Raw genomic sequence first — 71600 nt, forward strand, 5'->3', positions numbered from 1 at the left:
AAAGGGTAAAGAAATGAAGGTCAAGGTGCTAAGTATAATCACCATATCTCAAATGGTTCAAATGCCATTTCATCTGGATTATTTGGGAATGGTAAGGGTGTTTGTTGCTTAAGAAAGGAATACTAGACAATGACATCAACTATTTAACCCGAACTATATTATCGAAAGAAATATGATCACCATATCCTGAATGAGCTTACCATTCTAAGTGAATTGTTCGGGAATGGTTTCTAATAATTATCGATCATGGGTTATTTGGTGAATTTTAAAGTGAGTTATGAATCAATTACTTATCGATATAATTTTTGTTAAAGGACTCGAGCGTGTGCACATGAAATTGGAAGAAGTATTGAAAGTCGGAAACGAAGCTAAGTTTGGGCAAGAACTCCAATTCCAGGTAGGGTGAGCTGTCCCTTCCTTGTTAGAGGCTTTTCGATATACGTGGAATTCTCTAGTATAATAGTATGTTGCTTACAAATACGTTTTTGGTTGTTCATTAGTCGATGCCTTGTGATACCTGTGTTTTTATAACTGATGATTGTTGATTGCGAAAACCGAGGCTAGACTTGCATGTTGAGATACTGTACCCATTGTATGTTTGTACTTGTGACTTGAAAGTGAATGGGACCTAGACGCGTTGATTCCTAGGGATCCCACGATGTCGATAACCGTGAACCTCCGGAGGGGGCTCCTATGTTCGTAGAGGAAAGGTGAGTACCGACAGTGAACCAGTCATAGGACACTCAGGGCCATAAATGGACACTTTCGCTTCTTGTAGTCATATGCACTACAGAGTAGTTGGCCGGTTCTCGAAGGATGACGAACCGGACCGGTCACCGATTGTTTTAGAGTAGCCCGCAGGTAAGTATCTCGGAGCTCCAAGTTGTGTGAAGCATGCTGCATATGTTTTATAAAAGAGAACAAATGTTTGTGGTTGCCTCTTTTAAAGTATTTTCGATAAACGTGCACAATATTATGTAGTAAATATTTTCAAGTATATTATTTTTCAAACTTAGCATGGTTGGGTCGGCCCTTACTGGGTATGCGAGGACGAAAGCTCACCCCAACAACAGTGTGCAGGTTTCGAGAATGTGGTCGGGGAGCGTACAGGGGAGGCACATGGCTCGGCTTGGCTTATTTTTCTTTGACTTTATTAAATTAAGGTCTTAGTCCTTTACCAGGTTTTGAAGTCCCTTATTTATTTACTTATTGATTTGTTCATTTGTTTTCTACCCGCTTATTTACAAAATTTCGGAAGACCTGTAACCCTAGGGCGTGTTTCTCGTACTTGTAGTTACTTCACAAATTTTTCTTTCCAAATTGGGCTCCGATTGTAAGCCCAAAACCCGTAGCCCATCTCAAATTCTGCTTTTGAAAATATGTTGTTCGGTTGCTAGAATGATTTGTCCAAGAAAATGTTTTGTAAACCAACAACCTAAACCCAAAAGGCCTTGCGGTTTTGGGTTGATGAGTTATCGGGATGTCATTTGTGACCTGTCGATTTCTCATTGGCTCGGGGTCGCGGTGCTGTGTGACCCCTCTCTCGGGTCATCACAGGTCGTAGACGAATTAGCATAGCTGCATGCGATATTGTATCACCCTAAACGGATATAAGGAGATTGGTGCGCATTACCAATATCCGGGCTACCATCATAGTCGTTTCCACGAGACCATTTAGGTGTGTACATGAGAATATGATATCCAACATCAGTTCTAGTGATATGCAATAACCATCGAAAGTCTTCAATGTAAACTCTCTAGCAATGTCAAATCCAATTGACTGAATAGGATGATCTGGGGAGTGAGCCCATTGTCATATGATATTTGCTAGGAGTGTAGTATAAGCAGCATTTACGGGTGGACAATGGCACAACACGTGACCAGCGTGTTTGTGTGTCAACCAACATCATGAAATATTTAAGCGTCCGCAAGTTGGTTGAATCAGTTCACAGAATCCCCATGGATTCTATGTAAGAACAGGATGAGTATTTTCATATCCTTTGCATAGGACGGTCTCAGTCCTAATTTCCCTAAGGAACGGGCTTTGTAAAACGAGCGAGAGGCTTTATAAGCAATCAATGAGGATTTTGGTTGGGCTTGAGCGTCTGAAACACTATTTGAAGCAAAGTTGGTGATAGCAGCATCACCTAGGGCGCCATCACCATGATGGATGCCATCCATGGCGTCATGGATAGGGACTGTGCCAGCCCTAGGCTGGTGGTGGACGGCGGTGGTGCCAGAGGCAGCGGCGGCGATCACACTTAGTCCAGGAATCAACTTTTGATTCATGCTTCGTTTTGCTCGAGAAAATGGATGTCCGTGTGAAGTCTTTATTAGACTGATTATCATATCATGACCAGGATGACCTATCCTGTCGTGACAAAGCGAATATGTGTCTAAATCCAAGAGATCTTCTCTCATAACTTTGTTGGATTTAATAGCTCGAATAGTGACATAGAGTCCACTAGAGAGACACATAAACTTCTCTAAGATGCAATCATTAGAGGTATTGCAAAGGAACTCATTTTTTGTTCTCTACATGCGTTTCTGCATGGAATCCGTTGGCTATTCATAGGTGCGATTTGCCCTAGGAGCGTAGAGAGTTTCTGTGATAGTAATCAAGGTGCCATTTGGTAAGGGGAATTTGGGCTATTCCATGTCCTTGAATTAATACTGATAGCCCAGCCATCGTAGTCACAAAGTAATATGCTCAGAATCAAAATGGAGTCATAATGAAAAGAATTCAAAATTTAATTCATAAGCCAACGGAGTACATCATTGTCTCTTAACCATTAAGAGAATCTAATCCAAATGGTAGCTAATGCAAAACAAAAGTAGTCGTTTGACTTCTTTTGGTAACTCCAAAATAAATATGACCAGGTGAGTAGAGAGATGTCGGTGGAGCAAGGCTTGCTTAAGTACCACTTATCTCAAAACCTTCCTAGACATCATACTCATTTTGGATGAGCCAATGTGAAGAAAACTAAACCAATGGCATTACTATAAAGTATATGGCAATTGCCTATTACATCTCTTGAAAAAATAAAGACTTAAACAGAATTGGCGATCTATTGATCCCAGTCAGATTTGTAGTCTTCAACCCTTCACTCTAGATCATCTCTTGATCTTCTTGTTCCACATAGTGAGCTTCTCTTGCTTCACAATATGCTTTGTAGGTGGTGAAAATTTCTTCATGAGCTCAACAAATGTGTGCCTAATGACCGAATAATCCACATCGAGAACATACATCTCTGTGCTCAGACTCCATTGATTGAGGCACTTTTAAAGCGTCATTTGGATGGCTATTAGTATTGGTGGCACCACCAACATGGCCAGAGGCATTGACTCCCTCTCTCTTTCCACGTTGATTCCGTGTTCGCCTATTTTGGCGGTTACCTTCCTCATTAGAGCGAGAATATGGATCAGAACGTCCAGAATTGTCCGTAGATTTAGGGTTTCGCTCTTGGCGCCCTCCCTCAGGGGCGCGACTATAATTGGACTCCAAAATATACTATGTTCCCACGGGTCTCGAATTATAGTTCTTCACAAGGATGTTGTCATGCTTTTCAACGACATTCATAGCTCCAATGAGCTCATGAAACCTTGTGATCCGTCCTGCAGTAACATCGATTCTATAGTTCTTGGCAACCATCAATGCAGAGACGGGGAAGGTAGAGAAAGTCTTCTCAATCAACAGCGCATCTGTGATCTCTTTACCACAGAATTCCATTAAGGATTTAATGCGAAGTGCTTCCGAGTTGTAGTCAAGAACTGACTTGAAATCACAGAAGCGGAGGCTATGCCATCTCACTTCTAGGTCAGGAAGCAGGGAGTCATGGACGTTGCCAAATATTTCTTCGAGTGAGACCCACAGCTTTCTGGGGTCTTCTTCATTCATACACTCGTACTGGAGCGAATCATCCATATGACGAGTCATTAGGATGATGGCTTTCGCCTTATTTGCCTCTAAGGCTGCTCTATTTGCTTCCAAAGCTTGAGCTTGCTCAACAGTTAGCACGTCCAAGCTAGGCACAAGAATCGTATCCAGGATTTCATCGGCCTTGAGATGCTGGCGGACATCACGAACCCACTTGTGATATCCAGAGCCAGTTGTTCCCAATGGAGCAAAGTCCAATTTGTTCAGGTTACTCATCCTGAAAGAGAACAAGAAAAAGGGTTAGTTTCGGAGCGGAAAAAGCTACCACGAAAACATATTAAATTTCTAAGCGTAATCGCTCCCAAGAAATTAGGAATTTCTGAGCGGAATCGCTTCCAAGAAATTCAATTCCAAGTGGTATTGGATTAGATCGAAACAATGACGTAAGTGGTCGATCATAAATTCTCTACAAACTCTAAGTTTGGAGATCTCAACAAGCTCCAAGCTAGGAGTGAGCACGAACCCCCACAGTTCGGCTTAATTAGGTCTCCCCTATAATGAAGAAAGGGGGTAGAAGAAGGGAGTTTGCAATTCCCCGAGAAAAAGAAGAGAAATTGAATAAAAACTCAAAAAACATGAACTTTTAGTAAAAAATACCTTGAAATAGGTCGCCAGAAAATTTGACCGGAAAAAGTCGCAGGAAAATGGTCGGAAAAGTCGCCGGTGGTGGACGGAAAAGTCGTCGGAGGTCGCCGGAAAAGTCGTTGGAGGTGGCTGACCGGAGATGGTTGACCAGAGTGTTGACTGGAGAGTTGACCGGAGGTTGACCTGTGGGCTGGGCTGCCCCTCTTTTTTTTTTCTTTTTCTTTTTTTTTTCCTTCTTCAGCCCAGGCTTGCTTCCCTTTTTTTTTTTTTTTCAACTTGGGTCGCGTCAGCCTTCTTCTTCTCTGGGCCGAGCCTTCTTTCCTCTCCTCTGGGCCGCGTCTTCCTCTTCTTCTCTGGGCCACACCTTCCTTTTTTCTTTTTTTTTTTCTTTTCTGGCTTGGGCCATTTCTTTTTCTTCTTCTGGGCTGGACTGGCGCTAGGGTCTTCTGGGCTGCGCCTCCTTCTCCCTTTTTTTTTATTTCTAGGAATGAAACTGATGGTTCAATACATGTAGTAGTTCCACCGGCCTGTTCAAGAACTTTTCGGCCGGTTTTGGCCGTAATTTTACTGGTTCCGGGTTTCTGGGTTTAGGGAGCCTGTGATGGAAAAGTTTCACGGTAGAAAGTAGACTGGAAGGGTGTGCACCGGTCAGGGAACTATCTTTCTATTTTTTAGGCCGGTTCGGGAATTTTCTGGCCGGTTCTGGGGGTGGCGCCGCCGGTTCTGGACTCCTGGGATTAAGGGCTTCAATATATGCGGCGGAGGTTGCTAGGATTTGAAGGCTACAATTTTAGGGTTTCAGGGTTAGGGCTTCGTGTTGATAACATGTTTAAGGAAAATTGAATTAGGAGAGAATTGAGTCGTATTTTCATTGATAAAATGGGTCTCTTTGTATAGAGGATTACAAGACATAGAATCAGAGTTGTACAAGGAAAGATAATCGTACACGTAATCAGATATCTATGAATATCTCAGAGAATATCTCTAATTTAAAACCCTATTACAACTAGGTCAGGTAACCTAGAGTTTGGGCCAGACACATATTCAGGATTTACTTGAACAATTTTATTATTATGAAAACGGATCGGATCAACCTAAATCCGTGTTTGATCTTTTAAATAAACGGGTTAACGGAATCGGATCATTAACAGATCAACAGATCAAAATTTTCGATCCAAACCCGTCTAATAACCACAAATCTGGAGCGGGTCCGGATCAAAATCCGCTCCATTTACAGGTCTACGCATAACAATATTATACAATATGCCGCTTTTTCTCTCCTCATGAGATTGGTGATTACGGTTGGCCTCATTCAGAGATTAGAGTTCGATCTATCCCTTGAAGGAGAATTTTTTTTTTCCTTTAACAGCTTGTCACCAGTAATCAGCAAATGCTTTTGACACTTTTTTGCATCATTCCTCCTCTCCTCTTCAAGGAGGGTTTTGCTTCTAGGTTGTTGGTGGGTCTAGTAACATATTAGGTTTGTTTTGGTGCATTGCTGGATTTGTGGAAGCACTCATTGGTGGTCTTCCAATATGATTTGATCTCATTTAGCGTGATCAGGTGGTGGATTCATTCGGGTTCGGTTTGATAGGTCCGTGACGTTTGCCTTCCTACTAGTTGACAATGATAATTTTACATTGGCGAAATTGGCTTCTATTTTGGTGGTCATCTAGGTCATGGTGATTTTGCTTGTACGGTTGCTGTGCATTGGATTTCGCCGCTGCTAATTGCGGATATAGCTAACCGCTCTATCGGTGACACCGACTATTGGTGGATGGTTGTGCTTGCAAGCTATGATTCCTTTTTGGTAATTAGTTGTGTTTGGGCCATGTTTTGTTATGGGACTTAATCTCTTTTTCATTTCCTTCGGATTTATTTGTTTTTGAGGATCCCTTATACAGTATACTCTTAAAGAGGCGGCCCATTTAATTTATTAGGACAATAACCACACATGATTATGGTGGTCTTCTGATTAGACGAGTCTGGTGGAATGGGTTTGTTTTGTGTTTGTTGGTTTCGATATTGCTGGGATTCAAGCTTCGTTCGTTGTTTGAAACCTGTGTGTTGTTTCTTTTATGGTGGGATAGTTCTCTGCCATGGTATCACTACAGCGGTAATGGCGAACTAGTGCTTAGTCTGAATAAGTTTGATATGATATTATCGAATCAAGTTTTCTTTTCATCATCGAGCTCTGTGGTTCAGCGTTGCCGAAGGTGGCAGTTTGGTACGTTGACAGTGGCGGGGTCGAACGCAGTGATGGTTCGGCTGCTAGGGGAAGACCTAATTGGGCTTGGGTCTAATCTGTTGTTCAGATTTGGGTTTGAGCCTTACTAAGTGGACTTCGGTAGGGGTAATTGGACTTTGGTGGATTTGCTATAAAAGTTTGGGATTTGGGAATTGGGATGGTTCTCATTTCGGTACCTAATTTCTTTTTTTTATTTATTGAGATTAATATCTGCGATGTTGCCAGCGAGTCTACTGATGGATTATGCAGAAAAATTTTGGACAGTGAAATTTGCACTCCCCAAATTGTAAACCACACTCCCACTTTCTATATTTTATATTTTATAATTTTCTTTACGGATTCATGTTGTCTGGACCGCTGTCCATGTGGTCGCTGCCGCCGCTGTGGAAATGTAGAGGTGAGGAATGGTCCTAATGGTTAAGCGAACCGAATGAATTGTCGTCGAAATTAGAGTGGAAGTGGAAGATGGGAGCCGGAATTAGACCCTTGTACCAATCTAATGCTTGTATCCTGTGAATCAACCACAACGACGAGGAAGAAGATGATGTTGAACCAATTGAGATTTTCAATCGTTTGCTATTAGTTTCAATCTTGGTTTTCAATTGGGATTTTGGGTAGGCTGCAATACCAGAAATGGCTATGAGATCGTACTTGGATTTGTCTAGGCCTGGGCATAATCGAATGATAAACGGTTTTCCGACCGTTTCGAACCGAAAAATATGGTTCGGTTTCTGAACCGAATTAAGGAAGGGAAAAACCCAGTTTTGCCAAACTGAAACTGACTGTATGCGGGTCGGAATCGGTTTTGAACTCATTTCCGACCGTTTGAAGACCGACTCGACCGATTTTCCTAATATATATTAAAAATATATAATTTATATTATGTGTCAATATTTGATTGGTTTTATTTTTGGTTTCAGTACACCTTACCTCACTGAATCTAAATGAAAAAGAAAACCTAATACCCACCCCCTTTACCCACACAGCCGATCTCACTCATCTCAGATCTCACTTTCTCTCGAGTCACTTTCTCTCCGAAGGAACACCGACGTCTCTCTCAGCCATCTCCATCTCCATCTCCGACGTCTCTCTCAACCATCTCCATCTCCGATTCCGACGTCTCTCTTAGCCATCTCCATCTCCGATTCCCACACAGCCATCTCCATGTCCTTCGTCTCTCTCAGCCATCTCCGACGTCTCTCTCAGCCATCTCTGACGTCTCTCTCTTCTTCGGGCTCCGGTATGTGATGAAATTAGTCAAATTGGGAATTTAGATTTAGTGTTTTCTAGTTTTCTGCTTTGATTTCTGATATTGTTTGTGGGTTTTACAACTTTGGTTTCTACTTTGCAACCGATTGTTGATTGTTGGTGTTTGTGGGTTTTGTTTTTGATTGTTGTGGGCTCAGATTATGAATTAAGGTCACGAACTTGATTTGTTTTTTATTGTTGTTTGCTCAGATTATGAACTTGATTTTACAACTTTGTTTCTGACTTGATTTGTTTTTGTTGGGATTAAGGTCATGAACTTGATTTTTGATTTGTTTGCTTAGATTATGAACTTGATTTTTGATTTGTTTCTGACTTGATTTGTTTTTGTTGGGATTAAGGTCATGAACTTGATTTTTGATTTGTTTGCTTAGATTATGAACTTGATTTGTTCTGATTTGTTTCATTTGTTATTGGCTTATTGCATATAGTTAAAGAAATTGTTTCTTCTGCCTTTTTAGAACATCTGAGGCTAAAATTGTGTTCGATATGTTTTGCAGATGATGGAAGGAACTCCAGGAACTCAAGGAACTCCAACTGGATCAAGCATAGGCACCACTCAATGTGATGATGGCATGATGAGTTGAGCTGTTGAAGGCCTGTTTTTGATGGCAGCAATGTTTTTTTTTTCCTACAATGCATGCTACTTTCTTTCTTTTTCTGTTGGACTGTGTTAAGACTGTTGGCAGCATTGCAGCAAGACTTATTTAGCTATTCGGTTTGTAATAAGTTAATAACTGAACTTATTTAGCTTCATTGCTTTCTGTTGAACTGCTTAGTGATGTCTACAATTTTAGGTTTGATAATTTGCAGGTTTGATTTGTTTGAATTGCTTAGATTTGGGTTTAAGTCTTTTGCAGGTTTGAATTTTGAAATGGTTATCATTTGTTGCATGTTTGTACTGTTAGGATGATGCATTTGCAGGTTTGAAATGTTGATAACATAATATGATGATTGATGCATTTGCAGATGTGCTGAGTTATGATGTTATGATGTTATGAGTTATGCTTAGATTTTGCAAGTGCTTGGATTATATGCACTTGGATTTGTGATGCTTCTCTTCACGTTTGTGAAAGACTGAGAGTGAAAATAGACTGAAAAAGTCATTATGGGCTGAAGATTGACTATAATAGGTCTAGAAAACAAGGTTCACATTAGGCTTGAAAATGAAAATTTGGGCCCATAATAAAACCGAAACCGACCCGGCCCGATTCTGGAATTCGGCCCAACCGAAATTTCGGCCCAAGCTTGCAACAATATGGTGTTCGGTGTCATAAATGGGATTTCCGATTGGATCGGTTCGACTTCGGTTTGGGCCTGAAACCGACCCGACCCGACTATGCCCAGGCCTAGATTTGTCATTGTAAATGACACGAGATTGGGTCTCACTCAAAATTGGATTTTCTAGCTTTATGGGGACAAAGACCAGTTTTTGCGATGATCAGTTCTCATAGCTTAAAAGGGTGAAGTAACTTTTCTAGGGACGAAACCAGTTAGGGCCGGCGCTGAGATTTCCGGGGCTCTAGGCTAATAATAAAAATAGGGCTCATGAGGTTGTGATCTATCGTTTACTTCTTTTCTCTTCTACCCCCATAATCATACTCTATAATAAGAGTTACTTAGTATAGCAACCGAAAAAGATACATTGTAGTGAAATCAAACTTGAAATTTTGATAAAGGTAGAGTATTCAACAAAATGATAAAGACCTTCATCTTCTAAGAACTATATATTAACCATAACAATAATCAAATAATCAATTTGTGATATATAAAACAATCTATTCCCAAAAAATAACTAGCATGTCATTTGAATGAAACTCCATATATGTGTTGCGTTGTACACCACTCGGAGTAAAACTCTGGTGTTGTTCATCAGTTCATAATATCAGGTGAATCGAAAAAGAAATCCATATTAATCTAAATCATCAAAGAGAAACCAAAACTTGAAATTTACCCAATGAATATCTATTTTTGTTAGATAGTAATTGATCGAATTCAATGGTTCCTTCTTGCCAATTGCCAAGGCTTCTATAAATTTAGAATAGATGAATAATGGATCATGAACAGATCAAACGAAGTATTGATGCTGAAAAAAAAAATTAAATTCTTCAACAAGCTTCAAAGAGAATGAAAAATTGAAAGTAAGTCCTCCAATCTTCATAGGCTTTCCAATTCCATAATTGAAAACAATCCGTGAAAGCCGGATTACTTGCAAGCAAAGGCGAGCTATTGTTTTTTTTTTTCCTTTAATTTTCTACATAGACATAAAGAAGGGTAAAAAAATTTTGAGGCCCATGATCATCGGGGGCCATAAGCATAGGCCTATTTGGCTTATAGCCAGGGCCGGCACTGAGACCAGTTGAAGGAGAAGTAAGTTTTTTAGAAATAACTTAAAAGGGTACTAATGGAAACTCACATACCACAAAGATGAAGAAAATATTAAAAAACAAAGAGGGTCAAATAAGTCTAATCCAGCCTTAGAATTATAAAAGCAAATACCTTTCTATGACAAATTCAAAGCTAACCCTTTTCTTGGTGAAAGAATCAAAACAGACCCTGAAGAATTGAAGAAGAAGAGAGATTGAGAATGGCCCAAAAGGCTATGAATGCACTCAATGCAGATATGATATGAATATCATCAATTGTCAAAAGCCTAGCTTCAGTAGTAGTACTGGTATTAAATCAGTAAGAGAGAGAGAGAGAGAAGCATGTGAGGAAAAGAAAAACTAAAAACAAATTGGGAGAGGAAGAGAGAAAATCAAGAGGTCGTTTGCATCTGGACATCAAAAATATTAGAGAATTATTAGGATGGCAACTTTTGAATTAAATCTGAGCAAAAACTTGTTATTTAATGGATTAAATACTTGTTACTCCTCAAACTTTTGCCTGAAAAACAGTTTAGTCCCTCGCCTTCTAAATTAAACTGGATAGTCCTTATTCTCTCTAGTTCTCACACAACAGGTCCAAAAGCAGGCCTAAAATGACTATTATACCCTCACTTCATCTTTTTTTCATTTTTTTTAAAAAAATTTCTCTCTTTTTATTTATTTATTTATTTTATTTTTTCTACTTCTCTCTCTCAGCTCTTTCTCTCTATCCTCCTAAAACGAAACCCCTAAAACTCTCCTCCTCCGCCCCCCCCCCCCCCCCCAAAATATCCGGTACGGATCGCCACCTTCATCGCGATGAAGGTCACAGCCTTGTGTGTTGTTATTGGATCCGGGTGAGGAATTTGGGTTACCCGGAGAACTCAGGGCTTAGTGTTTGCAGAAATCGAAGCTCACCGTCACCGGTAAATCTCCCAGCGATTCCGAAATCGTGCCGGAAAAGTGATTGAAACGAGAGGTTGAGCGTGCATGAGAGAGACTTCAGGTCGCCTAAATCCTCTGGCACCGATCCGGTGAAGCCGTTGTCGGAGAGGTCTATTGGAGGAGATTTTCCATATCGAACCAAATTCCGGCCAGAATTTCAGAATTTCGCAGGTGAATTTGTTTCTGGCGAGTATCAGTCTCTGCAATTGCGTACAGTTTTTTAGACCTTTGTCTAAGGAACCGGAAAGGGAGTTGTTGGAGAGGTCGAGGTTATGGGTACAGTGGTGGGCTGGGTTCTGGATCGGGCACCAATTCGGGTTCTTTGGCTTTAGGTTAGTGTTTGTTTTTGTCTAGCTTTCTGTAAAGGTGATAATGTGTGTTGATATAGCAATTGGAATTGGGATACAATTTTTTTTTTTTGAATCATATGATGGCGGAGGAGTCACGGGAGTGGCAGCTGACAAGGGATTGGGAGTGGTGATGGGAGTCTATGGGGCTGAGGACGGGGGTGGACTGAAAAGACGTGGTGGTCTTCTCGCCGTTGTGGGAGTCGTGGGAGGGGCTTTGGAGGTAGTAGACTGGACGACAGGGAAATCGGGGCGGGGATGATGGTCTCCCTAATGGCGGAGTATGCCTACACCAACTCTCAGAGAGAGAGAGAGTAAATAAATAAAAAAAGTGAAAAATTAAAAATAGAGAGAGAAAGAGAGAGAAGGGGGGAAAAAAAGGAAGTGAGGGTATAATAGTCATTTTAGGCATGTTTTGGACCAGTTGTGTGAGAATTAGATAGAATAAGGACTATCCAGTTTAATTTGAAAGGCGAGGGATTAAACTGTTTTTCAAGCAAAAGTTTGAGGAGTAACAAGTATTTAATCCTTCAAAACCCAAAAACACAATGAATTAAATAAGGATTGGTAAAAGAAGGGTGGGGACAAATAAATAGAGGGGTGATTTGGTAAAAGAAGCACAATGGGAGTGTAGAATGTAAAACTAGAAGTGCAAATTTTAGCTCCCTTTGCATAATCCTCATTTTAGTATTCCTCATTAGAAGGGCTTCCCATATTTTTATTCTCTTATAAATAAAGGGGGGTGAAATTTGCACCCCCAAATTTACAAGCCACACCCACTTTCAATTTTTTTATAATATTTCATCCCAAGTTTTTGGCACTTCCTAAAACACCCACCCCCTCTCTCTTCCAGACCACCACCAAGGTCCCCGTTCTTCTCTTCCCACTGCCGGCCAAGTCCTCCACATCCACTGCTGGAACCGCCGTCAAGGTCGCCGCCGCCGCACCAAAATCGAAGGGGAAGGCGAAGCCCAAAGCAGACGCTGATGCCGACGCGATCAAGCCCAAGAGAAACGTCAACAGGAACGCTGCCATTCTGAAGCCGACTCCGATCTCTCCAGCTCTCGGCAGCTTCCTCGGCGGCGCCCCTGAGTGCTCTCGCGCCGAGGCCGTGAAGCAGATCTAGAGCCACATCAAGCTCCAAAACCTGCAGGTCATGATTTCGATCTCCTTTGCTTCATTCTCTGCGTTTATAATGATGATGGTGTGTGTTGATGCAGTGTTAAATCCCTGGGTTCTGAAAAATTGTCCGGTGGACCTCTGCGAACCCAACCCTCATCGACCAAGCCCTCTGAAGCTCCAGCTCATCGTCTTCCTTGAAGAGTTCTCCTACCCGCTCTTCACATCCGACCCGGATTCCCTCCTCAAAACCCTCCACCGCCTCATCGAAACCCTCCGCGCCCTGATCCAGAAACCCGCCGATGGCGTCCACGTTTCCCTCGCCCTCAAGGAGCAGACCATGCTCTCCGTCACCACTATCGTCATCGCCGCCGACTACATGCCGTCGAGCTGCTCCTCACACTCTTTTTATATCCACCTCTTATCCCATCTATTCAACATGATTATATATCTTACTCTGATAGGAATTGAAATTTCCCATCCACAGAAATCCAGACTGCCAAACAGCTAGACAGATAACCAGTGGTTTTGGAAGAGTTGTCGTGATTTTGGAGAAGAGAGAGAGAGAGAGAGAGAGAGAGAGAGAGAGAGACGGGGAAGAAAAGACCCAAAAAGAAGAAAAAAAAAATTTAACTTTTGAGGGTATTTTAGGAAGTGCCAAAAGATTTAGAATGAAATATTATAAAAAAATTGAAAGTGGGTGTGGATTGTAAATTGTGTTACTAGGAGTATTGACAGGGAAAAAAAAAATTATGTTACTAGGAGTATTGACAGGGAAAAAAAAAAAAAAAAAAACAATACGACAGTGGGACACGCCGCTCCCAGTCTCATGATAAAGGGGAGCCGTGCGACCGGAGTGGGGCCAACAATTTCAAATTTGAAACACAGCGCATAGAATAGAGAGGACCGTTGGGGATGCGGCAGTCAACACCAATATTTTGCTTTACAAACACAAACTCAATCTTGTGTCGAACAATTTTGAATTGAATTCAAGAAGAAAAGCTTTGAAAACAAATGATCACTGCCAGACGCCATGGCTGGCAACGCCCCTTCCATCCTTTGCAGGTACGTACCTCGTTCTTTTACCACATGCATCTGATTATTATGCACTTCTTGTAACACCATTCGAAAGTCCATTGCATTGCAGATGGTGGGAATCGCGGTTTTTAGTTTTCTGGTGGTGACCTTCTACACATTCCTGGGACTTTTCCTGGGAAATCGAATCGCGGAGATTACAGTCACCACAGTCTTCTCCATGGTTGCTGTTTCGGTCATGTTTCTCTTCATCCGGTGCACCGCGACGGACCCAACTGACAGAACCAGCTTCAAGAAGAAGAAGAAGAAGAAGAAGAAGAAGAAAGGCTCCAGAGGAGGTGGTAAAGGGTACCCGGAACTTAATCACTGGTTCATTCTGGGGCAGATTATGGTCAGGTTCTTGAGGAGAGTGGAGAAGAAGCTTCTTAGGACTTTTATAAGGAGGAGTTATCTGGATCCGTGGAAGACCAGCACTCATATGGAGCCGTTGGTTCCTTTTCCATTTGTGCTCATGAAAGACGACGACGCTGTCTCTCCCGATCTCAGAGAAGACGACATCTCGTTTTGTGCACTCTGCGACTTCGAGGTGGGTTGTAAATCTGAAGCAAAAATCTCACATAAAAGTAATTTTGGGGTTGTTCTTCTGTAACTCCGTTCTGTTTTTGCAGGTGAAAAAACGAAGCAAGCACTGCAGGACATGCAACCGGTGCGTTGAAGGCTTCGATCACCACTGCAGGGTGTGTATTGCTTCTTACTTGTTCTACTTTATAACCCAAATTCTAATTCTGATTCTGATTCAACTTCTTTTTCTTTCTTTTTAACCAGTGGTTAAACAACTGTGTTGGTAAAAAGAACTACACCACATTCATTCTTCTGATGGTTTTCGTTTTGTTACTTGTAAGTTGTTTTAGTATTCAATCAGTTTGCTTCAACTTGTCTATCACCAATCAATAATCACCATGTCCATTGTTGTCAATGTAAACAAATTTACTACTTACTGGTGGCACAGTTGATCATAGAAGGAGGAACAGCAATTGCCATATTTGTCAGGTGCTTCACCGATAAAAATGGAATAGAGCAGGAGCTGAAGAGGAAACTCTACCTAGACTTTCCAAGAGCTGTTCTTGCCACAATATCGGTAATTGATTAGTTAATGCTGTCCTCAATTTTCCATTCCAATCTAATCTCGACTCATTATCCACTCAAGTTTGGTCTGATATAATCTTGCAATGCAGGTCTTGCTAACTCTATTGACAGCTTATGGTTCAGCAGCAATGGGACAGCTTTTTTTCTTTCATGTGGTCCTCATCAAGAAGGTAGCTAGTTACTTTTCAATTCTCATGTGCCATGTTTATTTTCTAATTGCCCCATGTCCACAGTTTTGAGTGAGTATGGAAGTTGACAGATGAAGCGAAATTTACTTTATAAGCTCACCAATGATTTGCACAATGTAAAAATTCGAGCTGCAGGGAATCAGAACATATGACTATATCCTGGCAATGAAAGAGGAGATCAACCAGTCTATGGAAATGGATCCATTTAATGATGATTCAGATTTCTCCTCAGATGAGAGCATTAGTGATTTTGATTCACCCGAAAAGCCGTCATGTGTATCAAGGTTTATATGCAGAGGACATGATGCAGGAATTCAGGTAAAGTTTATATGCATTACAGCCTACGTTTAGTTTGCTTAATTTCCAAAGACATACAAGTCTGTTCATCTGCCATTTATTCTGCCTTATTGGATAAATGCCATTTTATGTTTCAGAATCCCAGAAGGCTGTCCATAAGAATTGATGGAGATCCTCAGCCCTCCACGTCAACCAAGCCACAAGGTTTCCGCGTCAGCATTAATCCATGGAGGCTGATAAAGTTGAGCAAAGAGAAGGCATTGCTCGCAGCTGAGAAAGCCAGAGAAAGAATTTTGAAACAGAAGCCATCTGCAGAGCATGATTCATTGAGACCACTACCATTAGAGACGAAATCCGGACCATTGACGATGAGCACAGATAGAACCACAGCCACTGCAACTACAGCAGGATCAGGCTTAACACCTTTAATATCGAAAGGGGGGTGGATGCCAGGGTCACCCGTCGCAAAGTTTTCAAGCCCAAGAAGGAGGTTTTCTGGCTCACCAACTATGTTCACTGGCATTGTTCCCTCACCAAAGCACAAGTACAAAAGTAACTTTGACTTGAAGTTGACAGAGGTGTCCAGGGAGCTGGAGACCTATATCTCGAGGCAGGTTCTGTGTTCTGTTATAAAGAAGGATGGCAGTGAAGCATCCCCAAGATAAACTGGGATTATGTTTAAAACTATTTAGATAGGGATTTTTTCGAGACTGATACTCCTTAAATTATTACACCACCTATTCAATGTTATTTAACTTTTATGAAAATGCAAGTTAATGGTATAGAAATTTCCCCTGCATCAAACTGACATTACATTACAGTTTCGTCTTCAACATTTACGGGCATTTGCATCTGTTAATGTTCGAGAAACGTAGACAGTGAAGTGATATAAAAACTGCACTGCAGGGAGATTGCTTCTTTGAAGTATATATTGAATGTCAGACGATATTAACCATTCACATCAGGTCATTTTTCTTAAAAATTCGGATTATGGTATGAATGTTTATTTAACATCACATTTTACAGATAATATGCATCTTTACCCAGCTGCATTGAACATCTTTCTTTTCTATTGTATAACTAAACATCGTTCTTTTCTATTGTATAATTTAAAAGGCATGAGGGAAACAAAGTGTTTCTGGAAGCATAAAATCATTATATTTCTAACTTTTAACAAAATCACTTAATTATTTGCTACTGCACACAAAGTTGCGAGAAACCTATCTCTTAGTACCCACCCCAAAGGGCACAAACCAGTCAATACTTCTTTGTGTTGAGAGATGGCAAGAATCAATTTTCAACATTCACACAGGGTAATCCACCAAGATAGCCTCTGTTTTATGCACTGGAAAACCATTTCTGATCTGATAGATGGTAACAATCCGAGTAATGCTCAGGGGAGATACTCTCCTTCAGAGGCTGACAGATTTCTGGAGAAACAAAGTAAGAATATCCATGAATAGAAGAGCAGTTCCATGGGGACTTTGATGTTACATTGAGGATAATATTGGATAGGCAAATGTTCTGAAAACTGCCACCTTCTAAACCCTCTAGGAGGCCTGCAGTTTTGATATTATCGCCTATGACATCTTTAAAAGTAATCTGTTCTACGATAGGGAGGGCACTTGGGTCGAAAAACTCATCTGGGTGTTCTCCATAGTGACTGGTGAACCTTATAGCTATATATACACCATCCAAGGTCATATTTGACACATAGATATTTCTGACATAACCACCCCTTCCCGGAGATGTCTTTATTCTGATACCTGTATGAGAACCGAAAAAATGGAGATTTTCTGCATGAACTTCTGAAACACCTCCAGACATCTCACTTCCAATTGAAATTCCTGCACTTGTTTGAGTTTTCCCCGTAATCCCGCGAATGAGAATGTTTCTACTGGGACGACCATATGAAATGCCATACTCATCCCACCCACTTTTGATGGAGATCAGATCATCACCGGTGCTTATATAACAGTCTTCAATGCAGACATTATCAGAAGAGTCTGGATATGATAAAAAGGATGAGTGAGAATAATGATTGTTTGCTTGTTGTTTACAAAGACTAGATGAAGCTAGAAAGTACTTCAAAGGTTGATGCAGTTGGTCAGGAAGGTGTATGATGTTATTTGAAATTATTTTTGAAGGAGAATATATTCTACAAACAACAAAAGATGAAAGAATATGCACACTATAGTAAAAGATTAGGTTGACACAATTAACAAGGCTATCAGGAGTTGTTGGCAGCTCTAAACTGCTTCTGATGACATTAAAAGGAAGAACTTAGTGATTCACCTGGATCGATCCCATCCGTGTTTGGTGAATTGAGAGGAGCAAGGATTGTGAGATTCTGGACGGAAACATGGCTGTTCATCCAGAAAAAAAAAGTCTCAACTCTCTCCTAATTAATAACTTCCCTTTTGCATAATTTTTTAATATGACACTGAAAACACTTGAAATTCACCAACCAAGAAAGAAAAATGCCATCCAATCCTTGTCGATAGAACTAACCTGCAGTATACTGGGTGAATGGTCCAAAATGGTGAATTTAAGAAAGTCAGGTTTGAGATGACAACCCCAGTTGAGTTCATCAACTCCACCAAATGGGGCCTTGTATAATTCAGAGTTTTGTTACGGAACGAATTCCACCAAATGCTGCCTTGACCATCAATCGTTCCATTATGACCTGCATGAAGAGAACAGCAAGTCAGCAACATCAATTTATAAAGCCAAATGCACATGTGGAGACAATTCCTCATCATATTTTACCAACCAGTTATGATAACATCGGTCAAATTGTGCCCATAGATGAGGCTTTGATGTCTTTCCCCCATCAACTCCCTTCCTCGACCATATGATGGCAAGGGATCAACAACTGGCCAATCATCTGAGTTCTGGTACAATACCAGAAGAAGCCATTCAGTATCATGAGCTAAATACAAATATTTTATACATGCGGCCACAAGGTCATAAAAGATGGCATTATAGCAATGCCCAAATGAAGATCGAAAATAACAAAACTTTGAGACTAGCAGTGAACAAACACTACAGCTACTTCAATATGCACAACCAAATTAGCAGTTTGTCAAAAATAACATTTGGTTGCTTTCATTTTCAAAAAAAAAAAAAATTTGCTGGTGTGGACAATACAGCCGCATTACAATAAAGTAAGGAGCATACTGAGATAAATTGAGGGAAAATGAATCAAAGAGAGCCAGAGAAGGCCCTAATTGCAACTGTTAGACATGGCATTTATACATTGCATATATAAATTTATCCATTATTGGGAAGAAGGTGAAGTATGAGATTACCATTGATCCAAGAATGACTGCATCTTCATCCAACCACAAGGTTAGATGACTGATGAGATGGAAGCTTCCTGTCAACCACCGGCCAGCGGGGACAAAAAGCTTGGCCCCACCCTTGTCAGAAAAAGAGTTGAGATAGAAGATGGCATTCTGAAAGGCTTTGGTGTTGAGAGTGACCCCATCACCAACTGCGCCAAATTCAGTGATGGTGACACTGTGAGGTCGAATTTCGCCCATGTTTTCCCTTAATTTCTTGCAATGTGGATGACTGCCCTTGACAGCAGCCCATGGAAACGGAGCACCGGTGAACAATGCAAAAAGTACCACAAACACATCCACCACCTGAAACATTATGTATTTCATTTTCAGACAACATTTATGCATTAGGTCAACCATGACTAAGATCCGATTGCAAGCAGCTGGCTGCTCTTAATTTGATGCATTTCAACAAGCATGTTATGTGTTTTACTCTAGTTAGGTTGAGGATCTGATCCAGAAGCAGAAAAAGAGATGGAAAGGAAGCTGCAGATCTTTCAAAGAGTTGCAGCCGAACAAACTTTAAATAAACAATAAGGGTAGTCAAGCATATACAATGAAGCACAAACAGAGAGATCATTCTGAGAAAGAACCCAGTTCTGCTCAAGTTGATCAATATTGGACAATACATTTTCACATTTCATAAAGAGTTTTCATATAGATCTTTGTGCCGAGAGCAGATGAATCATTCAAGTGGTCCCAAATATGAAATATATATCCTAGTTGATCCAACCACAGCAATGAAATATAGAGAGAAGTAAACAAAATTAAGAAGAGCAGAAAAGGTTAAGTAAATAATTAAATCCAGGAAATGAACAGAGCACAAGTAGAACTCACAGGCAGAGTAGAAGATCTCCTCCTCATATGATTGAGATCTGCTGAAATTTGGGGTCACAGCCCACCCAAGCACTTGTTTTGAACTGTGATCGGGCAGCTGAATCGATGAAACAACCAAGAAAGGCAGAGAGACCAAAAGAGAAGAAGATGTGTTATGAACGATCAAAATTGACCACCGTTAAGTGTAAGTGAGTGAGTAGATAGAAGAAGATGGGTCGTCTTGTCTCAGTGAGAAGGGCAGAAGAAGAAGCAGAGTGAACCCACAAAAAAATCATTGATAGTGACCGTTGCTGCCCGCCAAAACTAAGCAGTAGGTCCCTCCCCGGCCCCGGCCCTGCCCTGTCCGGACTTAATTGGTTTCTATTCTTGACTTCACCTTCTCCAATACGACACTGAACTCTCAGCACTACTTCAACTTCCGGAGCCGAAAGCGATCAATTTCTGGAGCTGAGAACTCAAACTCAAACTCAAACCTGGAATCAAAGGGTAACCCAGAAAAGAAAAGAAAGAACCCAGAAAGGAAAGAGAGCGTCTTTGAAAGTGCTTTCAGATTCTGCAGGTGTTTCTCACGCCCACTGCTTCAAATTAAAGCTCAATCTTCATCATTGTTCACTAGCTAAGCTTATTGGGTCTAGGGTCTAGGGGCTATGTCTGTCTCTGTCACTCTCTTTTCTGATCGATCACTCTTAGCTCTCATGTGACAAACTTCAATTGTGTCAGTCAAAAAGTAAGCTAGTTGTAACTGTTTGTAGCACCTAGTAATTACCTCAAATTCCACTTCTGTCTATCCCTTTTCAAGTAGTCATGGTTCTTCTCTTTTAGCTGGGAAAGTGTCTCCTCTCTCTCTCTCTCTCTCTCTCTCTCTCTCTCTCTCTCTCTCTGTTTGCTGTTGTGGCTGCCCGTAAATTTTGTTTGTATATGAAACCAAGCATTGGATACTGACGAACACGGCCATAGCTGGCCTGCAATATTTACCATACCATTTACAAGGACAAATAACGTGACTCGTTCAGCGGCTTAACCAACCAAAACTAACGTTAAAGCTTGCGCCTTGCTGCCATTGGACCCAACTCTAATTTTGATCTTGAAATTTGTCAATTTTTTTTTTTTTACAATTACAATTACATGCAGGTTTGAGCCTATGAAAGTGGTCATATACAGCAGTAGAGCAAATATAGCAAATTAAGAAAGAATTAAGGTTGGTTTAACAGAGAAGAAATTGCCAAAAAGAAGAGACAAGAGAAAGAAAAGAGGTGTGGTCATAATCGGCGACAAATGGCGCATTATGAAAAGGGCCAGGGTAACCACTAATCCCTAAACCAAAGCATGAAAGCAGCCGGTAGCCTGGTACATGTATCATGTATGTGACATTCACAATGGAGGTATCCAATGCCATATTAACCCAAATAACCATAGATAATTAAGTACCTTTTTTTCTGTTTGAGCAAAAATGATTATGTGTTTCTTCTTTTGGTTTGTATTTGGGATCTTACTTGGAGTCAAAAGTTGTGTGCGCGCTCTCCTAGCCATGTGAAAGTGAGAGGACTAAACAAATTGCATGTTTCAACATCTATATATGGAGGATTAAAATCTTTCTTTTAAAGTATACCAAAAAAACAAATCTTGCTTTTAAGTTTAGCAAAGGGTTTTACCCATCATCACATGCATCGTCCTTTTCGATCATAATCACTACAATGTCAAACACTCAAACTATACTCAAACTACGAGCATATCAAGTTGTGTATGTCACCTATTTATATTATGAAAGTGGAACGTGGACTAAGCTACTACCAACTTGAGAAGTTAACGTTGTTTAAGGGTTGAAGATTAGGTAGTCTCAGCCAAATATGAGAATATTCTCTCAACAAATAGTCTAACCGCAACGGTATTACATTCCTTTCCCAACTCTCTTCTCTTCAACAAATCAAATGCTCTCTCTCTCTCTCTCTCTCTCTCTCTCTCTCTTCTGCCCTCCCTCTCTCCATCCTATCATCCCTCTCTACTCTATTTACGATCTCTCCCTTCGATCCTCAAGAGAAACAGAATTGTGAAGATATTTTCTTAATCATATTGATATGCTTTGGTACAACTTGTGAAGATATTTTCTTAATCATATTGATATGCTTTGGTACAACTTATATACAAGGTGGATAACAGCACGATCCACAATTGTAGGGCTATCTATAGTAATACAAATCAAATAAATCAATCAGCTAATTACATTAGTTTCCTAATAACTGGAACTTCTAATCACACACAATCTCTTTCCTTAATAGATCCAACAAAAATTCTTTTATACACAGCGGTGCAAGTCAATATGCAATCTCAACCGTCCATATGTGGAGCCCGTTATTTATCACTCAAAACCTTTACATCTCAGCGGTGCATGTATTTTAACACCGTGTACCGAAGACTCTCCCTCGATCCAAACCTATCTACATGGCGGTGATCGAGGACATTGCGTCCAAGATTGTGGTGGCACTCGCCATTCAAGGTGATCAAGCCTAGCTGGGTTTTGAAGCTGATGAGGATGACAGGACCCACCCCAGATTTTATCATGAAATTCGACGTGGCCCTGTGGGGCCTACCTGAGGAATATAATCTTAACATCCCAAAGCATTTATCAATTTTCATAACTCAAATCATATTTCGAACTCAAATGCAAGAGTTTCATCTAAAATCTTAAATTAACATAGAATTCAACTTCAAAGTAACCAACATAAATCATAAGTCATAAATATTATTTAAATCCAGAGTTCTTATCAGAAATCAAACCAAAGCAAAACTCACAAATCATTTCCAAAGTCGCAAATCCAATATGCTAGAAAGTTAATAAGAGCATTTATTTTGAAAAAGAATTGCATGCATTTCATTTTAAATAAAGGTCCACTTACTTTAACGTTTTCAAATACTTTTCTCTAGGCCATTCAGTTTCAAATGCCTAGTTTGCTGATCAATTGGTTCGACATAGTAGAAATTGAGGCATAGCATTAGGGCTGGGATCAGGGCCGATCCTGAGGTTCTTGATGCCCAGGGCGAAATTTTTTTTGGTGCCTAGGGCCGGTCCTGAGATTTTTTTTTTGTTGATGATTCTGAGATTAATTCGACTTTGAAAAATTATAAATTAATGACAAGTTTTTATAATAATCAACGAAACCACAAAAAATAAGCAACAAAATTTCTAATATCCAAAATTTCAAAAATAAAGAACACCAAATATCTATTTTGATCTATACCTCAACCTGCATCATGGAATGTCAAAAAATATGTCTACTCACCGTAGAAGAATAGAAAAATAGAGAGGAGAAAGATTATTGGGAGATGAAAAGAAGATAGGGGAAATATTGAAAATGACAAATGATGCAAGTGCATTGAGGGATTTACTAACTATAAAAACCCCAAATTTAAAGAGAAATTTGTTTGATTTCAAAGTTTTGAAGAGAGTGAAAGATTCTACTATAATGTTGCATGACTTTTTACAGTTCTCGATGACTCGAAGAATTGAAGAAGAATAAAACACGTAGCTAGTATCGTATAAGCTTCTAAAATAAAAGATTTTTTTTGTTTTTTTTTTTTTTTCACGTTCCCTAACATATATTGCTATTTATATATATATATATATATATATACATAACCTTGTATTCAAAAAAATTGTGCCCTACCTTCCTTTGGGCAAGGCCGGGCCTGGCTGGGATCGGTTCTGTTTTGGATTTTTTTTTTTGCCGAAACTTATGATGTTTTTCTGGTTCGGTGTTGTTATTTTTTTTTTGCCGGAACCGACTTGAAACCGGAACCATTTAGTTCGGTTCGGTTATGGCTTGTTACCGGTTCCTATACACACAACAAAACAGCAGCAAATATATCCAATATCCTAGCTTCCCAGCCACATTATGCTCTGCAATTTTCTCAATTTCTCCATCAAAGAACACAACAGTTCATCACTTGAAGGATTCGAAGCCATCTCCTTCTAAAGTTCGAATTGGGAATCGCCAATCGGGGATGAAGATCAAAATATGACTGGGGGTTTATCAGTTTCTGGCTTTTTGAATGAACTGGGCATCTCAATCTTCAATGAAGTGAGACTAGAACAAGATTGGAATAGTTGGTACAAAGAAGAAGTGAAGGACGAGAACTGGAGGAGGAGGAGGAGAAGAGAAGAAGAAGAATATGGTTGCGGCTAAGAGGGAAGAGATGGGGGAGTATGATTAAAAAGAAAAAGAGAATAGAGAAAGAGAAAGGGAGGTAGGTGGGCGGCCGACAGAGAGAGAGAGATGGGAGTAGGGTTTGTATTTTATTAGAGAAAAAGATAGTATATAGGCAAGTCTATCATAAGCACAAGAGCTTGCCCATTAAATTACTGCCACCTAATTATATAAAGTAGGGAAAAGTGTAAATATATGTTGCACTCTCTCAGTTTGGGTAAAACAAGAAACAAAACATGGGAACCGTAACCGAACCAACATGTCCTATATTAGAACCGAACCGAAACTGAAAAGTGAAATAAAGAGACAAAACCTAACCGAACCGGCCAAATCGGGTCGGTTTAGCCCGGTTTATCGGTTTTTTTGTCCCAGCCCTACATAGTATCATCCGTTGCCATATTTTGATCATACTTTACCTTTTTAGCCTCTGTATACTTTGATTCAGATTTCTTCTTTTAGATTACTCTGTTTACCTATGGGATATTTGTTTTAAATTTGGGAGCTTGTATTCGTGTATTTGGAGACATGTCTAATTTCAGATATTTAGTTGACTATTGTGGAAGTGTTGGATTATTATTGTGATTTTTGTGGAGTTAGTTGTGATTATGGAGAGCATGTAGGCTCAAGGTGTTAAGGTTGGATTGTTGTTTGCGAAGTATAAATTTTGATTTTCTACAGGTTTGGGTAGTCCATTTTTGGAGTGACTTTCGGTAGGGTTATTCCTAAGGTGGGGCCCACAGATCCACTTCGGAATTCAGGGCAAAATCCGGAGTAGATCTTGTCAGAGAAGGAGGAAACTACGGGTTTTTGGTGATACATTTGGCGATCGACAGTGCTTGAACCGGATCGTTCCATGGCGGTCATCTCTAATATTTGGCCCATATCTTGCAAAGTTACAATATGGAAATGTTTGAATGGTCGTATCATTTGTTGCTTCAAGGACCTACTAATATGCAAAAGATCATATCCAAAGAGTTGTGGTTTTACAAGACAGCGCGCGACGATGGTGTTAGGTAACTATGATAGGCTTGGCAATATCATGGAGGTTCCTCTCGATCGGTTGCCAATTTGGTAGATATCTAGGGCACCCAACCGGTACTACAGCTCAATGGGCACAACGCATCGACTTCATTATTTGTCATTTCCTTCGTGTGGAATTTTGGATCAAAGGGGGATAGATCGAGAAGAGATGATGTGAGTCGTGGTGGTGATGGATCTTGACAAACCATTCATCCGTCAAGACAAGTACCATTTTTTCGCCTCATATTCCAAGGATTGATTATGTGTATTTGCATATGCACTAGTTATGTAGGACTTGTGGGTGGCTTAGGCTCTATTGGCTATTGGGATTCTCTTCCACCATAGACAGAGACTGTCACAATTACCTCGCCAGTTGGGAGGCCAGCTCTAGCGGCGACTATGCTTTATTCAGCTTCCTCTCCATCTAGAACTGCACTGTTAGATTTTGTTGGTACTATTGTTAGAGTAAGGGCCCCTATGGGTCTCAAAGTTGCTTCTCAGGTACTTGCGGTGATGCCACGACCACTGCAATAGCCGGTACCGGTTGCTCTGGTTGCCACTAGATGGTGGTTTAGGTTAGGGAGCAATGGCCCAACTTAGGCATGTTTTCCCAGGTTTAGGCAAGTGACTAGGTTTAGACCATCTAGCCTCTTAGAAATGAGAGTGGGGTTGAGTAGTGCTGATGCTCAATCTAGCTTAGTAGAGTGGCACAACTACTGAGATTAAAGGGTATTTTGGCTGGGAATGTTACTAATTATCATGTATGATTTGGTTGAATCTTTAGCCAGAAAGAAGAGGATGAACCGTTTTATTGGTGGTGTACTCAAGAATAAAGACACTTCAAGCTCCAAGTTGAAGACTCAGGTCTTTACTGCGGAAATAAATTATCTCCTATGAGGAACAAACTATCCTATTGTTTACACCCGGTTTATTAACCTCTATTTCATCAAGACGTCATAGCAGTGGGAGGGAGATTTCTAATCATTATTAAAAATCTTCTAATTATCAACATCTTTATCTGAAGAGTTAGAAGAAGCATGTTAGAAGTTTCCTCTCGTATGTGATAACTCCAAGCAAAAATCTAGGAGTTTGGGTTAGAATCGGCTAGGGTGGTATATACATATCCAAGCAAAGAGAGAGAGATATGGAAGATAAAGGACTTTGGCTTCATGGATTAGTTAGGACTCTTCAGCAAGGACGTGGTGCAGTGCTAATTAACTAATTGATCAATGTTGATTAATCATGTATAATATTACAAGACGTTGGAAGGTTGATGCATGATAATTGACATGCCACTTAATTGTCACATTAGAACCACACTTCTAGTTGTTGAAGTATTCTAATGCATCAATTAAATAGGGGCATCAATTGGATTAAAGTAAAGGCAGCTGCATGGAAGAAGGACTCAACCACTTCAGCCTCTATATAAATAACCAATCGACAAATCAAGAGACACACACAACTCCAGAAACTCAAGCCATCAAGCTTTTCTTGCTTTCGTCTTATCTTTTTGTACATACCACCTATATTACATACCGCCAAGCATAATCAACGACCTCATAGGTGGGCCCCGCGGCATGGCTAGCCCCGCCTATGGCATGCATCCGGTAGACCGACACCCGAGCTACGTTGCCATGGTGGAGGTCGGCCGGTATCTAGTCAGGAGGCCACCCTCCCATGCTCTCCAGGAGGCTTCAAGAGAAGCAATATATGTATTATTGTCCCACATCGAGGATATGTAAATAGAGTGGGACTTCCCTTAGCTATAAAGGGAAGTCCTCCCCTTCTTAGAGAGGATGGATCCATGATCCCTATACTTGTATCACTACAAAGGTCACTTGACCTCACTCATAGTAGAATCTCTAAGTGGACGTAGCCTTGCCTCAAGAGCAAGGTGAACCACTATACATGCGGTGTTATCTCTCTCTCTCCCCATCATGATCCACACATAGTTCCCGTTCCGTATTCTTCAGTAGAAACATTGGCGCTAGAAGAGGGCCCCTAGGAGTTAGGGTACCAGCCTCCGACCTTGAGCAAGAGTCATGTACGGGTACCACAAGTCATCAGGTACATGGGTACATGCAAGACACCCCACCTCCCTCCCCAAGCCTCCAACGAGCCATCCGGTACTCTAGCCATCCGGTACTATGAGCCATCCGGTACTTGAGTGACCTCATCTTGGTCAACATACCGCCCGGTATCCACTACACATCCCGACAGCTCCCAACATTCTTATATCACGTCAACTTCTCCTCATAGTACCGCCCGGTATCCAACTCATCCCGGCAGTCAACCTAGCAGCTCCTCCCAGCAGCTCCTATCGGTGCCTCATCACAGCAGCAGCTCCTACCTCCTGGTGGCATGACTTTCCTCCCAGCGACAATCCCGGCAGGCTCACCGGTAGCCTCCAGTAGCTTTCGAACAGATATCGCCTCAGACGCAGCTTGCGCTCTCTTCCCCAGGCACCTTCATGCGAATGGAAGTCTCGAAACAGCAAGTCAAACCACTTCCTGAAGATAAGAAACACCTCAGTTGTTTCATATCAACACGACAACACCTATTGCATGCATGCACCCATGCACATTAAAACCAGCAATATAATCCCTGAGCAGCTTCGAACACGACCCCGGTCAAGGAGCCCTCTTTTCGGCACTCCGAGTACTTATACACTTTTCCGGGACCTCTCTGATTTCTTCACCTCCGGGAACATCATCATCTTACCGCAGATAATGGTTAGTCCGGTACTCAGACAATTGCTCTAGGCACCCGAGAAGCTGATTTGGACACCTACCCGGAGAGCATAGGCCACCGTTGATCACCCGAGCAGGTTTTCGACTCGACACGCCAGCTCCAATGCAACAACCATCCGGGATCCATGGATTTTACCCAACCCAGAATCTTCTCTGTCCGGGTACTCTGCCTCGTGAGTTGCCGGAACTGTGCATCGCTCCCAGCAGTACACTTCTACGAACAAGCAAAATCAAGTAGCATGGTCCCTATCCATCCAGGAACCACCTATGGCAAATCCCGGTGACCTCCCCAGAAATTCCTTTATCTCGGCAAACCTCACATCTTGCCGACCCCACACTGCAGCACTGCTACCCGGAGAAAGCCTCCGGTACCCTTTGCCAATATCCTATCCCGGCACTCAGAGCTTCGACTCCCGGTATCTAACTGGCATTCTCTAGCTTTCCAAAGGGTAAGCTCGATATTTGGCTCTCCGGTCTCACCCATGCCCATGACAGCAACCGGGATTCAAAAAAAAAAAGAGCTAGCGGGCACTTGGAAGGCTGGTACTCAACCTCCCGGCACCACCCACCCCGGCACTCTCATCGGTACCTTCTCTCAATTCGCCGAGATTCACAGGCTCTGAGACTCGAAGCATCACCAGTGAACGAGATCATCATCTGTGCGCAGCACCGCTCGTTTAAAGTACTACCGCTAGCTCGACTCATGCTTGAAGTAGCTTTGGTGGATAGAATCACAGCCGCCGGGAACTATCACATTAGAGACCAAGACGGCACCCAAATCATATCCGGACACCCATGCTTCATCTAAGCAATTAAACCATCTCGCAGCAGTAACTGAGCTTCCGGCACCCGTACCAGCAAGTCAGCAACTTATCATCTTTTGACGACCTCAGTTCCCGTTGATCACCTGGTTCTCTAACAAGGTTCTACGGTACGGCACAGCCCAACCTGCACCTGTCTCTATATGCGAGTTTGGGATCGGGTACCTGCACATATCCTTCCGGGACCTCCTTGTCTCCTTCTCCGGGACATCAAAAAAAAAAAAAACCCCTCCAAGCTTCCGGCACCAGCAGTTTTGGATTCCAAGTTCACCTGCAAATATGCTCCAGTAGTTCCCAGCTCTTGCTATCGGTATCCCACCCCTGTAGCTCGTCCCACCCCGGTGCCTCCAAGTTCATCTTCCCGGTGTCGCCTGCATACACACCTTCCGGGTACCGGCCCGGTGTGCTCGTTCTGGCAAAACACTTCTTCAAATGTGTATCTCCCAGCAAGATAAGTATTTCAACTCGTACTACTCGTTCTGGCTATCATAATTGACACACATGCTACCATGCATACTTGTGATGTTTTCCTTTACCAATAATCTGCCATTATACTAAACTGATGCCACGTATCACATAGCATGCACTACAACAATTATAGTCATTTCCAAGGGTGCGATTTGGTCGGAAAAGCCACTTTCCCCGTCGGAAAAAGCTATTTCCGACCGCTAGGTGCCCTCGGTGGTCCTCGGAAAAAATATCATCGGAAATAGTCTTTTTCCGACCAACCCTTAGAAAAAGATATATTTCCGACAGCCAGATGTGGTCGTAAATAATTTTTCGGTGGTCGGAAATTGTTACTCCTGATCGACGACAAATAGTATTTCCGACAAAAGATGTTTGTTGGAAATAATTCGTTGCTTGTAGGAAAAAATTGGTTGCTAGCCAATCCATTTTTTTCCAAGGACTTATTTCCGACGAATAGTAGTGGTCGGAAAAAACTATTTCCGATAAGAATATTTAATTCCGACGACTATTTGGCATCGAAAATGAATAAGTTTCGAGGGTCATATTTTCCTCGGAAATTGATATTTTCTGTCGGAAAAATATAATCTAATATTTCCGAGAATGATATTGTGGTTGGAAAAAGTGGTCGGAAATGTTTTTCCACGAGATTTATTTGTTGAAATTTGTCAGGAATTTTTTTTCCTCCCACTCAATTTAATTGTCAATTAACCTGATTGGAAGAGGTAGATGAATCAAGATAATTTTTTTATTAAACATACAAGGAGACAATTAAATCTTCATAAAAAAATTGCATTAGAAGAACATAGTTAATCATTCATACATGTTCAGATAAAGATAAATATTCAATATTTGGTCTTTCTAATATAATCATTCTTAAGCAAGGAAGCTAACAATATATCTAATAAAAGTCCTCATTAGAGTTTGCATCATATTCATCAGCAACATCTTCATCAGTACCATCTTCATCATGGTGTGTACTTGAATCTATTGCAATATTGTCCTATTGTAAAAGAAAAACAAAGAAGTTAGAATGAAAAATAAGAGCTAAAACATGCAGTAAATAGCATAAAATAGCAACATATAAAAATATTTGAAAGATAGAAATAGTACCACAGAATGTGAGAATTAAACCACATACTTTGCAGGGACATATTATCATGTCATCCTCTACCCACTTATCATGGCTATATGCATAATCAAGAAACTCTGTAACTCCTTGATCATACTTTGGGTCTGATCTACTTAACTGCATTCAAGATTTATCAATCGGCATCTCCTCTCAATTTATAACTAAATGTATAAATATTATTTAGAAGTGATTCCAGCTCAATATGATTTATCAAGTTGTCTACTTAAATTGTCTAGAAGGAACTATTTCAAGTTCATTAATGGATTGATACAGTTTTAAGTAAACATGTACCTAGGTTAAAAATACGAAAATTTACTAACACTTAAGTTCAGAAATTCATAACTAAATGTAGAATTATTATTTTTGAGTGATTCCAGTTCTGTATTAATCATCAAGTTGTCTATTTAAATTGTCTAGAAGGAACTATTTCCAAATTCTTAATGTATTGGTACAGTTGTAAGAGAATGTCTACCTAGGTCAACAAATCAGAAAACTGCTGTAAAGTATGAACATACCTAATTTAAATTAAAGAAGACACTCTCATATCAATGTACCAGGAAAAAAAAAAAAGTAAACTAGAAACAAAACGGAGAGAGTTGTATATGTACCTAATTTTGCTTTTGCTTGCTGCACCGCACTGAAAGAACAAATCAACAACGAATCCGACTTCACTTCACTCTGTACATATCCAAAAAAAAAAATGTGTAAGAAATAGTCTGAGAAAACATACAAGCTAGCATTACAAAAACCTGGTGCTTCGGAGGAAATAGGAAATTCAAAACATTACAAAAGTCCGAATAAGCTCATATGTGTGTAGTGTGTACGTTTGTATTTAGATATACCTTGACCACTGAATCAATCCAATTCATTATTCTACACCAGCACATGTATATGAGAAAATCAAGCTTTTTGAAATCTCTAGAATACTTATTCATATATCATTGGATGGCAGATTAACAATAAGCATCACAATTACATAATTGCAATCAATCTGAAGCCTTAGGAGATCCTCTACACTATGAACCATTGGACCATCCAATCTGATTGACCTAACTCCGTTGACCATGAGCATATTGCTGCGACATTGTTGATGACTATTGACCCAAAGTAAAAATTAAATAAATAAAGAGGGAACCAGTTCAAACTAAAATAGAAAATTACACAACCTTCTAACTCTTGTTTGATAATAGGTCCGGAACAATCAATTGTTGTTCCTATACTACAATTCAATTAGCTGTAAACCACATATATCGATTAAAATAAAATCGAGAGCTCCACATAAATTGAAAGTCGAATGCAAGTAGTCAAGTACAACCTCACCCTACCTGATCGAACCGGAACGAGATGCGTTGCTGCCCTCAAGAACAATTTAGACATATCAGTTGGTTTCTATGGTTCACTATGAAAACTAATAATGAGAAAGTAGAGATTGACAAACCTTTAATCGTCACCCAATCAATCAGAGGCATCAAGCCCTCATGCTACCCTATCGGGTACGAGAGGCATCAAGCCCTCATGCTACCCTATCGGGTACTAGAGGCACCAAGTCCTCATTCTACCCTTCCGGGTATCAGAGGCTCAAGTCCTCACTCTACCCTTCCGGGTATCAGAGGCCCAAGTCCTCAATCTACCCTTCCGGGTATCAGAGGCCCAAGTCCTCACTCTACCCTTCCGGGTATCAGAGGCCCAAGTCCTCAATCTACCCTTCCGGGTATCAGAGGCCCAAGTCCTCACTCTACCCTTCCGGGTATCAGAGACCCAAGTCCTCAATCTACCCTTCCGGGTATCAGAGACCCAAATCCTCATTCTACCCCATCGGGCACCATAGGCTCAAGCCCGCACCTCCCGAGCATTCTCTATACTTGGGGGACTTATTCATTCCACTTATCACAAGTGGAGGTAGTACCCGACCGGGACTATCATTGAGCTTCACGCTCATACTTTCGTGTTATGGTCTATTAATGGAAATATTGAAATTTTTCACCTATTGTTGATCGCAACAATTAAATTTCTTTTACATCCCATTAATAAGACCATAGAACAAAACTCTCACAACCTATCACCCGCTCAACATGAGCGAGCTCAATTCGTACATTCCTGTTACACATGAGCCAAACAACTGGGTTATGGCTTATACGTTTGGGTTAAGTAAGTTAGAGTTCCTTCCTCTAACCTATACTTGGGGGACTATCATGGTCACGCCATAGTCTCGCTAGTATTGTCAATGGTTACTTCGATACCGGAGCTTCATTCTTAGCCTTACCGGCTTCGTCTACCGTAGCCTAAATCCAAATTCCTGTTTTACTACGTGACTTGGGGGACTCGGCGAGTAACAACACTCCCGGTCCTAACATGTGTTCATCATATGCATACAACGTATACATATCATTATGTACATATCATTGTATTCACCACCTATGCATCATATGCACTTTGTATGATATCACAACCACATACATTTTCGACTTATACCTCGTACATCAAACATTACATAGTATGTGCATACACACATTGTGTAACATGCATCTCACATAAACATTCATGCACCTCGATGCATTTGACTCAAATGTCACTTAGATTGCCCTAGCGCAATCAATATGCTTTGTGTGCACTCATCTTATTTGCAGGTACTAGCTTGATGAGGGCCCCGGGGCACCAACATACCCGTACAGTCCCTTCTTACTTACGGAGTTGGGGGACTAGTATGGGTATAGCGTTCAACAAGGTCATCACTCATACTTGGCGGCATCATATTTAAACTCCCCAACCAAGAAGCGCCTCTTACTCGGGGACATGGGGGACTTGTACATACCACCTATATTACATACCGCCAAGCATAATCAACGACCTCATAGGTGGGCCCCGCGGCATGGCTAGCCCCGCCTATGGCATGCATCCGGTAGACCGACACCCGAGCTACGTTGCCATGGTGGAGGTCGGCCGGTATCTAGTCAGGAGGCCACCCTCCCATGCTCTCCAGGAGGCTTCAAGAGAAGCAATATATGTATTATTGTCCCACATCGAGGATATGTAAATAGAGTGGGACTTCCCTTAGCTATAAAGGGAAGTCCTCCCCTTCTTAGAGAGGATGGATCCATGATCCCTATACTTGTATCACTACAAAGGTCACTTGACCTCACTCATAGTAGAATCTCTAAGTGGACGTAGCCTTGCCTCAAGAGCAAGGTGAACCACTATACATGCGGTGTTATCTCTCTCTCTCCCCATCATGATCCACATATAGTTCCCGTTCCGTATTCTTCAGTAGAAACACTTTTGCTTAGGTAGAATTTCCGTCTGTTCTTTAGTTAGTTTGCTCTGCTAGTTACAACCTTAGTTACTTTACTTTCCTTGTAGCCTAGTATCGATTTTGAATTGTTCTCTTTGTTTTCTTTCAAACAATAGTTAATAATTTTCAGCCGTTCAAGATTTCATTTTTATTGTCTTCTCCTTATTGTCTTTATGCTTTACTTGTTTGATCATGCTATTTACTGTTCGTTGTCGCATAGTAGCTATTAATCTTGAAGATTTCATTCGTTACGAGTTCACCTTTACAGTTACATGTTATTACTTGGATCCAATTGATTTAAGCCCAGTGACCAGACAATTCGTATTCACTCATACTCTCACGACCACACCTAACTCACCCGACCTTCAGCCACCAAGTCCTTAATCTAGAGGCATCGAACTATCAGCCGAGAATAAGTTCCTTCCTCGGCTTACAATTGTTTGATAAGTCAGAACACGCGCACTACATCTCCAGTTGCACACCTGGCCTTCTGGCCGTGTGCTGGCACGCTCCACATTCTATTCATCGAGAATGACATTTGTTCCTTGATCCCTCGGCTATCTAGGCCGAGGTGATTTTTAGAGGCAACACCCATACAAGTAATAACTCATCTCCTAAGAGAAAAAAAAAAAAATCAACACCTAGCAGGGTGATGAGTGCTCCCTTGAGGAAGGCTCTACTTGATAGGTTGAATGAGGAAACTCATTCAGAGGTTTTGATATAGTAATGTAACCACACAATTAGATTTAGTATGGGGATTGATTTATTTTATTTTGCAAATTGTGTAATAACATAATCTTTGTAATGGTAAATTATTATTTTAGTCAAGTTTACCATTTTCTTTAAATTGAGGTAAATAAAGATTTTATATGACAGACCTAGTTGTACTAGGGGTTAGGAGTTTATGTACCCATCTGTGATGCCAAGGTTTGTGGTTTGCTTAGATGAGTTGACGGCAACAGTGGTAGTTTTGTTGCCGGTGGAAGACGCTGGTTTGCATTAACAGATGGTGAAGATGGAGCATCAGGCATAACTTTTGGATTTAGAATCGAATTTCGAGCCATCACCTGATCTGGGATACCTTTGGATCTAATCTTGTACATTGATTTAGTTCATCTATTGGCCCCTATGCAGTTTTGGGATTGGATTTAGAGAAATTAGATATAAATCCAAAAAAATCAAGCCTGTATTAGAAAAAACTCATCCATACTTCTTTTTTTATTTACACCAAATTCACATAAGGGACAATGACCATTTACACAATTTTGCGGTTAATTAACCCCACTTACCCAAACACTTTAAGAGATTGCCCACTTACACAATATTTTATATATATTTTGCCCTAATACCCAATTTAGTATTTTTTTTATTACTTTTTATTTATTTTTAGGAAAATTTTGTCCTCTCCTTCTTTGTCACTTAGAGAGTGAAGTCACCGGAGACCTTGTCGGACTCGGGTCACTGTCGCAGGAATCTGGTCACTGGTTGCCGGAGTCCCATCACCGATCGCTGGAATTCCTCAAAAAGCTCGTCGAAGATATCATAGGTCACCAGAGAATATTATTGCTCTCCAATAACATTATTATTGCCCCCCAATAGCCCCTAGTAAAAACATTATTGCGCCCCAATAATATTATTATTGTCCCCCAATAAAAACATTACTGCCCCCTAATAATATGATTATTGCCCTCCAATAATGTGATTATTGCCCCCCAGTAGAAACATTATTGCTCCTCAATTAAGTATGCAAATACCAACAAAAAGTAAACCTCATTGATCCAAACAATAACACCGCTTCAAATTTATTCCAAATTTATTCACAGACCATCCAATAAACCCTCATCACAATCCACTTCAAAAAACTCAGAGCTAGAAACCAAAATCAAAAATCAACTCTTCTTCGCCTTCCTCACATCACATTCTCTCCGCACTAGCTACAGGTTCCTTCTCATTCCCTCATATTTCTGATAATCCACGGCGGCCTCACCGTTCCTTCACTCATCTCTACCTCCGATTCTTCTCTTTTTCAGTTCTCGTGGTAAACGCTATTCCGACCACCTCGGTTTTGGTTTGGAGGTCTGCATCTCGAACTCAGACTGACTCCGGCAACCAAGGTCAACGAGGGAGCCGGAAAGGTCGGGAAGGTTAGATGGCATGAGGTGGGGTTAGACGGCACCGTTTCGGACGAGGCCGCCGAGGGTGGGTTAGCTCCGCTGTAGGAGCAAGGCGGTAACAGAGACGAGTCGCAGAGCCCTTTGTCGGCGGAAAGGCTTTCCTCGCCAAATTTTCTGAGTAAATCCTTAGATTAAGCTCCTTGAGGTCGACGAGGGAGCCGGAGAGGTCAGGGATCGGAGGTGGAGATCAGAGGGAGAGAGAGAAACTAGAGGTGGAGATCGAGGAGAGAAAAAGGAGAGAGAGGGTACCGACGGCGTGGAGATAGAGAGAGAAACTGGAGGTGGAGATCGAGGAGAGAGAAAGGAGAGAGAGAGAGAGAGAGAGAGAGTGTCGGCGGCGTGGAGAGTGAGGAGAGAGAGGAAATAGTGGCATCTATATAGTTTCTTAATCATACGAAGGGCAAAACTATCATTAAATGTTAAATTGGGTAAATAGGAGTAAAAAACTCTTAGTGGAGTAAGTGGGCAATTTTTAGGCTCAAATTGTGTAAATAGTCATTATCCCTTCACATAGGGATAATTGAACCTTCCTTACAGGGTGTATATCTATAATTAGGATGTTTTCGCATTTTTCAATTGACTATTTTACCCTTCTGATTAAATAGAATGTTAATTAAAAAAAATCTTCATTAAATGTAGCATTTTTGAATTTGAATTATAAGCTAAAAGAAAATCTTCCTTAAATCTTCATAAACTCTAGGTGGGAGTACTCTTCAGTCATCAAGAGCCCTTGGAATCTATTAAAAAAAAAAAAACAAAACAAAACAAAAACTAATAACTAGCCATGTTGAAACCCGTATACCTGTTCAACAACATAAACCCTAAAAACGAAAATATAAATACTTCTTGAAGAGGAATTAACCAAATGCATGCTATACATAACTATTGAACAATAACCAAAACACAAATAACTCTTGAGGAGAAATTAACCAAGCAACACATACCTATTGAACTGGAAACAAAACATAAATACCTCTTAAGGAGAAATTAACCAAACAACACATACCTATTGAAAATGAAGCTTCAATAGGTATGTTTGGGGCTTGTGGCATCTTTAGTAGTTTCTAACAAAAACAAGTTTTATTTTCTATCCTAGTTAATAGGTTTTTTTTTTTTTTCTAGATGAAATTTGTATATTAAAAGAATGGATTAAATACACGTTACTCCTCAAACTTTTCCCTTAAAAACAGTTTAGTCACGCGCCTTTTAAATTAAACTGGATGGTCTTTATTCTCTCTAATTCTCGCACAACAGTTCCAAAATACCTATTATACCCCTCACCTTTTTTTTTCTCTCTTTTTTGAGTTTTTCTAATTTCTCTCTTTTTTTATTTCTTTTTTCTACTTCTTTATCTCTCTTCTCTTCTCTCTGTGCACAACGCAAGGCAAAAGAAAAATGGGGCAGGGAAGCTCCAAAGAAGACACTGGTGTTTTTTCAGCTTCAGAGTCGTCCTCCAAAGCAGGAGGATGTGGAAGAGGAGGAGGAAGCTCCAAAATATTGAAGGAAGCAAATTGAAACAAATCAAGCAGAAGAGCTGCCCTTTTCTTAGCTCACTCCAACACAAAAATCCCAGATACAATTAACCTTAAAACCAGCAACAAACCACCAAACAACAAATCTAACTTTCTTCCCTGTAGATCTAAACCCCAAAATAGAAGACACCCAAAATCCAATTCAGAAAACAAAGAACAACCCAACCAAATTGGAGGAACATGTGGCAAATTTTGGAGCGGGAGGCGCAGAGACGGCGATCGAGCTGCTGCTTGAGGTCGTTGAAAAGGTGGCGCTTGTCATCGAAGTTGTGGGAGTCGGGGGAAGGGAAAGGGTTGTTGTGGAGGTCAAATTGGAAGAACATGTCCCAGGCGTGACTACACTGGAATTGGTTGAGGCTAGAGTCTTGTTCGAAAACGTCAAGCAATTAATGGAGAGGGGCGTAAAGGTGAGGTGCTCGATAAAAGCTGCGTTGGAGGAGCAGACAGAGGTGGGTGGCGTCCTCACTGTGGTGGAAGTAGTCGGAGATGAGAAGAGTGAGGGAGTTGGACCCGGCGTGGCGTCCTCAACGAGAGAGAGAGAGAAGTAGAAAAAATAAATAAAAAAGGATTAAAAAGAAAAATAATAATTAAAAAAGAGTGAGTAGGGGTATAATAGTCATTTTGGACCTGTTGTGTGAGAATTAAAGAGAATAAGAACTATCTAGTTTAATTTAAAAAGTGAGGGACTAAACTGTTTTTAAGGGAAAAGTTTGAGGAGTAACAAGTATTTAATCCTAAAAGAATCTTAAGGATGAGTTTAATCTAATAAGTGAATGACAATTTAGGTATGTAATAAAATTCCTTTGGATTTAAGCTCCCCTCCTTTACTAGTAAATGGTCTTTGTACTTGTTCGTTAGAAATCGTCTACTAATATGGCCATGTGACATACTCAATTGGCTTCAGTCAGGTGGTAGAAGATTGCCGTCTATTTTGCATAGAATTGACGAAAATCTCTCATTTAATTTATACTTATAAAACAATTAAAATTTATTAAAGTTTCCTAATAAAATCATAATCTGATTTACTCCCATTTTTTTAATTTCTTTCGATTTCAATGTTTTTTTAATTATTTTTTATCAGGAATTTCAATGTTATCTATTTCAATCTATGTAAAAAGATTAGTAAATTTACAACTATAATCAATGAAGAAGAGATTGATTTTTTTTTTCTTTGTGTTTTAAATTGTTACTTTCAGTGTTCACAAAAAATATTGCAAAGATTTTGATGAAGTCAAAGGTAATGATTTTGTGAATTGAATAACGAATTAACGATGAGGATGCAACAAAAAGACAAAAAAAAAAGTAATACATTCAAATTTGAGTTGAGAAGATAAAGATTAATGTTACCCAATGAGAAATTAAGTAGTCTTTGTATTTAATTAATTATTTATATATTTATTTTTTTCCTACATATTTAGATTTTAGAAAATTAGTGTACTTAGTAGTCATTTTGCACTTGAGTAATATAGTTTTTTAATAATTCAAATGTTTGTAGGGTGAACAAAGAAAATAGTAGGGTGGTAATAGCCGCACCCTTGGGCAATATGCTAGATATCTAGGATGATCTTCTTCAATCTCCACGGAAAGTCATTGACACAAATGATAATGAGTTTGGAGTCACCTTCATTTTATACATTTTTCTTAATTTTCCCCCAACACGAAGAAAATCTGAGTGCATATATGTTATGAAAAAAAAAAAAAAACTTACTAGACTCGAAACGGCCTGTAGGCCCAAAGCTTTAGAAGTAGATTCTTTTCTCATTATATCGTTAATCGGGCGGCCGCAAACGCTAGTCCACCGCCAGAAGCTCTTGAAAGTTTCCCTCCAAGTCTTGGCCTTTCCCTTCTTCCGCTGTCTACATTACCCTTCATCTCTCCCTCTTGTGACCGATTGAGGACTTTCATCGAACAGTTGGTGGACAGAGTCTGGTGTATAAACCATGGCGCCCAGAAAGAAACATGGGAACAACAACTCCGTCCGTCCTTCCAAGTCTGGCCTTCACCCTCAACACCAACCCCAAGAGTAAGTGGGTTTTCCATACTTTTGAGTTCCAATTACTATGTCAAGTTTTAACTTTCATATACTGCTATCTGTGTAGTTGCTATGAAGGGGAACGTCTGGATCATCTTCTCCAATCTATTCAGAGGTTAGTAGGTTACTTTATGTTTGAGTATATAGATTTAAGTTTCATTGGTGAATTAACTTGCTATACATTTATGTTGTACAGAAAAATAGAGTCAGCTAGACTACTGGATAATTCCTTGCCCGAAAAGATATGGTTCAAGGTTTGCTTCTAAAGAACTCAGATTTATAGTTTCATAATGAATATATGAATGACTCTGACTCTGACTGATTGATATTGTTGTGTATGTTTGCAGCTACAATTTGCAGTTGGGGTGAATGATGTGACTCGTGTTCTTGAACGCATGAAACCAGTGACATCACCAATGGCAGCAGGCTTAGCATCCGAGTGTAACCCCCCTGCTCCTCCTCCTAAAGCTAAAGCAGCATCTAATGAGCTTCAGGCTGTGCTGATAGCCGCTGATTCCAATCCGCGGTGGCTCACGAAGCATCTGCCAAGCTTGGCCCTTTCTAGGAATGTCCCGTTGATCTTTCTCAAGGATAACAAGGGGGCTTCTTTAAGATTGGGTCAGCTTGTTAAACTTAAAACTGCCATTGCTATTGGAGTTAAGGTAGCTATGTTATTCCTACTATCTTCCTGTCTTTCGATTTCAAACGCCCTTCTTAGATTTGTTTTGATCTGGAAGCATTTCGTTTCTGTAGGCCAAAGGAAATGCCATCAATCAACTTGTTGACGAAATTCTTAGTGGCAGCAGTCAAGGTCATCTTGGAACCGAATGTCTCAATTCAACTCAACTGCTTCCTGCACCTAAAGGGCAAGTGCAGAGATGAGTATCTTAATACAAGAGGAGACTCGTATCGTCATAGGAAACAGAGTCCTTGTTCATGTTGCAAGGGTTTGGGAAACAAATCAACAACTTTATGTACAAGTGCGAGTCTATCAGTTTGTAGTCAACTTCTTAAATATTGCTGGGCAGTTTGTGAATTTCTTTGTACCTTGGAATTAAAGGGACCTTCAAACTCATGCCTCTACAAGGTTTATTCATATGTCAGTTGTGGAAACTGGCAACCAAACAAAAAGCCATTGTCAGCAGTATATCGCTTGAAATTCACTGTCCATTACTCATGAATTTGTATAGTCCAAATCCAGTACAACAAAGACTCTGTCCCTAATTTCATTTGCACTATGCTAATCTAGCTAATGAATGGAAGAAATACAATAATCATTGTCATTTCATCTCAACAGTCCCCCTTGAAAAAGAATGCTCTGTGCTTAAAGGTTTTACACTGTCGACTTCAAAATTTACTTTGCTTTACAACAAGTTATACAGTAATATGTACCAATTAGGAGAGCCGAATGAAGCTTCCATTTCAAGCCTCTTCCTGTTGAACTTCAGCTGGAACGATCCTGTCGGGTTTATGCACTAAGCTGCTGAAGAAGACTCAACACTGCCAACTGAATTGGGGTTACCATTACCGCTACCATTAGTGACAAGTTTTCCTGATTTCTTATTCTCTCTTTGGTCCCCATCCTTCTTTACCATCACAGGTTGAAACTGCAAAAAGTAAAACACCAAAAACAGAAACAGAATCAAAAAGGCTGGTATATCAAATATTTTTCTACTGCACTATTGAAACACTAAATTGCAAACAAATATGCACCTGGTATATGGAATATATAACATTTCTTCTTATCTGTGCCATCATGTCCAAGAAAAGATTGTAGCCTTCAAGCTTATATTCAATAAGTGGATCCCGCTGTGCGTACCCACGCAAACCAACAGCTTGCTGAACGAACTTGAGTGCTTGTAAGTGCTCCTTCCACAATCGGTCAATATTGTTTAAAACTAAGAACCGTTCAGCGTCCTTCATCAAGCCCGGTGCCTGGCTCTCGATAATAGTCTGATATGCAGAAGAAATATATTATCAAGCTACTTTAAAGACCAGTCATTGCAAAATACAGCAGTCACTGGAAAGACTTGGTGAATTGACATTGCAATTGCATTTACTGTCACAAACATATCACTTCAAATGGGCTGACATCTAACAGTCCTAAATTATCTTAAAAACTTGTCATGCTGACCCTTTTCTGCAAATATGCTTCACGACCTCGAAGACGGAGGTAGTCCTGCAAATCTTCATAACTTGAACATTCGCTCCTCAGCACATCCGGTGTCAAATCATTCAATAGATAGCAATATCTAAAGCCACAGCAATAAATGTGTCGGTGAAAAAAAGAAAAAAAAAATATGAGCAATAGTAAAGGAAGAGATCCACCATAATACATACATTACAAACATCAAAGCAGCCTTGATCAAGAAATTAGAAATTCACACAGAACAATGATTCCTAGTTAGAAGTTAAAATATAATTCTAGTAAAATTACTAGGTTATTCCTTCATCAATTTTATTTTTCCCATTTTCCCATCATGAACAATTAATTTATTTTAGTCAAGTGTACATATAGAAAAACAGCATCTTGAGTATAATACTATAAGATCCTGTACTTACATGCAAGGATAAGAAGATAAGATGCACTATCATTCATCTGAAAACTCTGTTCAAAACTTTCAAAAGCACTTGTAATAAAAGCAGCAACTTACTGTTGAAGTTTCTTGATGAGCTTATCAAGATCCCAGCTTTCTTTTGAAGACTCTGAACCAATATTTGCCTATTCATTGCAAAAGTAATGATTTCACAGAAGCCCAATAATCAGATACAAATGGATAATGCAAGAAATCTATTGAATAGGTATCAACAAGAAAAACTACTTGGCACCTACCTCTAAGATATCATCCATTGTTAGTTCAGCATATTCAATTATAAGTGATTGCAGATTGTCAGATTCAAGGGCTCTCCTTCTTTCCGTATACACACGGTCTCTTTGGCTGTTTAGGACTTCATCAAATTCAAACAATTGCTTTCGAATATCGAAAAAATAGTTTTCCACTTTCCGCTGAGCTTCATCTAGTGCTTTGGTCAGCATCTTGGACTCAATTGGCAAGTCCTCGACTCTAAAAGCTCTCATTAAACCCTACAAGTTGCAATACCAAGTGTTTTTAGCAAGCCTGGTGCAGCATTAGCAATTAACACCTACAACTAAGGATTAGACCTGAATACGATCTCCACCAAATATACGAAAGATGTTATCTTCAAGACTTAAGAAGAAGCGTGAACTTCCAGGATCCCCCTGCCGTCCAGTTCGACCACGTAACTGTATAGATACAGATTGCAAAATTTCAATTTCAAGAAGGAAATCTCTCATGTTCAGAGCATGATGAGAAAACAAGGAAAATCAATTATGAACACAGTATAACTAATCTTGCCAAGTCTTAAACCTGATTATCAACTCGGCGAGATTCATGGCGTTCTGTCCCGACAACATGAAGCCCACCAGCTGACACAACCTGCAGGAATGTGAAAAATATAACTGTAATCCACAGTAGCACAGAATGTTAAAGGAAAATTTTTGTCATGTAATGAACTGACCTTCTTCCTTTCTTCCTCTGTGTAGCCCTTATATTCTTTCATGATTTCTAAAAAAGCACTCCGCAGTTTGGCTATCACTTCATCCAAAGCAGGTCCCTAACAAAGGCATATATTTAATTAACTCCATTCAGAAAATAACGTGTAAATTTCAGACAAGTTTCAAAGTTTCACCTTTTCGCAAGAATAAGAAAGACGTTCCTCTGCTTCAAGCTCCGTCAATGATCTCTGACCCCAAGTTTCAACAGCTAAATTCACAGCTTCCTCAGCTAACTTGGTCTTTTCATTGGACAGTTTGCATGGAAATAGCTTTTCATTAACCTGAAAAAAGGCATTCTCAGTTTCAAGATGATAAAATCATTGAAAACTGCAAGTCTGCCATATCTAAACTTCCCTAGCTAAAGTAATAATCATCTACATATCAAGATCAAAGACAAAGCACACCTTCCAGGACTTTTTCGGCGGAAGTTTTTTCACTGAGACGTAACCTCCTTCAGTTAGTTTTACAACTCTGCAAGAAAATTATAAGCAAAATGAAAAGTGGCTAGAACCTTAGTAAAGAAAACCTGCAGGATGCTCAAAATTCTTAGCCGCCAGAATTTAAGGTATGCAACTCATATAAATGGCTTCTTCTCTCTAGAGTACGCTAGTCTTAATACTCTAAAGTAGAATAGAAGTCATAATATTGAATTAATAGCGTTCAATACATAACATTAACTCCTTCAACTCCCATGTGTAAAACAGAACAGAACGTCTCATGTGTAAGTAAATGTTTACAGAGAAACCAATTATTATGAAGCTCATGTGTTACCTTGGCATAAGCATCTCACGCAGCTTCAACCTTGCCATAAATTCTGCATTCCCACCAAGGATTATGTCTGTTCCTCGACCTGCCATATTGGTTGCAATAGTAACTGCCCCTAGACGACCGCTTTGTGCCACAATTTCTGCTTCCCTCTCCACATTCTCTGGTTTTGCGTTGAGAACCTTCCATACATTAGGATTCCATTAAGTTTTCTCCACAACAGCATAGAACTGTTTTTTAATTTACCAAAACACATATTGCCTACTGTTTTCAAGTAACATGCCAAATATTTCGAGATAAAAGTACAAGTAAAGAACTTAAATTCACACAGTTTTTCATCAAATTATTTAATTCCATTTCAAACACCCCCAGCAATCAACTTAAACCAAAAGGATAAATGAGACCACACCTCATGGGGAATGCCAACTTCTTGCAACTGCTCAGACAATGAGTCACTCTGCTCAACACTAGTTGTGCCAACAAGTACAGGGCGACCTGTTTTGTGCATTCTAGAAATCTCTACTACAACTGCCCGCCATTTACCTGTAGCTGCCCTGAAAACTACATCAGACTCATCCTGAGAAGGAAAACGAAGAGATTGTAAGAAACTTGAAAACCAACGCATAAGGTAAGTAATGTTGAAAGGTGTACTAGAATATCTTGTGCAAATCTCCTTACTTATTATAGAATATTCAAATCAAACCATTTAAATTCCTACTATGAGAACATGATTTAAAAACAGTAGTGCAACTGCATTATGGCAAGCTAAACCAGCAAACCCTACCTTTCTTATCATAGGCTTGTTTGTGGGGACAATTGTAACTTTAAGCTTGTATATGCTTTCAAATTCTGTGCTTTCAGTTGCTGCAGTTCCAGTCATTCCACAAAGTTTTGGAAACTGTCATAGATAATATATAAATAAATAAACATTTCGAAAAGAACAAAAATTTTCTGAGATGTGATTCTCAATGAGGTGAGAGATAGAATCCTACCTGGAGAAAGAAGTTTTGGTAGCTAATAGATGCCAGAGTTACAGTTTCGTTTTGAATCGGCAGACCTTCTTTTGCTTCAACTGCTTGGTGAAGTCCATCACTCCACCGCCTCCCCTAAACAACATAAATAAGCTACTACAATTACAGAGAGATTAAAGATCCAAATCTCAATTACCCTAAATGTTGCAGCAACTAATTCTAGTGATGGGATAAGAATTTCAGTAGAATATCAGGGGAAAAAAATATAGCGATGGGGTTAACATTTTCACCAGAATACCAATAAGTCTAATTAATGATTGGATAAGATTGAAGCCATTCAGTTGACATTGCCACAAGAAAGTCTATAATGCTAACTGCTTTGTTGATGAGATAACTCGACATGAAAAATGCTTTCTTCCCTATAAAGAAGAAGAAACTACTGCACATAAATAAAGAAAACACTTATTGATAAAAATAATCACCTGCATAACTCGTCCTGTAAACTCATCAACGATAAGAACCTCTTTTCCACGAATTATATAATTTACATCTCTAAGAAACAGTTCTTTTGCTTTCACGGCATTCAGAACATAAGATGCCCACTGTTCGCGGGGATCATATAAATCTTTGACACCTAGAATCTCTTCAGCATCTTCATATCCTTGTTCTGAAAGCAGAACTGTTTTCTGCTTTTCATCCACCTGGAAAGAAAAGGGGAAGAAGAGAGAGAGAGAGAGAGAAAGAAAACTTGGTAAGAAACTAACAATATAATTAATAGATCATTCATGGCTCCGGCGATCTATGAATGCCTTAATTAGATAGAGAACTTTTTCTGATAAAAATGAATGGTAGGCTTACAGTATAATGTATATCTCGCTCAAACACTGAAGCCATCTTTGCAGCTTTATAATACCTATCGCTGGGTTTTTCTGCAGGTCCAGATATGATGAGAGGTGTTCTTGCTTCATCAATAAGGATGGAATCAACCTCATCAATTACACAGTAATTGAAATTCCTCAAGACAAGCTCCTCAACACTCTGTATATGCCAAGAATTGAGGTAGAATAATTTTAGGTAAGAAAACTCTTGCATATTAGCCACATTGCGGTAGAATAACATTAGTTAGGAAAATAAAGCAAGAATTACTTTCCGTGGCCAGATTATCTCTCAGGAAATCAAAACCAAGCTCGCTGTTTGTGACGTATGTGATGTCACATAAGTAGTTCTCCCTTCTTTGTTCACTTGTCATATTCTCTGCCCACAAAAATGCAGTTGTTAGATTTCTGTTGCAATCTTAATTAACAAAGAAAATATGTAGATGCTATCCAGAGACAATATAGATTTAACCTTGTCACTATACAATGTTCAATAGACTAACAAACAAATAAGTGCAACAATAGTAAAATGAAGTGGACTGGGAATGAATAGAGTTTCAAACGCACAAAGCATTTAGTACTTGCACAGAGGCAAAATCAAATAAATCATCAGTCTCCATGTTGCAACGAGTAAGTCTTCACACTCTTGATCCATCCAATACAAATAATATAAAACAAATATTGAAGGAAAGTAGCAAACATAATGCAGGGTATAACAAATACGCAAGAACGAGACATACGTTGGATTAGGCCAACCTTCAATCCAAGGAAACGAGGAACTTGACCAACCCACTCACAATCACGTCGGGCCAGATAATCATTGACAGTGACAACATGAACTCCCTTTCCAGTTAATGCATTCAAATACGCTGGTAAAATAGCAACAAGGGTCTTTCCTTCTCCAGTCCTCATTTCAGCTATTTCCCCCTTGTGAAGAACCATGCCACCTAAATGATCAAAACGTAAGTTCTAATTACTCAATGCACAACATACGTAATTCAGCACATGGGTTATGAAAACAAATGTGTTCTTCCTTCCGAGTATCTCAACAAGTACCAAACACCAGCTGTTGAGAAGTTCTTGACAATTTCTCACCAATAACAATAATACAGATTTGACAGCAAGTATTAAGCAAGATGGAGAACTCCAGGATGTATGTACCTATGAGTTGGACGTCAAAGGGACGAAGGCCTAAAACCCTCCTCGAAGCCTCTCTGATCACAGCAAATGCTTCCTGGGATGGTAGTGCTTCTTTGTTATTAGTAAATCCAAAGCATATATAAGCACTTCAACTACAAAATGTAAAACCACTATACAAGGCACACGGTTAAAAACAAATTATGATTTAACCAAAAACTAACTAGCATACTTGACATAATTCACAGTTACAAAATCCATATCTTCATTTCATTTCCATGCTAGACAAAACACCAGGCAGTAAAAATACAAGAAAACACGCACGGTAAATTCGAGAAAGAAACTACTGACCGGTAAAAGAGAGTCCAAGGACTCGCCCTGCTTGGCACGTTGTTGAAACTGCAGAGTCTTCTCCCTGAGCTCGGAATCGGAAAGCTTAGACATCTGAGCTTCCAAGCCGTTGATCAGAGACACAGTCTGAGCGTACTGCTGCCTGGTGGACTCACCGGTGTCAGTCCCTTTGAAAATCCCGCCCAACAAACCTCCCAGCGAAGCCACTGCCTGCACTCGCCGGCGTCTCCGGCTCGAAATCCGTGAGGTTTGCGGCAGTCGGAAGGGTTTTCCGGCGAAGAAAGAAGTGCGGAAGTGGGAGTTGTTGAGGGGGAGGGCATGGCGGGAGTTGGAAGAGAGAGGTGAGAGGGAATGGGGCTTCACCAGAGCCATTGGGATTCGAATTTGAGGAATTGGTTAGAGATGGAGGATGGATTTCATGTTCAGAAGAAAAGCCCAAGCTTGCTGAGTTGGGATAAGGTGTGGTGAGGCCATCAACCAAAACAGAAAGATATAACTGAAACACACACGGAAAAGGAGAGAAAAAAAGAAAAAAAAAAAAAAACACCGACGTCGGACGTCGTCAATATCGCGCCGTAATAAGGTTTATTTTTTTATTTTTTCTCTTTTCTTAAAGGGTCCTCGGCCAAAAGCACCAAACTCCACTTATCCCAGCAACAGATTTTTATTCCCTGTTACCCAATTTAACGTAGAAATACAATTTTACCCTCAGTCAAATTAATAAACTACACATATCTGCCCACATCTCTCTCTCTCTCTCTCTCTTCCCTCTCTCTCCTCCGATCAGAAACTCTCTCTCTCTCTCTCCTGCAGGCGTCGATTCGCTCCCCGATCTCCAACTCCAGCGCGGTTCAACCTCTTGCCCAGATTCCGCTGCAGCTCGACCGCGTCCAACCGCTGTTGCGCTCACAATGACGAACAGACGACATGAGCTCACAGTGCTTAGGCTTCCACCTCCACTTGACGAATTCGCGGCCGTTGGATTTGTTGCTAGAAATGCAATTCCAGCCCTTGAAGATCTCCTTACAGGTGTCGTCGTACTTGGGAGAAGCATTAGTGTCGTAGATCCAGGCTCCATCGGAGTAGTCGCAGGACCCGGCCGGCTCCTTAGAGTGTTTTGGGTAAGAAGGAATTAAAAAAATTTAATGGGATAAGTGGGGAAAAAATCCCTAGAAATAGGATAAATGGACAAAATCTCTTTCTTAAAATAAGGTAGTTCTCAAATTCAACTATCGATGAATAGAAGCCTTGCATTTGAAGTGTGCCATAAACGGCTAAATCCTATTTTTATTAACTCCACATTTCAAAGGACGAGATCGTCAACGAATAAGACTCACCGACGGTTGGATGTGAGAATTAACATAATTTAGGATTTTATTACAAAATGCATCAAATTTCGCCAATATTTCAACTAGGCCTGGGCATTAATTTTAGCTCGAAAACCCGAACTGGACCTATTCGGGCCGGGTTTTGAGAAAAATAAAATAAAATAAAAACTAAAGGCCTGGACCGTTAGCCTTTTAACGGGGCAGTCCCGGGCCCTAGGATCCAGTGAATGTAAAGCTCGAAGGCCCGAACACTCCTAATATCCCTATTCAGTTTTTTCATTTTATCCCCATACCTTATTGTTTTTTCTCAATTTTCCCCGATCCCTTTCCAGTTTCTAACTTTCTACTCAATTTTCCCCAATCCCTTCCACCTATCAATTAATCAATCTTATTCAATCCCCTTCAATCAATCAATCCCATTGAATCCCTTTATCAAAGAGCTGATTTCCCCAATCCCTTCGTCAAAAACCCCAAGCCTCTTTTCTGTGCAGAGCCTTATAACTCTAATTCAATCAATCAATCTCATTCAATCCTTCTTCAATCAATCAATCCCACTCAATCCCTTCGTCAAAAAGCTGATTTCCCCAATCCTTTGGTCAAAAACCACAAGCCTCTTCTCGAAGAACAGAGCCTTAGAACCCTAATTCCTAAATGGAAACGCAGCCCCGGTTTGTTGGAGTGAGATGGTGGCGACTTCCCTTCATTCCAGCCAGTCTGAAGGCGTTGGTACTTTATTTGGTCAGTAACTTTGATTCTTTGTAACTCTAGGTTTGTAACTTTAAAGTTTGGATGTTATTTCTTCATTTTATAGCTTAGTGTGTGATTTGTATGATGGGTTAGGCTGTGCTCTAAACCTAGAAAATTAGAAACATAAAAAAATGGTCGAACCCAGATGCACTTGGTCGAGCTCTGTGCCTTTTATCTTCTTTTTCTTATCTACTTTGATTGTTACAGAACCACTACAAATCACCAAATACATAATCTTTGCCGTCACATATTGATGAAAAATGTAAACCTCGGTGATGGATTGCTTCAATTGATTAAAGACTGAAGATTGAGGGAGACTAAGGATGAAATTGTGGAGAAACTCAAGTTCAGCCAGACTGGATTTTTGGGCCCGAAAAACCCGCAGGACCGGCCAGTTCATTCATGGTCCGGGCCTTCCCTGTCCCTACGACTGAAAAACTTGATTTGAGCCCGGCCAGTTCAATTGGGGCTCGATCCTGGGCCTTGCATATACCATGTCGGGTTGGGCCCGTGCCCAGGCCTAATTTCGACTTCGATCTCCTTGGTCAACGAATAAGGCTTTGTAACCCTATTTCTATTAGCTATACACTTCAAAATGGCAAGACCGTTAACGGATGTAAGGCTTGGGATGTCGACCGTTGGATGTGAGAATTACATAATTTTAGGTTTCTAGTCCAAAATGCATTAAATTTCATCAATGTTTCAACTTCAATCCCCTTAGTCAACCGAATAATGCTTTATAACCCTTTTTTATTAACTAAGTACACACTTCAAATAGCAAAACCGTCGATGGATGTAACGCTTGGATACTGACCATTAGATATGAAAATTACAACATTTTAGACTTCTAGTCTAAAATGCATCCAATTTCGTTAATGTTTCGACTTCGATCCCCTTAGACAACCGAATAAAGCTATATAACTCTATTTTAATTAATTACACACTTCAAACGGCAGGACCGTTAACAAATGTAAGGCTTGGGACCCCATCCGTTGGATGTGAGAATAACATTATTTTAGGTTTTTAGTCCAAAATGCATCAAATTTTAGTCAAATTTCAACTTCATTCCTTTTGTTCAACTGAATAAGGGCTTTATAAGCCTATTTTTATTAACTCCACACACAAGTTCGTTAACAGATACTAGGCTTGGGACATGATAATAAACTACATAATTCTACATGTAAAGAAAATTTTAAATGGTGCGATCTAGACCATTGATCTCAGAACCTCACCGTCCGAGCCTATAAAAAGCCTAAGTGAGATAGGATGATCCAGCATCCAGGCGAGCCTAGAAGCTTTAAAGCTTTCGACCTGTCACCTTTACATTGTCTTGGTTCTGAAATGTTGACGTTAGAAGGGGATTTACTCCGATGTTTTACTGTCTAAGATTCTCTAAGGTCTTCAATATATATTTTGTTTTTTAAGAGAATGTCGCGAAAATTTGCAAAGGTGTTCTACTCATAGAGATCTAAAAACTAAATAGTCGAGATACCGATCATAAAATTACTCCAAAAGATCCTCAAAAATGTTTGAACATATTGCTCCTTATTTAATAGGGTTTTATTCTTTGAAAACTATTCTCAGTAAAGACTTCAAAGATATCCACTAAATTGGCTAGCCCTCCAATTCCTCTCTGTTTCCAATCTCTTCAACAATTTCTTCTCAAACTTCAGACACAAAATGCTCCTCTAAGTGGAAGATTCAATCTTTCTTTAGATAGCTTTTCCATCACAATAACACGAATACCTCTTCAAGTAATTGAGGCAGCGACATACAACTTTCATCCTTCACCATATTGTTGTAACTCTCAGGTAAAACATTGCTCATTTCACCATATATCTTGCCAAGAAAGTAAGCAATATCATAATTTTTTGGTGCCAAGTTAACAAAAAATGATTGAACCTCCCCACGACCTTGCTTACTCAATTCTTCCAATCTTTCATCAATGACATCTCTGGTCCTAGCATAGGCACATTGAATAAACAATTTGACAACATGATTTTGTAAGATGGACCATAAGAACTTGGATACCTACCATTGAAAACTTTCACCCTTTAATATCTTTGGAGACTCCTTAGCCCCTGAACAATCAATCAGTTCTCTTTTGTTTATTGCCCTTTCTTTACGTTGGTACTCGTAAAGGATAAAATTCAAGACATCCAGAATTGATCGTGCAACCGTGTTTGATGGCACATGAGTGTAATATTTGATCTGGTAAATCATTGATCTGATGTTTCAACACTAGTGGATTGAGTTCCAGAGGACAACACCATCAACCTCTTTGTCTAGGGCTTTGAACACCTAAAATACCTTCACCATTCCTCTTCGAATAGTGGCATAAACATAATCAGGCAGAAATAATGGAATGCGTTTATGCGAATCCTAATATGTTGTATGTTGCTTTTATAGGCTGAGGCCAAGAGTTCTTAAAAAGGAGGTTTTAGAAAACCAATAGGCGTTAGAATACTGTGGTTTTGATAGCTTAATCTTATCTGCGCAAGATCAAGAAATCAGGCCTAAAAGAATGTTGTATTAATTGTTGAACACTTGTTGCTGTAATGTATACGGTTTACTTCTATGGCTATTGATGTAGAACACTTATACTTGTTTTGAATGAGCTAATTGTGCACATGATTCTGTTTTTCTTATAAACCACTTCTTCCTCATATATTGTTGTTCTTCCAATCGAAGAATATAATATTTGCGGCATCAAGTAGTCTAACTATTGTCCAACCTCAGTTCATCCAATCAATTTTTAGTCAACGTTTTCTACCAAAGATATCCACTTGTAACTTCTTCTTTGTTCCTCTTGTCTAATCAATCAATTTTGAATGGTTCTAATCATACCTCCACAATTGGTATTTAGATCTCTTAACAACTTTTTTGCGATTAAATAACTTTCGATTTTATCATTTTCCTTTCTTCTTCTTTTTTCAATTTAACCAAAAAGAAGAATAATAAAGCAGTGAAGTATCTTTTTTTTTTTATCAAATAAGAACTTCATTAATAATGAAACTGCTTACAACGAGTTATAGGCGACACCTCTTACTCAGAAATGGCTTCTAGACTTCACACTGGAAATCTATGATGACTGACTCTAAACTTGCACTACAAGTCTAATATGACTGACTCTAAACTTGCACTACAACTGTATGACAGACAAAAGCGCAGGAGCAGTGAATCCTTGACATCTCACCTCTCGTCCAGCCAGTAAGAACTCTAAACTAGACAACTTACTTGTGTCGACACTAAACTCACCCACCAGAGTCCTCCTGACCAGCGTTTGATCGACCAAGCCAACACTCATTGTGACCTAAACCTGACCAAAAAGGTTGCTAGACAATCAGACCTGGGACTAAGAAACTCAACACCATCACCACCCTCTTGTCAACACCATCCATCCACCACTACTCCAAATCGCCATCGTCTTCGCCCCGACCTCAGACAGGAAGGACCCACTAGAAGGCCAAGGATGATTGTCTATAGCCAGACATTTTCGCCACCGCTGCTGACCCAACTCCAGAACAGGAACGACCTCTCGACCGGCGAAGAGAATATTGTCTATACCAAAATTGCAGTGCGACCCAACAGCTAAAACTAAAAAACCTACAAAAGCCTTATTGAAAAAAAAAACCAATTAAAGAAACCAAACGCCAAAAATTCGCAGCAGGCCGCCACACCCACCACCACCTGCAAACACCATCGCCTGCTTCGGAGCCTCACCTACATCAGGCCACCGTCTTCCGCAGACCACCGCCTACAAGAGATCGCCGCCAGCATTTGAACTCCCCAACCTGCATCAGATCGCCCTCGCATGCATCGATCTCCCACCTGCCGACGATCACCTCTGTCAGCGGCCCGCCAACCCGACTGTCCCAAAGCCCAGCTATTCCGGCCAATTCCGATCTGAACCGCTCGGGAGCGAGTGGTTCGATCTCAACATCGGCCCAACCTCGGCCACCACCATCCTCGCCCTTAGAGAGAAGCATCACCACGAAGGCCAGATCTCGTCCGGCTGCACGCGCTACGCGTCGACGAGGCCAGAAGCCCGCTCCGACGAGGGTGCGCCGCCGGACGAGTGAAAGTTTTTTTAACGGGGGAACCCTAGGTCTAGCAGTGAAGTATCTTAATCCAAAGTTTTCCGATCTCCCAAAAAAAAAAAATCTTCAATTTTCTTCTTCCTCCACTGAGTTTAATGATAGCGGTAACGTAACTATGAAGATATATTTGGTTTCAGATTCAGAGACTGTGATTTATTATTATTACAAGTTTTTTGAAACACATAGATGTTCTTTTTTATTTTTATTTTACAATGATATACACATAAATGTTTTGATGATGATGATGATTGTGAGGAAGAAGTCAGACGAAGACATATCAGTCTTGCTAAAAATGACATGTGCCATGGATCTCGACAATACCTCAAAACCAAAACAAACCACGGATAAAAGACTTTAGGGTTTAGTGTTTTTAGGTGATGGTACACACATAAATGTTTTGATGATGATGATAATTGTGATGATTTTTTTGCTTTTTGTGGAGATATGAATAGAAACACTATTCCTTAAAAGATATTCACTTTAATTTTTTATTTGTCTAGTCATTATATCAATATTAGTTCTATATCAAAACACTTTATGGCACATTAACTTATACAAAATAAAAGATCACATAAATGGCTATGTATCTGTATCAGACCAAAATGAAAACACAGCCACACCAAAATAAAATCACACCCACACAGTATCCTATGTCACTGGCCATGTTACAGAATCAAACTAAAATTTAAATACAGTAATTTATCATCTCCACTAAAAAAAGCTTTAAATCTTCAGTCAAACCAAAAATTGGAATCGAATTGTTTTGTTTCATAATCAAATGCAGAAATAATTATATCATATTCGACTTATAATTCCAAAACTAAACACTATCTCAATGTATCGCAATTAAGTAAGGGAAGTTTATGAGAATCGAGGCTGAAAGATTACCCGGTCGAGGTAGACGACTCAAGGTTTGCAATTCTTCAAAACCCTAAAATTTGGGGCTTTTTCTGTGAAGTACTTTTGCAGAGGCGGCGCTGCTTCACCGTGGAGGAAAACAGTCGTCGGAGAATGTACGTGTCTCAGAATGTGGCCGCCGGAGGTGAAGAGGATTGAGAATTCTCTATTTCGGAGTAGGTTTGAGCGGTTTTTTGAGGTTTGAAATTCCGAAATAATGTGGAGAAGATGAACAATAGTGTCGTTTTAGTTTACCTCCCACAAACTGCCAAAGAAAACTGACGGTGGCAGTTTTGTAATTAAGTTGAACTGTAGTGGTAGGTTCTGAACATGTGACCTTAATTATCATGAGGACATTTGTGGTGTTTAATTAAATTATAATAAGACACTTCAAAATGACATTTTTTATCATTATCCCTAATAATAATAATAATATTATAATAATAATAATAATAATAATAATAATAAACAACAACTGTCACGCCCCGGATTTTGAATAATAAATTCAAATCCGAAACCTGAATAATTACAATTACAAAAAACCAAATCTCGAAACTTCGAGTTCATTATTACAATTCACTCTCACAATATATTATAAAGCTCAAATGAGCATAACACACCTCACAACTTACAATTGTTGTAAAACTCTAACAATTGCTCTAACCGCACGATCACCGTCCTGGTTCTCCTGTCCTGTAGGATTACCCGCTACACAATTTGAATAGTGTACCGGGAGTTGCAACAACACAAAACCCGGTAAGCTTTTTACAGCCAGTATGAGTAAACAAGAAAGAACTGTTGATTTATTAGATTCCAAGACTACCACAAACCCACGTTACTTTCTCACTCTCATATATATATATAGACACTTATGAGTTACTCTCAATTTAGCTCATAAGATCACTCACTCTCATATATATATATAGACACTTATGAGTTACTCTCAATTTAGCTCATAAGATCACTCACTCTCATATATATATATAGACACTTATGAGTTACTCTCAAATTCGCTCATAAGATTTCCCAACATTTGGTAGACAGACTCATATATATATATAGACCCTTATGAGTTACTCTCAATTTCCCTCATAAGGTTACCATATATATATTGACACTTATGAGTTACTCTCAATTTCACTCATAAGTTCACTCCACATTTGGCAGACAGACTAGAGCTCTAACTGAACGTAACCACTCGTCCGGCCACAGACGTGATTACGATTTAATACTATTAATAACCACCAGCCCGGTACGAGAGCGTGATTCACTAATAGATGCCATGGTCACCTCGTGACCTAGTGATCTCCACAGATCACAACAATTTATTGTTCCTCAACAATAAAACTCAACACCTCTCACAATATATTGTTTCTCAACAATAAACTCAATATCTCTCACAATATATTGTTTCTCAACAATAACTCAACACAACTCCAACAATACATATTATTTCACGTAATAATATATATACAGACATTCACACAGGAATGTCTAGTAACACCAACAATAGTTCATATGATTGCAACAAAATAAAGCAATTAATTGTATTGGGTTCGTAATATGAACCACGTGAGGTTTACTCACCTCGATAATCCCGCTGCGTCTTCAATTCAGCTCAAAATACGATCCACAATCGTCCACCAACTCAAACCGTCAATCACCTAGTCCAATAATGATCTTGACTTAGCCAACAACTCAAATATGTAATTAAACGACGATCCAACGCTCAGATTCAAATTAAACGATGATCCAACGGTCGGATCTGAATTTAATGATGATCCAACGGTCGGATCCTCACGGATCGCCTTTAGGATCATCCTCCAAAATTATCACGAAGATCCAACGGTCAGATCTTCCTGAATCGCTTTTACTAACATCTCCACAAAATTATATGAAAATCCGACGGTCAGATTCTCACGAATCGCCTTCCGAATCACTATTTCTCAATTATACGAAGATCCAACGGTCGGATCTTCGCCCGTGACCTCACAAGGTCACCGGGACAGTCATACGATCAACATATCCAAAATTGAAGCAAAACCGATGGTCAGATCTTCACAGATCGTAAACCGAAGATAAACGTAAAAACGTTAAATAGTAACGTCAAAACGTAAATCCACTATTTATCAACTTTTTCTAACATGACCATGTTATATATCAAAACGCTCGTATGGATGCATAGATCATCGCCTAGATAATGAAAACTCGAAATATGGTCTGATGCGCCGCCACAAGCGGTGGTCAGTGGGCGGTCAACGCGGCGGTCAACGCCGGTCAACCACCTCAGATGGCAAAGTGACCAACTACAAACTGGTTCAAAATGAAAGGGTGATCGACTTCCATACCTGGAGCTAAGTCTGGTTTGGCCTAGATCGTCCTAGATCAAGCGTTGAAGTTGGATTAATCTCGTGCGTCTGATCAGATTCCAGATTGAATCAGGGACGTCGAAATCTTCAACTCGTGATCTTTCACTCCACACTCCAAATCGTCAAGCAAGGAGGATATGAGGATGATCAGGGGAAGGAGGAGATCACGAAAATGGGGAGGATCGGCCCGTGCAACGCCGGCACGGCCAAGATCCGATCGGGTCAAAAGCTAGGCTGGGGGGGGGCTTCGATCCACGTCTGGGGGCAGCGGCGATGCAAGGGGAGGCCAGAGGGAGGCTGTGCGTGCGACGGCGAGCTCGGGGAAGGCCGGGTCGTGGCCGGAGGATGCCGGAGGACCACCGTTTGGCCGGGTCGGGTCGGTCGGAACCCGAGGGTTCTGAAGGTCGAAGGAAGAGAGAGAACGGAGGAAACCGGGGGCTTTTCCGCAAAAAGAACTTTTTTTCGTCCTTAAATGAAAATAAAAAATCAGAAAATTTCCTATTTATAGAAAATTCCCAATTTTCAAAAATTCATAACTTATTCATACGAACTCCGAATATTGCGTTCCACATGTCCACGAACTCGTATCGACGAGCTCTACAACTTTCATGAAGGAAGTTTTCCCAAATTTTGAACGTATAAAAAGTCAACTTTGTTGACCCCCTAAAAACGTTCGTTTTCGAAAATAAAATCGTTCGAACTAATTCCACAACTTCTCCGAGCCTCGTACTCGCTCCCACTATCGTGAAATCATTTCTAAAAATCCACGGAATTTAATTTGGATTTTCCGGGGTATTACAGTCTACCCTCCTTAAAGAAATTTCGTCCCGAAATTTGAGCGTAAGTCAATTCCTCTCGATTAAGGTTGACCTAACCATATAATCTCCATCTCTTCCAAATCTGTAGTAATCTACAGAGCCACAATCCTTTGTATAAAAATACATTCCTATGGCCACTAAATCCTTTCATCACAAACGTAAACTCACACAACAACTGCTCAACAACACTCCACATCACATACACAAAATCGTCACATGGATCATCTCATAGATCCTCACATAGATCTTCACATAGATCATCACATAGATCATCACTCTGTACTGGCATACAAGCACAGTAAACACTCCCACAAAGTGTTTCGCTACTCAATTAGCATCACGGTAAATCTCCATAGTAAAACTTAAGCATGCACCACTCTTCACAACCATAGAGATGCATCACTCAAAACAAATCATCCCCAAAAGCACGCCAATAAATTATGTCATCCAATGATGATGACTTGGGCTTGCTCAATCCTTGGGCTAAGCACTAGGGCTGGCCAATTGGGCCTGAAGAAATCGGACCATCCACATTTCGAACCGGCCCAAACCACTTTGGGTTTAACATTTGGGCCTACTATTCGGGCCGAACAATTGGGCTTACCATTTGGGCCTACCATTTGGGCTTACTATTTGGGCTTACTATTTGGGCCTACCAATCGGCCCACCAACTTCCAGCTCGGCTACGGTATGAAATTGTACATACCGTATATACGTATGCATACCGTACAGATCGTATATACGTATGCATACCGTACAACTGTATATTCGTATGCATACCGTACAGACCGTATATACGTATGCATACTGTACAACTGTATATAAGTATACATACCGTACAGACCGTATATACGTATGTATACCGTACATACCGTATATACGTCCGTATATCAAGCATATACGAGATCCAAAAATATTTGTAAGAGGTAAGGTTCGAACTCCCGACCTCAAACACGAAGGTTTTGCTCCCAACCACTGAAGCAAGAGCTGCCTTCATTAATATATGCTCACGTGTTATATTTATTATGTCATAAGCGACATAAATAAAATAACGGGGGAGGCAAGGTTCGAAACCTCAACCTGCCGCACGAAACCTTTGTCCCCCAACCACTGGAGCACAAGCTGTGCTTAATATAATGTGTACAAATTTTATACTTATTATGTCATAACGAACATAATAAAAATAAACGAGAGGCGAGGTTCGAACCTCAGACCTCTTGTACACGAACTGTACACTCAACCACTCGAGCACGGCTGCTCACGTTATTATCCATACAAATCCTTTTATTTAAACCAACTGTTTCAACTGTTTAAACAATTCGGCCCAAAACATCCAAGACTGTTGCAGAAACCCAGCCCAACGTATCCAAAACTGTTACAGAAATCCAGCCCAACTCATCCAAAACTGTTTCAGAAACTCGGCCCATCATGTCCAAAACTGTTTCTGAAACTCGGCCCATCAGGCCTCCACCCACAGCTACAGTGATGCCTTGATCCGAGACAGGCCCAAGTACGGCCCACTTGTGTCACGGCTTATCCCTTCCGTGATTTACGGCAGTCAAATCTGCTTTCGGCTACAGCTGTCTGCCACAGCGCCTCGAGATTCCCTCGGTCCCCTTACACGCTCTCCACGCGCCAACAGCTTTTCCGGGTTTCGGGGCGACTTTAATCCAACGCGTGGATTGAATCTCAGAGATCGTCCATCCAACGGTGGAGATCTGCTCACCTCGTTCTATAAATAGGTGCATCCTGGAGAAAAACTGTTCACACCAAAGAAAAGAAATTTTCCCCAGCCATTCTCTCTCAAACTCTGCAGCCTTCCTCTCGAAACTCAAATCCTTTCTTCATCAATTTCAATCCTTCTCTTCTGATCTTCTCTCCCATCTAGTTGATTCAATCCCATCTTTCCTCTGAACTTTCAGATCTTCAATCTTTTCCTCCAAATCTTCAATCCTTCTTTCTCAGATCTTTTCTTCCATTTGAAGATTCGATCTCATCTTTCCTCTGAGAATCTCAGATCTCCAATCACCAGTTCAACAACTCCAATCCTTCTAACAAAATCTCCCTCAAACACTAAACCATGTATTCCTCGATTTCCACATCCTCTCACCCCATGACCCAAGAGCCACGAACTCTGCAACTAATGGAGCTCCAAACCCCGCAACAAATGGAACCACAACAACAGCAACCAACAGAGGAGGGAGGAAACACCCAAGCAGCTGGAAGTAGTGCCAACATGGATTTCTGGCGAAGCCGTACCAGGTGGATTCCTACTCCAGAACAAATAAGAATCCTCAAGGATCTTTACTATGTCAAGGGATTTAAGTGCCCAACTACAGAGCAGATTCACGAGATCTGTCTCCAGCTGAACCAGTATGGGCATGTTGAGGGTAAGAACATTTACTTTTGGTTCCAGAACGTCAGGGCTCGAGAGAAGCAGATGAATAGGTGTAATCAGGCTGCTCCAGTGCCCATGAGAACTAGTTCTCTTGGTACTGGTAGATCCATTGATCTCAATTTTGGGTCCACTGGTTCTACTGGTGCTGGTGGATCCATCGACATCAATTTTGGGCCAGCTGGTGGATCCATTGACATCAATTTTGGGTCCACTAGTTCTACTGATGATGGTAGATCCATTGATCTCAACTTTGGTTCCACCTATTCTACTGGTAATGAAGGATTTCTTGATTTAAATTCTGTTTCATATTCTTCCTCACACTTCAACACTAATACTAGTACAACTCTTTTGGCACAACAGGAGGACAAACATCCCTGCAACAACGAGGAGGAGATCACCAGGAGGTTCAAACTCTTCCTCTGTTCCCCGTGCACGGCGAGGACGTCTTTGGTAACCTGAAGGCTACTTCCGAGGAAGGTAGCGCTTTTGGTTACTATTCTGGTGGCTCAGGCGGTTACCACAGTGGCTCAAACGTTTCTCTTGAGCTCAGCCTCAATCCATCCGGAGCTGCTGACTAGGCTTAGTATAGCATAGTCCTCGTTTTTTTTTTTTTTTTTTTTTTTTTTTTTTGTAATGTAAAATCAATAAGATGGTGTGCATGTTTTCTTTTCTTTTTGTTTAACCAACAACAACACCAAGGATCGAACCTTGGTCACCCAATACTATTTTCAAAACCATAAACAACTCTACTGCACACATCTTTCATAATGATGTAATAAAAACAATCGCTCAAAAAGAATCCAACAATCAATTAAGTCGCATCGAGGTCTAGCTAGTATCCTCTGAGTCAAACCAAACACAACAATTTCATCGATAGGATTAGGGATTTATAAAGCTAAACACATCCTGAGTTAGCTAGGAAAACCCACGTTTTTAGAGTTACTCTTACAACTCTTATAGAATCTCGATAATTCGATCTATCAATTGCTTCAACAAAAACTCACCACAATTCAATCCCTAACATTTAGCGATTCAGAAATCGAATCAAACTCCATATCACATAGTAATTCACTTGAACCACTATGGATACCTAACAAAGTCACTAAAATCAATATCTGAAATTGCGTTTAACTATATCACCTAAAATCAATCACCAAAGGCAAACCCTTGCCTGACTCTAACATGTCCTCCATGCTTCTTCTTGCACCATACATAGGCCTCAAAATTCAATTTCATTCACTTGAACAAAACTATATTCACAAGTCACGGTCAGGTCATCAACCCATGGTGTTCAAATGAATAAATTTCAGATCCAGTTTTCCTTGTGAATCGTAACGTATCGTTCCAAAATGATGCAAGCAACATCAACCACGTATATAAGACACATCTCGCGAACTCAATTCAAATTCCGAATCACCAAAACTACTACTAATTCCAATTCTACCAACAATCTTGATTCTGAAGGAATTATAGTACTCAACGACAACCCAAAACAATGGTCTCTCATCTCTAACCATCGAGCACAAAATAAAATTCTTGTCTCGCACCTTAAACCCTGCTTAACAACTTACAAGCACAAGGAAGAAGTAACCACAATAATTTCTTCCCTAACCTCAACCCTACTAACAAACTCCACAAGGACATCTCATTACAAAACAAGATATCTATTATTTGACATGTACATCTCATCCAAAAACATATGTACGTCTAACTTAAGAAGGTAAACTTCTATCAATCAATACTCGTATCCACACTAGGTACGTGCATAGATCCACATCATGCCTTCAACCAAACACTTCAACAATCAAAAGAACCTCATTTCCATAAAACAATCCTCGTTGACTTAACAGAGTTGAATCAAGAGGTTCCTATTCCTCAAGGATTGTAACTCGCGGCCACTGAACTTATTCCAATACGAACCTACAAGACAACTGTAAGGTTCTAAGTACAACCCCTTCGAATCTCCATCACCTAAGGAGTATAGTATGCTTGGCTAATACATGTATAACACTTAAAACACAGTATAAGTCAAATACAAATTCATATTAACCAAGTCAATACTATAGGGAAGGTATTCACGTTCCCTAAACGACCTAGCGGCCTAAACAACTCCCAACACTCACGCATACCCAATGACTTAGCCAATACCGAAGAGCACACGATGGGGATCCGCTGCAGACGGGCCATCACTCGGAAGGTATTGACACATCACCAAATATGCACCTTACGCTCTGATACCAAACTGTCACGCCCCGGATTTTGAATAATAAATTCAAATCCGAAACCTGAATAATTACAATTACAAAAAACCAAATCTCGAAACTTCGAGTTCATTATTACAATTCACTCTCACAATATATTATAAAGCTCAAATGAGCATAACACACCTCACAACTTACAATTGTTGTAAAACTCTAACAATTGCTCTAACCGCACGATCACCGTCCTGGTTCTCCTGTCCTGTAGGATTACCCGCTACACAATTTGAATAGTGTACCGGGAGTTGCAACAACACAAAACCCGGTAAGCTTTTTACAGCCAGTATGAGTAAACAAGAAAGAACTGTTGATTTATTAGATTCCAAGACTACCACAAACCCACGTTACTTTCTCACTCTCATATATATATATAGACACTTATGAGTTACTCTCAATTTAGCTCATAAGATCACTCACTCTCATATATATATATAGACACTTATGAGTTACTCTCAATTTAGCTCATAAGATCACTCACTCTCATATATATATATAGACACTTATGAGTTACTCTCAAATTCGCTCATAAGATTTCCCAACATTTGGTAGACAGACTCATATATATATATAGACCCTTATGAGTTACTCTCAATTTCCCTCATAAGGTTACCATATATATATTGACACTTATGAGTTACTCTCAATTTCACTCATAAGTTCACTCCACATTTGGCAGACAGACTAGAGCTCTAACTGAACGTAACCACTCGTCCGGCCACAGACGTGATTACGATTTAATACTATTAATAACCACCAGCCCGGTACGAGAGCGTGATTCACTAATAGATGCCATGGTCACCTCGTGACCTAGTGATCTCCACAGATCACAACAATTTATTGTTCCTCAACAATAAAACTCAACACCTCTCACAATATATTGTTTCTCAACAATAAACTCAATATCTCTCACAATATATTGTTTCTCAACAATAACTCAACACAACTCCAACAATACATATTATTTCACGTAATAATATATATACAGACATTCACACAGGAATGTCTAGTAACACCAACAATAGTTCATATGATTGCAACAAAATAAAGCAATTAATTGTATTGGGTTCGTAATATGAACCACGTGAGGTTTACTCACCTCGATAATCCCGCTGCGTCTTCAATTCAGCTCAAAATACGATCCACAATCGTCCACCAACTCAAACCGTCAATCACCTAGTCCAATAATGATCTTGACTTAGCCAACAACTCAAATATGTAATTAAACGACGATCCAACGCTCAGATTCAAATTAAACGATGATCCAACGGTCGGATCTGAATTTAATGATGATCCAACGGTCGGATCCTCACGGATCGCCTTTAGGATCATCCTCCAAAATTATCACGAAGATCCAACGGTCAGATCTTCCTGAATCGCTTTTACTAACATCTCCACAAAATTATATGAAAATCCGACGGTCAGATTCTCACGAATCGCCTTCCGAATCACTATTTCTCAATTATACGAAGATCCAACGGTCGGATCTTCGCCCGTGACCTCACAAGGTCACCGGGACAGTCATACGATCAACATATCCAAAATTGAAGCAAAACCGATGGTCAGATCTTCACAGATCGTAAACCGAAGATAAACGTAAAAACGTTAAATAGTAACGTCAAAACGTAAATCCACTATTTATCAACTTTTTCTAACATGACCATGTTATATATCAAAACGCTCGTATGGATGCATAGATCATCGCCTAGATAATGAAAACTCGAAATATGGTCTGATGCGCCGCCACAAGCGGTGGTCAGTGGGCGGTCAACGCGGCGGTCAACGCCGGTCAACCACCTCAGATGGCAAAGTGACCAACTACAAACTGGTTCAAAATGAAAGGGTGATCGACTTCCATACCTGGAGCTAAGTCTGGTTTGGCCTAGATCGTCCTAGATCAAGCGTTGAAGTTGGATTAATCTCGTGCGTCTGATCAGATTCCAGATTGAATCAGGGACGTCGAAATCTTCAACTCGTGATCTTTCACTCCACACTCCAAATCGTCAAGCAAGGAGGATATGAGGATGATCAGGGGAAGGAGGAGATCACGAAAATGGGGAGGATCGGCCCGTGCAACGCCGGCACGGCCAAGATCCGATCGGGTCAAAAGCTAGGCTGGGGGGGGGCTTCGATCCACGTCTGGGGGCAGCGGCGATGCAAGGGGAGGCCAGAGGGAGGCTGTGCGTGCGACGGCGAGCTCGGGGAAGGCCGGGTCGTGGCCGGAGGATGCCGGAGGACCACCGTTTGGCCGGGTCGGGTCGGTCGGAACCCGAGGGTTCTGAAGGTCGAAGGAAGAGAGAGAACGGAGGAAACCGGGGGCTTTTCCGCAAAAAGAACTTTTTTTCGTCCTTAAATGAAAATAAAAAATCAGAAAATTTCCTATTTATAGAAAATTCCCAATTTTCAAAAATTCATAACTTATTCATACGAACTCCGAATATTGCGTTCCACATGTCCACGAACTCGTATCGACGAGCTCTACAACTTTCATGAAGGAAGTTTTCCCAAATTTTGAACGTATAAAAAGTCAACTTTGTTGACCCCCTAAAAACGTTCGTTTTCGAAAATAAAATCGTTCGAACTAATTCCACAACTTCTCCGAGCCTCGTACTCGCTCCCACTATCGTGAAATCATTTCTAAAAATCCACGGAATTTAATTTGGATTTTCCGGGGTATTACAACAACAACAACAATAATAATACTAATAATAATAAGAAAAACACAACAGAACTAGGTGCAAATGCCCTTGCCCTTGTTGCGGAGAATATAGTGCTTAATTGATGGTTCATGAAAGTCTACAAAATTTAATTTTAATTACAATATATTAGATTTAAATCCTTATTGCATGCCTAACACCTTAAATTTGGTTTCCACCAAACATCGGGAAGTTTACAAATGAAATTAATGTTTAGTTTCTTGCTTGCTAAGCATTTTTCAATGAAAAACAAATAGGATTCACAATGCTCCTGATCTAGGCCCATGCAATTTTGGTATTCAAGTTGGCAACTATAGTGTGGATGCATGTGCCTGTGTGTGTTGTGAATGGATGCTAGAGGAGCAACGATATCAAATGCAATTGGGTGGAAACTTGTATTCATTTCCTCTTTAACACTAGGATTTTGAGATGGGACAGAAGCTTCTTGCCATCTTATAGTAGCACATTCACAAATAGGACGATAAGTTACGAAAATGTCAAATAAATTTATTGTCCTATTTGCGGTTGATCATACATGCATGTAGAATCTTCTTCTCATAAATCGAGTTACACTAAATATAAAAGTCTCTACATGACAAAGACATATTTCCTGGGATTTGCTGCGCTCTTTGGCTGGTAATACATCGGTCAAATGGGTTGTAGCCGGGGATTTCAATGAGATCCTCGACCTGGGGGAGAAATCTGGGGGGAGGATACGGAGTCTGATTCAGATGAATGCATTTCGTTAAGCTTTACTGGATTGTAATCTGGAGGATATGGGTGCAGCTGGAGGGAGATTTCCCTAGAGTGATTCCAACACCAAGGAGAGATTGGATCGGGGTGTGTGCTCCCCGGGTTGGTGGGCGGAGTTCGGCTTCTCGAGGATCATCAATCTTCCCCCTAGTAGATCAGATCATGTTCCTTTGTTACTGGTGGTGCGCAAGGAACAAGTTGTGAACTATCGGGGGCGTTGCCGTTTTAGGTTTGAAGAGATGTGGTGCTCCCATGAATCTTTTTCTCAGGTTGTGGATGAAGCGTGGGCAGGCCAACAAGTTGGTAGCCCTATGGTGCAGTTGTGCAGGAAAATAAAAGATACAGGTGGTCATCTCCTGGCCTGGGATCGTAGTACGTTCAGAGGTCGAAGGGAGGAACTCGAATCAGTTCGTTTGCAGCTGGATGTCTTGTTACAGAAGCCCTTTGACCCGGCGGACCAACCTACGAAAATCCAACTTTCCCAGAGGCTGAATGAATTGATGTCTGCTGATGAGACATACTGGCGCCAACGGTCGAGGGCTATATGGCTTAAGGAGGGTGACCGGAACTCCAAGTTCTTCCATTGACGTGCCTCTAACCGAAAAAAGAAGAATAAGATCAAAGGGTTGACGGATAGTAACGGTGTATGGCAAGATTCCCTGAAGGGTATCGAGGATGTAGTTGTTAACTATTTTCAGCAGATTTTTGCAAGCCAAGAGTCCAATCTCAAGGCTCAGGAGGTTGTTTTGTAGTCCATTGATGTTAGGGTTACGACGGAGATGAATGACTCACTTTTGGCTCTCTACACTGTCGAGGAGATCAAGGAGGCCTTATTCCAAATGCACCCGTCCAAAGCTCTTGGACCAGATGGAATGTCACCTTTCTTCTTTCAAAAATATTGGGACTTAATGAGCTCTGAGGTTTGTCATGCTGTGATTTCTTTGCTAACTACTAAAGACATGCCACAGGATTTAAATTTCACCCATGTGGTCTTAATCCCAAAAGTAAAGGAGGTTCAGACTATGTCGCAGTTGAGACCCATTGCCTTGTGCAATGTAGTTTACAAGATCGCTTCAAAAGTTTTGGCTAATAGGCTTAAATGCCGAGGATTATCTCACAACAGCAGAGTGCCTTCGTCCCAGACCGGTTAATCTCTGACAATACTCTTGTGGCCTCCGAACTTGCACATTACATGCATCGTCTATGTCGGGGTCAAGAAGGTTTCCTTGCACTCAAGTTGGACATAAGCAAAGCGTATGACAGGTTGAAATGGAATTTTCTGCAGAAGATTATGTTGAAGATGGGGTTTGCTCCTCAATGGGTCGATCTAATTATGTTATGTCTATCTACTGTCCGGTATTCTTTCCTCATCAATGGGATTCCGAAAGGCTTTGTTACCCCTCATAGAGGATTACGTCAAGGTGATCCAATCAGTCCTTATTTATTTTTGTTATGTGCTGAAGGGCTGTCTGCCCTTATTTCCCAATCTGTGGCTTATGGACAGTGGCAAGGTTTACGTATCTATGATGGTGCCCCAGTTATTAGTCACTTACTTTTCGCTGATGATAGCATGCTTGATTCTTATGCCTCTCCTCAAGATTGTTCTCGTATTGGGGAAATTTTGAATGTGTATGAGCGTGCCTTAGGACAGTAGATTAATCTGTAAAAGAGTAATGTTGTCTTTAGTGGTAGTGTTCCTCCTCATATGAGACAACAATTGGCTACACTGTTGGGTGTTCAAGAAGTAGACAAGCATGAGAAGTACTTGGGTATTCCTACTCTTGTGGGTCGATCAAAATCTGAAACTTTTGCTTATCTTAAAGACAATCTGTCTAAAAAGCTTACAGGGTAGAGGTCAAAATTTCTCAGTGCTGCAGGGAGAGAGCTTCTCATCAAAGTGGTGGCACAGGCTATGCCACTCTACACCATGAATTGCTATCTTCTTCCACAGAATTTGGTATAAGAGCTTCACCAACTTTGTGCTCAGTTTTGGTGGGGAAGCACGGAGGAAAAGAGAGGGATGCATTGGCGTGCATGGGATGAACTTTGTAAACCTAAGAGCTTGGGTAGTATGGGATTCCAGCATCTGTTCGCATTCAACCTAGAAATGTTAGCTAAACAAGGTTGGCGTTTGATACAGCAACCAGAATCCTTGATTTGTCGGCTTTTGAAGGCAATATACTTTCCTCGCTCTAGCTTTTGGGATGCGGAGATTGGTTCCTCTCCTTCTTATGCTTGGAGAAGTATTATACATAGGAGGGATGTGCTTAGGGCAGGCATACGCCATCATATTGGCAATGGGTTCTCCACCAATATTTGGACTAATCCTTGGTTGTTAGGCGAGGAGTTGTAGCAATTTCAGTCTCCTCGCGCGCAATGGGTTTCAGACCTCATCTCCTCCCCAGGTACATGAAATTATGCCCTGTTAACTAAGTTATTTCCTATGCCCATTGTGCGAAAAATTTTAGCACTGCCACTTAGTGTTAGACCTCATGAAGATCGATGGATTTGGAGTGGGGATAAGAAAGGGAGGTTCAGGGTCAAATCGGCCTATCATACTGCTAGGTGTAGAATTTTGGGGGAATCTACTCCTGCCTCGAATCCTAGTTCTGAACTTTAGACTCAACTCTGGAAAGCTCCTGTATCGGGGAAGGTCAAAGTATGTGTGTGGAAGGCTGCTTCAAATATCCTACCTATTCGAAGCAGGCTGAGTGAACATGGTATTGATATTATTGATACCCAATGCCCATTCTGTGAGGAGGAAATTGAATCTCCCCTTCATGCACTACATGATTGCATCCATGCCAAGTCTTTCTTGCAGTTGGCTAATGATGCGGGAAGCGTGAACACGATAGTAAGGGGCTCCGTCAAGCGTCGAAAGCCATATGAGATAAGCTAGAATCCACTAGCAATTACGGACACAACCGTAAGAAACATAGAGAAATTTCTCTAATATTTGGATTTTTTTTATTGATAACTTGAATCAAAATTACAATCTAAGAGGTGCCTTATATATAGGGCACATAACATAAACCTAATACAACTAGAAAACAAAAAGAATAATTTATTATAGACTAAAACTAGAAAACCTAATTAAACCTCATTAAATAAAAATCAAAACTAGAATAAAAATCAGAAATAGAATCCTAGATACTAAAGAATATTACGCAATCTCCCAACTAATATTTTGTTCGAGAATCCCGATATATCCAAAAGAGTAATTTATGATTAATTTCATCATTAAGAAGCCTATTTGAATACCAATATCCAATATTCAAATCATTCTTCTTAATGTAGAAACGCTTCTTTCTTTTCGAGATTCTTTGTTGAAATTGGCTAAAATCTCGTCCTACATCAGTCTCCTCCACTTGAAAAGAACTCGACCTCGAGTTCCTCTTGAATGCAGCTCGATCATTAGTAGGAATAAAACATGATAAGCCATCAACTTCAATATTCTCGAAATTAAAAGGTATCACCATGAATCCAATACCGTAGACAAGTTTAGAATAAGCATCTTGAAACTTAAGCTCCTCCACTTGAAAAGGAATGGCCATTGACTTCTCTTTGGGTTGGTCTTGAACACTATTAAGCATGCATGACATGGATATCGATGTGATGAATGAATCAGCTTCCTTGTCTTTAATAAGTTTCTCTTCAATCTTCAAAGTGGCTTCTTCATGTTTCTTTTCACACATCTCAGGATGGTCATTCTTGATGTTCTTCCTTCTAGGCTTGATTTTAATTTTGTGCGCATCCCACCTACATAAATATGTGTTGTCCTTGCAATAACCACCATTGACACTTTCATGCCATGGTCTTCCAAAAAGCACATTAGTGTCGTCCCTGTCAATCACATGACAAGTAATCTCTTCTTTATAAAATTTTCCCATAGAGACAGGAACTTTACAAACCTCTGTTACTTGTGCATATTCATCCTCCCCAAATGGAATCCAGTATGGATCACTCAGCTTCACTGTCGGTAATTGAAAATAATCCACAACTTTGTTTGCTACAAAGTTCTCTCGTAGACCACTGTCAATTATTACCGAGCATACCTTGTCGTTGATGATACATGTAGTTCGGAAGTCGTCGTAATCCGGCGTTGTGAATATCCAACGTTCCATGTTTCTTCTTTTTTTTTTTTTTTTTTTGGATTGATGAGGTTGTCCTAGGGCAAATCCCTTGGCATGTTCCTCTTCAACGAAACTTTCTTTGATAGATACTCTACGACCAGCATCGTTGAGGTTGGCGGTAGTGAACTTCTCCCTTGGACCGTCGTCTGCTAAGGAGCGGGCGATACCCGCTCTGATACCAAATGATGCGGGAAGCGTGAACACGATAGTAAGGGGCTCCGTCAAGCGTCGAAAGCCATATGAGATAAGCTAGAATCCACTAGCAATTACGGACACAACCGTAAGAAACATAGAATGGACCCAGCTCCAACTCTACTACAAGTGTTGCTAATTGGTTACAGACTTTCTATTCTCAATCTCCTACTACCTTTGCTTCCTTGTTGATGGTGATTTGGGCTAAGTGGAGAAACCAGAATGATAAAGTTTGGAGTGATAGTCCCAAACCGGCGTCAAAAGTTGTCCCCTTGACTTTTGGATGGTGGGAAGAATATAAAGCTGCACACTCATCCATCAGTGCTCCCGTGCAGGCACGAAATGTACATTGGGCAAAACCTCTGGTGGGGATGGTGAAGTTAAATGTGGATGCTGCTTTTTGCAATGTGAATGGGAATGCAGGGATTGGGGGTATCTACAGAGATCATGAAGGTACTTGCCTCGGTGGGTTTCGACACTCGGTTGCGGTCACAAGTTCAGCTAGGCACGCTGAACTCTTAGCTTTGATCCTGGGGTTACAGTTGGCTATTTCTCATGGCTTTGTTCCCCTAGTTGTGGAGTCAGATTGCCAAGTCTTGGTGCAAGCGGTGCCAAACCAAACCCTTGACTACTCTTATTTGGGTTTCTTACTTTATGATCTTCGGGAGCTCTTGCAGTCTGTATCCTCTACTCAGCTCAACTTTGTAAGGCGCCAGGCCAACTCGGTGGCGCATAAGCTGGCTCAAGAGGCCAAGTTGGCCCTGTTTTCATCATATTTTTTTCTTGTACCTCCTCCAAGTGTGGTGGAGAACATAAATCGTGATTGTAATGGCCATTAAGTCAATGAAATTCGTTTCATTCCCCTAAAAAAAAAATATAAAAGTCTCTAATTAATATTAGAAAATTGAGAAAATTATACAAACAGTACCCGAACTAAGGCCCACTCTTAACTTCAGTACCCAACTATGCAAAACTATCATTTTGGTACTTCAAGTCTGAAGCCCGACCCAACAATCGTACACGCCGTCCATAACGGTGTTAAGAACCCAGCCACATGATAAAACCTGAAGGGTAATTGGGTCATTTCAACCCAAATTTACACTCTCTCGATCAAACCCAAATTCAACAACTCCACACAAATCACATACCAAATCCCCCACTTTCTCCGCCTCCTCCTGTCACGCCCCTGATTTTTAACACAAATAAAAATCGATATATAACCCCATAGTTATACATGCGTGAACGTTCAGTCATCAATACAAAATACCTGGAAACTTTTTCCCTTTAACTACACACATATTGATGCTCTGAACCTACTATGTCAATATTGACCCGCTCCGTAGAGTCATATATTACATAAGCTTACGAATTAAATTGTCAACAACAAGATAAAACGTAAATGCTCATCAGAGTTCACTACAAGCAGAAATCTTTATAACAGTAAAGTCACAAAATTGGCTTCCTACCGTAATGCTGCCAGTACGCCACCTCAGCTTCAGCCACGATTATCCTGACCTGCAGGATTAACCTCTACACCGTTTGAATGGTGCACCGGGTTACCACACAACAAACCCGGTAAGCTTTTGCAAGCCCATATGAGTAAACTCAAAACCACAAAGCAAAACACATTTCTTAAATCACCTCAACCTAAACACGATATGCACATAGCTCACACCTACAGTCATCAATTCCATATCCTTCCATATCGTGTCTACATAAGTCAACTAGTGACTACAGCCTCATGCTCAGATTCTCAACTAGCTTCCCATTACACAAATTCAATCAAACAAGACTTCCTCAAGTAATGTTTGATGCAATTCTAACGCACTACGGCGAATTCCAAATCACACTCATTCCCTCCCCACTAGAAGCTTTTGTCATCAACATGACATCGAAGGTGAAAATCAATAAATCACCTTCCTATCCTCACCACAGAGTACAATTCGTCACCACTATGGCCCTTAAGATAAATCAAACCATCAATCAATGAAATCAAGAAAGAAACAAGGCAATCACAATTCAAGTAGCAAGCAAAACAATTTATAGTAACCTCTGCATATAATTTAGTTCAGGAAGTCACACTAAGTCAAGTAATTCAAGTCAAAGTAGTCATCGTAGGTAATCCTGACTATCATAGCAGTCTTCTCGATTATTGTTAACT

The 71600-nt window shown here is 40.4% G+C and overlaps 4 protein-coding genes and 1 long non-coding RNA gene across 7 annotated transcripts; 2 read left to right on the forward strand and 3 right to left on the reverse strand.

The window, feature by feature from the left end:
- Positions 1-13695: 13695 nt before the first annotated feature.
- On the forward strand, positions 13696-16287 carry LOC133721886 (protein S-acyltransferase 18). Its single transcript, XM_062148652.1, has 8 exons — positions 13696-13878; positions 13961-14434; positions 14517-14585; positions 14674-14745; positions 14858-14986; positions 15084-15164; positions 15318-15500; positions 15617-16287. The coding sequence occupies exons 1-8, from the start codon at positions 13828-13830 to the stop codon at positions 16142-16144; spliced, it is 1587 nt and encodes a 528-aa protein (XP_062004636.1). The 5' UTR covers positions 13696-13827; the 3' UTR covers positions 16145-16287.
- Positions 16288-16506: 219 nt separating this feature from the next.
- LOC133722056 (probable polygalacturonase) lies at positions 16507-20545 on the reverse strand. The gene is made up of 6 exons (XM_062148864.1): positions 19661-20545; positions 18791-19129; positions 18253-18373; positions 17991-18165; positions 17775-17845; positions 16507-17485 (listed from the first exon to the last, which is right to left on the reverse strand). Exons 1-6 carry the CDS (start codon positions 19685-19687, stop codon positions 16818-16820), a joined length of 1401 nt encoding a protein of 466 aa, XP_062004848.1. The 5' UTR covers positions 19688-20545; the 3' UTR covers positions 16507-16817.
- A 9137-nt stretch (positions 20546-29682) lies between these two features.
- LOC133720041 (uncharacterized) lies at positions 29683-31472 on the reverse strand. 2 transcript variants are annotated; one of them, XR_009851644.1, is made up of 2 exons: positions 30659-31472; positions 29683-29921 (listed from the first exon to the last, which is right to left on the reverse strand). It is a non-coding gene; the product is annotated as an uncharacterized LOC133720041 (long non-coding RNA). The 2 variants fall into 2 exon arrangements; XR_009851645.1 differs by lacking the exon at positions 30659-31472 and adding an exon at positions 30032-30163.
- Positions 31473-38740: 7268 nt separating this feature from the next.
- LOC133720550 (uncharacterized) lies at positions 38741-40148 on the forward strand. Its single transcript, XM_062146915.1, has 5 exons — positions 38741-39068; positions 39145-39192; positions 39274-39331; positions 39425-39739; positions 39831-40148. The coding sequence occupies exons 1-5, from the start codon at positions 38986-38988 to the stop codon at positions 39957-39959; spliced, it is 633 nt and encodes a 210-aa protein (XP_062002899.1). The 5' UTR covers positions 38741-38985; the 3' UTR covers positions 39960-40148.
- A 76-nt stretch (positions 40149-40224) lies between these two features.
- LOC133720549 (protein translocase subunit SecA, chloroplastic) lies at positions 40225-47241 on the reverse strand. 2 transcript variants are annotated; one of them, XM_062146913.1, is made up of 20 exons: positions 46754-47239; positions 46427-46499; positions 46006-46212; positions 45541-45644; positions 45249-45428; positions 44873-45091; positions 44412-44525; positions 44204-44317; positions 43829-43996; positions 43426-43601; positions 43059-43125; positions 42789-42935; positions 42618-42713; positions 42467-42535; positions 42241-42342; positions 41911-42162; positions 41732-41799; positions 41212-41329; positions 40791-41030; positions 40225-40684 (listed from the first exon to the last, which is right to left on the reverse strand). In XM_062146913.1, the coding sequence occupies exons 1-20, from the start codon at positions 47123-47125 to the stop codon at positions 40553-40555; spliced, it is 3018 nt and encodes a 1005-aa protein (XP_062002897.1). In that variant the 5' UTR covers positions 47126-47239; the 3' UTR covers positions 40225-40552. The 2 variants fall into 2 exon arrangements, with proteins under 2 accessions (XP_062002897.1, XP_062002898.1); XM_062146914.1 differs by lacking the exon at positions 40225-40684 and having other exon boundaries at positions 40848-41030; positions 41238-41329; positions 46754-47241.
- Between the last annotated feature and the right edge of the window lie 24359 nt (positions 47242-71600).

This window comes from Rosa rugosa, chromosome 7 (assembly GCF_958449725.1).
Source record: "Rosa rugosa chromosome 7, drRosRugo1.1, whole genome shotgun sequence".
NCBI classification, from domain to species: domain Eukaryota; kingdom Viridiplantae; phylum Streptophyta; class Magnoliopsida; order Rosales; family Rosaceae; genus Rosa; species Rosa rugosa.

Bases quoted from the DNA above. Each gene is read 5' to 3' on its own strand.
- LOC133720550 (XM_062146915.1), top strand. From the start codon at position 38,986: ATGGCGCCCAGAAAGAAACATGGGAACAACAACTCCGTCCGTCCTTCC. The intron at 39,069-39,144 runs GTAAGTGGGTTT...CTATCTGTGTAG, and splicing joins CCTCAACACCAACCCCAAGA to TTGCTATGAAGGGGAACGTC. The intron at 39,740-39,830 runs GTAGCTATGTTA...TCGTTTCTGTAG, and splicing joins CCATTGCTATTGGAGTTAAG to GCCAAAGGAAATGCCATCAA.
- LOC133722056 (XM_062148864.1), bottom strand. From the start codon at position 19,687: ATGAGGAGGAGATCTTCTACTCTGCCT. The intron at 19,130-19,660 runs GTGAGTTCTACT...ATAATGTTTCAG, and splicing joins GGAGATCTTCTACTCTGCCT to GTGGTGGATGTGTTTGTGGT. The intron at 18,166-18,252 runs GTTGGTAAAATA...CTCTTCATGCAG, and splicing joins GACCGATGTTATCATAACTG to GTCATAATGGAACGATTGAT.
- LOC133721886 (XM_062148652.1), top strand. From the start codon at position 13,828: ATGATCACTGCCAGACGCCATGGCTGGCAACGCCCCTTCCATCCTTTG. The intron at 14,435-14,516 runs GTGGGTTGTAAA...CTGTTTTTGCAG, and splicing joins GTGCACTCTGCGACTTCGAG to GTGAAAAAACGAAGCAAGCA. The intron at 14,746-14,857 runs GTAAGTTGTTTT...CTGGTGGCACAG, and splicing joins TGGTTTTCGTTTTGTTACTT to TTGATCATAGAAGGAGGAAC.
- LOC133720549 (XM_062146913.1), bottom strand. From the start codon at position 47,125: ATGGCTCTGGTGAAGCCCCATTCCCTCTCACCTCTCTCTTCCAACTCC. The intron at 44,318-44,411 runs GTAGGATTCTAT...TATCTATGACAG, and splicing joins ACCAAAACTTCTTTCTCCAG to TTTCCAAAACTTTGTGGAAT. The intron at 43,997-44,203 runs GTAGGGTTTGCT...TTTCCTTCTCAG, and splicing joins ACAAGCCTATGATAAGAAAG to GATGAGTCTGATGTAGTTTT.